The sequence below is a fragment of the Cajanus cajan genome, chromosome 6 (genome assembly GCF_000230855.2).
Source record: "Cajanus cajan strain Asha chromosome 6, NIPB_CcT2T_4, whole genome shotgun sequence".
NCBI lineage: Eukaryota > Viridiplantae > Streptophyta > Magnoliopsida > Fabales > Fabaceae > Cajanus > Cajanus cajan.
The window spans coordinates 9,389,740-9,461,828 of record NC_138522.1 but is presented as its reverse complement, the minus strand read 5'-3'; the positions used below and the strand labels follow the sequence as shown (position 1 = coordinate 9,461,828).

General features: G+C 33.0%; 5 protein-coding genes across 10 annotated transcripts; 3 read left to right on the top strand and 2 right to left on the bottom strand.

Moving 5' to 3' along the window:
* The first annotated feature begins 7,542 nt into the window (after positions 1–7,542).
* Positions 7,543–9,599, top strand: LOC109789859 (transcription factor MYB35). Of its 2 annotated transcripts, none has more exons than XM_020348895.3 (3): positions 7,543–7,887; positions 7,985–8,114; positions 8,599–9,599. In XM_020348895.3, the coding sequence occupies exons 1-3, from the start codon at positions 7,758–7,760 to the stop codon at positions 9,347–9,349; spliced, it is 1,011 nt and encodes a 336-aa protein (XP_020204484.1). In that variant the 5' UTR covers positions 7,543–7,757; the 3' UTR covers positions 9,350–9,599. The 2 variants fall into 2 exon arrangements, with proteins under 2 accessions (XP_020204484.1, XP_082932821.1); XM_083076695.1 differs by having other exon boundaries at positions 7,553–7,857; positions 8,599–9,551.
* A 658-nt stretch (positions 9,600–10,257) lies between these two features.
* On the top strand, positions 10,258–13,415 carry LOC109789858 (tRNA (Ile)-lysidine synthase). Its single transcript, XM_020348894.3, has 4 exons — positions 10,258–10,779; positions 10,882–10,995; positions 11,639–11,932; positions 12,838–13,415. The coding sequence occupies exons 1-4, from the start codon at positions 10,363–10,365 to the stop codon at positions 13,036–13,038; spliced, it is 1,026 nt and encodes a 341-aa protein (XP_020204483.1). The 5' UTR covers positions 10,258–10,362; the 3' UTR covers positions 13,039–13,415.
* A 16,575-nt stretch (positions 13,416–29,990) lies between these two features.
* On the top strand, positions 29,991–34,018 carry LOC109789862 (transcription factor bHLH79). Of its 2 annotated transcripts, none has more exons than XM_020348900.3 (6): positions 29,991–30,314; positions 30,835–31,044; positions 31,208–31,273; positions 31,357–31,425; positions 31,518–31,595; positions 31,904–33,502. In XM_020348900.3, exons 1-6 carry the CDS (start codon positions 30,174–30,176, stop codon positions 31,919–31,921), a joined length of 582 nt encoding a protein of 193 aa, XP_020204489.1. In that variant the 5' UTR covers positions 29,991–30,173; the 3' UTR covers positions 31,922–33,502. The 2 variants fall into 2 exon arrangements, with proteins under 2 accessions (XP_020204489.1, XP_020204488.1); XM_020348899.3 differs by lacking the exon at positions 31,904–33,502 and adding an exon at positions 33,525–34,018 and having other exon boundaries at positions 29,995–30,314.
* Positions 34,019–38,305: 4,287 nt separating this feature from the next.
* Positions 38,306–47,723, bottom strand: 5-FCL (5-formyltetrahydrofolate cycloligase). Of its 4 annotated transcripts, none has more exons than XM_020348901.3 (8): positions 47,492–47,723; positions 47,256–47,402; positions 47,025–47,174; positions 46,097–46,138; positions 45,971–46,016; positions 45,623–45,693; positions 45,400–45,526; positions 38,306–38,696 (listed from the first exon to the last, which is right to left on the bottom strand). In XM_020348901.3, exons 1-8 carry the CDS (start codon positions 47,661–47,663, stop codon positions 38,429–38,431), a joined length of 1,023 nt encoding a protein of 340 aa, XP_020204490.1. In that variant the 5' UTR covers positions 47,664–47,723; the 3' UTR covers positions 38,306–38,428. The 4 variants fall into 4 exon arrangements, with proteins under 4 accessions (XP_020204490.1, XP_020204491.1, XP_020204492.1 ...); XM_020348902.3 differs by lacking the exon at positions 38,306–38,696 and adding an exon at positions 44,042–44,648 and having other exon boundaries at positions 47,492–47,716; XM_020348903.3 differs by lacking the exon at positions 38,306–38,696 and adding an exon at positions 44,042–44,732 and having other exon boundaries at positions 47,492–47,714.
* A 19,640-nt stretch (positions 47,724–67,363) lies between these two features.
* LOC109815188 (putative myosin-binding protein 5) lies at positions 67,364–70,572 on the bottom strand. Its single transcript, XM_029274735.2, has 3 exons — positions 69,534–70,572; positions 68,396–69,226; positions 67,364–67,974 (listed from the first exon to the last, which is right to left on the bottom strand). Exons 1-3 carry the CDS (start codon positions 70,270–70,272, stop codon positions 67,766–67,768), a joined length of 1,779 nt encoding a protein of 592 aa, XP_029130568.1. The 5' UTR covers positions 70,273–70,572; the 3' UTR covers positions 67,364–67,765.
* Positions 70,573–72,089: the final 1,517 nt, after the last annotated feature.

Here is a 72,089-nt window from a genome sequence, read left to right as displayed (position 1 = left end):
GTCACGTCATATTTGAATTTTTTTAAAAAAATTAGTTTTCCAAACCCCCCTCATTCTCCTCTGCCGCGCACAGCGCCTCTTCCAGTTGCAGCAGCGCCGCCTCGCCATCGTCGCCGTGCTCATGAAGCCACTGCACAGGGCCTCCTTCGCCGCAGCCAGCGCCTCCTTATTTTCCTCTTCGTGAAGCTCTGCAGTGACCACCGCCCTTGCCTTCAAGCTTCTCACTGTCTAGCACGCCACCAGCCGGGAAATTGCCCGCCACTGCGACGCCGACGCTGCGCAGTTCCTCCTCATCGAGGGCAGCAGCTGCGCTGCCCTCCTCCCACTCAACCTCTGCGTTGGATTTGTCCCAAGGCAACGTGCAAACGCAAAGACGATTGCTGTAGAAAGATCGTTACGAAAGGGTTGTTAGGTCTCAAATACGATGCTTCCGTCTGCAAATCTCGCTGGGAAAAATCAACTTTTTGCCCCGCTGGTACAAAAATTAGAAAAAGGAATTTTTCATTGTTTGAATAAACACAAAATTTTTATTTAATTAATCTTCTCCTTTTGTATTTGTGCAGGGGAATACGAATACATTGATGTGATAACGAGAATACAAATACGAGCGCAGCGGGGGCTTCATGAGCACGGCGGCGATGGCGAGGTGGCGCTGCCGCGACTGGAGGAGGTGCTGCCCGCGGTGGAGGAGAATGAGGGGGGTTTGGAAAACTAATTTTTTTAAAAATTTTCAAATATGACCTAGCAATTTACGTGGACAATGAGGTGGCCATGTGTGCTGACATGACATACATTGTTGGGTGATGATGTGGCAGTCTGTTTGTCACATCATCATTTAACAGAGAAAACTAACGTCATGTACTAAATTGAAAAAAATATTAGTCAGGTAATTTAAACAAAAAAATTTTAAAAAGTAGTGATCTGAAAATCGAGCTAATTCGAGATAATTTAAACATATTTAAACCTATATATATATATATATATATATATATATATATATATATATATATATAAACTTCAACATTTTAATGGAGCATGATATATTATATTTTCGGTATAAGGAATCTTCCGGATTTGAGTCTTATACCTAGTGCATATGAACTTCTATCTGAGAGAATATAGAGATATGATTGTATCTCTTTGACCAAATTTTAGAACATAACATGTATAATAAAGGTGTTCATTTGATTTCTAATCAATGGAGCGTATTATGGCCTTGCGCATGTATCTTGTTTCGTGAGTGTCACTTAGAGATTGTCCATATCTCACAGTAGTGGCCCCACCACCACACTCACTAGGTGAACCCTTCCAAGGGTGGTCTGTGACACCCACCCCTATAACAATTGTCATTGGATCCATTAAGAGGTATTTTTAATTTTAACACAATAAGTATAAATATTTGAATACCTCAACCTTATTACCGTCACAGTTTACTTTAGAGTACACCTTACCATACGAATGGAACATGCAATAATTTTGCAGTTTACAATGGTGTACATAGTTAACAAACAATTTCGTTATTACCCATTGAACTCCATTTATGGGATCATCATTTATGTGGAGACGAGTGTCCATTATTGCAACTAGTTGATGGACTTTAGTCCCATTCCCCTTGACAATTCAAGTACTTGTTGACACGTCAACCCTTTTGTGAGTGGATCTTTAAATTATTTTTAGGCCTAATAAAATCAACAGAAATAATACCATGAGTTATCAAATTTCTAATAGATTTGTGTCTTATTCTCAAGTGCCTTCTTTTTTAATTAAAGTTTTTGCTAGTAACTTTAACAATAGCAACTTGACTATCACAATGCATTGAGATTGGATGTATAGGTTTATTTAACAAGGGCAAGTCATATAATAAATTTTTAAGAAATTCAGCCTCACTACTAGCAGTATCTAAGGCAATTATTTCAGCTTCCATAGTAAAACAAGAAATAATATTTTGTTTTGCAGATTTCCAAGCTATTGTACCTCCAACTAAAGTAAAGATATAACCATTAGTAGATTTAGATTCATCAAAGTCAGAAATTCAATTTGCATCACTAAAACCTTCCATTACAGCAGGATAACATGCATAGTGAATGCCATAATTAATAGTTCATTTAAGATATCTAAATAACTTTTGTAGAGCAAGCCAATGTGAATGATTAGGATTATGAGTATATCTTCCTAACCTACCAATAGCAAATGCAATGTCCGATCTAAATAAATTAGACAAATGCAACAAGGAACCAATAATTTGAGAGTATTTAAGAGGAGAGACAATTTCACCAATATTTTTCTTCAATTTAATATTATAGTCAAATAGGGTAGAAATTGGTTTCACATCAAAATAATTAAACTTTTTTTAATAATTTTTTAATATAATGTGATTCTATCAAAACAATACCATCATGATTCTTAATTAACTTAATAGCTAAAATAACATCAATAAGGCCAAGTTCCTTCATTTTAAAATTACTAGACAAGAAAGACTTCACATCATTTATAACATATAGATTACTATCAAAGATTAAAATATCATCCACATAGAGGCATAAAATAACACATGAATTATCATCAAATTATTTCACATAAACACATTTATCACTATTATTAAATTGAAACCCATATGAAGAAATAACTTGATAAAATTTATCATGTCATTGCTTAGGTGTCTGTTTTAAACTATACAAGGATTTAACAAGCTTGCAAACTTTATTTTCTATTCCAAGTTCTATAAAACCTTCAGGTTGATTCATGTAAATTTCTTCTTCCAAGTCACCATTTAAGAAGACAATTTTTACATCCATTTGATGAATTTCTAAATTAAAAACACATGCAAATGCAATTAAAACTATAATAGTAATAACTTTAGAAACAAGAGAACATGTATCAAAGAAATCTACACCTTCTACTAGTTTATAACCAATAACAACAAGTCTTGCCTTAAACTTATCTATGGAGCCATCTGTTCTTAATTTTTTCTGAAAAACCCATTTATAGCCTCTACTTTTGCAACAAGGAGGAAGGTCAGTCAAAAACCAAGTTTTATTGACTTTAAGAGAAATTATTTCATCATTAATGGCTTTTTTCAAAAAGGTGCATCAACATATCTCATGAATTCACTATAAGTTTTAGGATCATTTTCAAGTAAGAAAGAATAAAATTCAGGATCAAAATCTTTAGCTTTTCTAATTCTTTTACTAATTCTAGGTTCAAAATCCTTGTTAACAATACTACTAGAAGGTAAAACAGAGCTAGAAGTATCATAAATAGGTTTAGACAATCTATTCTTCAAAGGAAAAATACAACATCTCTAGATTCCATAATTATATTATTATAAATTTCAACAACTTTAGAATTAATAACTAAAAATCTATAAGTAGTATTATGTAAAGAATATCCCAAAAAAACACAATCAACAGTCTTGGGACTAATTTTTCTTTTCTTATTAATAGGAATATTCACCTTTGCAAGACACTCCCACACTTTGAGATATTTCAAATTTGGTTTTCTATTTTTTCAAAGTTGATAAGGGGTTTTATCTAAATTTTTATAAGGAATTCTATTCAAAATGTGACATACAGTAAACAAAGCTTCCCGCCACGAATTATCAGGAAAACTAGAACTTATAAGCATAGCGTTTATCATGTCTAATAGAGTACAATTTTTTCTTTCAGCAATTCCATTAGATTGAGGAGCATAGAGAGGAGTGACTTCATGAATAATGCCATGTGATTCAAAAAATTCACCCATTTCATTAGAAGAATATTATCCTCCTCTATCAGAACAAAGAATTTTAATATTCCTTTCTAATTGATTTTCAACTTCTGCTTTATAAACTTTGAATTTATCAAATAACTCATTTTTACGAATAAACAAGTATACAAAACAATATTTTGAGAAGTCATCAATGAAGGTAATAAAGTATTTCTTTCCACCACGAGTAATAATACCATTGTTATCACATATATCACTATGAATGAGTTCAAGCAAACAAGTTTCCTTTTGGACAAAATTTTGAAAAGATTTTTTAGGTTGTTTAGCTTGAACACAAACTTCACATTTTTGTTTCAATTCATTAAAAGATTTAGGAATAAAATCAAGAGTTATCATTCTTTTAATAGAATTCGAGTTAACATGTCCAAGTCTACCATGCCAAATGTCACAACATTCAACATTTGAAATAGATGATGAAGAAATGATAGAATTTTTATTAATAAAGGACGACATGAGATTAAGTTTAAACAAACCATCACACATATATATTTTCCTAACAAAAGAACCATGTTGAGAAATTACAACCCTATTGGACTCATAAACAACTTTAAAACCTTGTTGAACTAACAAAGCAACACTAATCAAATTTTTTCTAATTTCAAAAACATGAAAGAAGTCATCTAAAACAAGACAATTTCCTAAAGATAATCCTAATTCTACTCGACCTAGACCAATGATGCATACTAGGCTCCCATTCTCCATGCTTACAGTCCGTGTGCCACATTCCTAATATGATGAGAATAGTTTTTTTTATCAGCACACACATGAACATTAGCTCCAGAGTCAATCCACCAATCATTTGAGTTATAAATAAAATTTAACTTTGGGCTAGTGACATGATACTTGTTAGATGGGGAATCCGAGCTAGCATTAGCGGTGATAATATTAGCTTGAGGCTAAGACGATGATTTGGGATCAGATGTAGTGATTCTTAGCAAAATGATTATTTCTCCCATAGACAAAGCGAAAGGACTCATTTCCTTGAATTTTACTCTTTGGTTTATAGTTGTTATTAAAAGCCTTGTTTTTATTTTTGGAGAAATGACAGCTTTGACCAAACTTATTATTATTGGAAAAACCAGATTTTTTGAAATTTTTTTGTTTAGGCTTATTAGAGTTTTCCACTAAATGAGCCTTAGCTTGAAGAAAAGGGGTTTACGAGAATCCTTTTGTGAAATACGATGCTTATCTTCAATTTGCAAGGTAACCAATAAAGTGAAATGATCAAGTTTATGCTTAAAAATTCTTGCAAATTCAAACAAGGAAGGAGGCAATTTATAAATTAACAAACTAACAAACATTATGTCAGGCAAAGTAATTTCTTTCATCTTCATGTCATAAATAATATTTTCAAATTCATGAACTTGGTCAGAGAAAGGTTTTCCATCTTCCATTTGAAAATAAATCATTCTTTCGCAAGATTATCTTCTTAAACCTTTTTTAGCAGAACCATATTTTAGTTCAAGAGCGTCCCATAACATCAAAGCAATTTTTGTATGACAAAATATTCTATGAATATTATCATATAGAACACTCAAAATATGATCATGATACAAAATATTTTTATCACTAGAAGTATCATCAGAAGAAGAATTAACTTTAACTAAGCACCTCATAATATTTTTCAGATTTTTCATTTCAAATAACAGAAAATAAACTCAGCTTTGTAAGTCAAAATTTCATCTGTTGTTGTTGCCAGCATAAAAATTTTTCACCATTAAATTTTTCTAACTTACTGCTCAAAAACTTTAAAATATCCATTGTAGACATGTTGATATTGAACAAGAAATGAAGTAATATTTTCTCTCTAAGATTGTGGGAAATAAAATTTAACAAAACACATAAAAAAATAAATACTTAGATTTATTAATAAGACTAATATCAACAACACAATGAATATTATAAAATTAAAAATAGAACAATTAGTAACAACTAATTAAACACAAAAAGTAAATTAAAATATTAAATAATTATTAGAGTAGCCTGGACTAAAGCACGTAGAGTACTACTGCATTAATAATTTTGAGTCTTATAGTGCGTTCCTCTCTCAGGATACGTGAACCCATTAGACTGTTCGAGTGCAGCGAAAAATCCTCGAACTAAAAAATACCGCTTCAAAAAATATATTTAATAGTGAAATAATTTTTTGGGAGAGATAACAGATAACTTGATGTGTATATGACTATCTCTTTTTCTCATGCACTAATGTATATACATAGGCACAATATTAAAAACCTTTCACAAATTAAACGGACGTGCACCAGTTTTTTATTTTTGCAAATTTCCGGATAACAGTAAAATTATTGGATGTACATTGTGCTAACCAATTTGAAAAATCATAAGACTTGGTCATAGAAAAAAATCATAACAATTTTGGTTCTTGAAACATTAAAATATTTTTTAAAAAAATTAATTAAATTAAATATTTAATTATAAGATAATTTCTCAACATATATTATATATAAGAACTTTATATTATTCTTTTCAAAAGTCAAATTCAGAGAAATCACATTTTAAACAACCCACCATAGAGGTATTGTCTCTTAATGAAAATTAGGATTTACTCCATCGAGAAACCAACAAATTATATACAAATAATTAGTATTTTTAAGTAGAAAAATGGATAAAATCAAAATTTCCTAAGAACAAAACATGATCATAAACCTCTGTATCATTTAAGATTCCTAGTTTTCTACGCTAATTATTCTTTAACAAGAAATAGAAGTGACCAATATATTATCTTCGAACCAAAAATCTAATTGCATTTACACCATTTTCAAATCAATTAATACAATTTTGAAAGAAACTTTTCTACCTTGTATCAACCTTTTATATGCTTATTAGTCCCCCTTGGTTGAGACCCTATATAAGTTTTACACTAAGGTTCTTAAATCGTAGCAGGACTTCGCTACAAATCCCTTAATCTAACCTTATAAACTTAGAGCATATACTATCTCATCTAAACCTATGGTGCATTCCTGATACTACTAGCATTTGTTATTATAGTGGGACAAAATCCAATTACCTTCAACGGTCGTAATAGTTAACTAATTGAGGAATCATGAAAATAGAAAGAATTTCATTTCGAGGAAGAGAAATATGAATACAATAAAAAGAAGCTAGAAAGTGATTATATAATTTGAATTTAAAATTTAATCTTAAAATGTGAAAAAATAAAACATAGTTCTAAATTTAAAATTTTCAAAACCTAAGCGTAATCAGTGAAACCAAACAAGGCTTAATCTAAGTGTCTCGAATGCTGAAATTATTTCAACTAACAATATGAAAAATAATAATATTTATTCTTCAAAAATTGTTCTATAAAGTTCTCATGCTTGCAATCATTTAAAGGCTTTGTAATATTACATATGATGATATGACGCAGAACTGACGGTATAAAATTTTAAAAATTCAATTGGAAAGGCATATGATACATTTTTTTTTTAATTTATCCGGGAAGGCCTATGATACTACCAATTTAATTAGTTGAATGTTTAGTTTAAATTAATACTCATCAACTTTTGAAGACATGTCAAAAGCCAGAGTTAGAACAAGCATTTACTTTTAAAGAAAATGAACCAATCAATCTGTTTTAGTTATAATTTAATCTAAGTTTAACCAAATAATTCACCAGATTCAAACCTGATCTTGAAATGCATAAGGACCAGCATGTCACCATGTGAGTATTGCTGTGTTAGAGAGTGGTGTTCTTTATTTCATCTCTCCTGTGAAGTTTGTTGTGAATGATGAAAATAATCATGCAAATTAAGTTTAATTCATAACAAATTCTCATGCATTCCTTGCCTACATACCTGTGTTACCTTTAAACTCATCTCCTCCATTCTCTCTTTCCTCACAAAGAGTGTTTGCAGAACAAAGTTGTTTGCATAAGATACCACTCTGTCCATGTCTTAAACTTGGCATTTTCTTTTTTCTTTCATAAACATTTTTAAATCCCTTGAATCCTTTGTGATCTTGGATTAATAGAAAAGATGGTGAGGTCTCCTTGTGAAAAAATCAATGTCAAAAGGGGTGTATGGACTGCAGAAGAAGATAGAAATAAGCTTGCATTTGGCTCCAAGCATGGATCTGGTAACTGGACTTCTGTCCCCAAAAAAGCAAGTTAGAGATTTTTTAAAACTTCCATGTTAATGGAATTTGTATGTCTCAATTTTCAACTTCTTAACTGTAAGTTTTGCATTTGGGGACATTAACACAGGGCTCAAGAGATGTGGAAAGAGTTGTAGGCTTAGGTGGAGTAACTGCCCCAGGCCTGATCTTAAGCATGACAATTTCACCACCCAAGAAGAAGATCTAATCATTAAGCTTCATGCAGCCATAGGTAGCAGGTGAATAATGTGGCCTAATTCTTCAACTTGGTCTTGCTTCCTCTACTTTTGGATTATTTTTGTGACTGAATGCAGCCCCCTCTATGACCATGTATTGTTGTAAATTGTAATCATCTAGCCCTTGCTTTCTCCTTATTTTGTTGCATATGCAAATAAATAGATCATATGTTTTAACCCTCAAGTTTCTTTTTCACTGTTCCAATTCTAGCCACAATCTCCTGTAGGTATTGGTCTCTTATTTCTCTATTGCTAATTGAATGTTCTACATATTTAGAGTTTGAAGACCAGTAGTATTGTGGAGTTATTTTTGACAATAGAAAGAGGCACAAATGTTAAAGAGAAAACCCCATGATGTTACTTACTTTTACAAAGCAAAATGTACCATCTACGTTTTTTTATATCCCAAGTTCATGACAAATATAATTGCTGACTTTTTCATGTTTAGGGCATTAGAATGATGGAAGTGTTAATATCTATGTGCCAGGTGGTCTATAATAGCTCAACAACTTCCTGGGAGAACAGACAATGATGTGAAGAACCATTGGAACACAAAGCTGAAAAAGAAGCTCTCTCAAATGGGGATTGACCCTGTTACTCATAAGCCCTTCTCTAAACTCATTGCTGACTATGGAAACATTGGGGGTTGCCAGAAGCCTAGTACCCAAATTGGGTCCATCAATAAAGACTTCAAGAACGCAATGATGTTGAAATCAGAGTCCCATCAAACACAGCCCCAAGAATTTAGAAACACCAATGACCAACCAAAGCTACCACCGACATCACCACCCAAAATTGAAACTACCAGAACTAACTTTTTGTTCAATAGAACTCATAGTGATAACATCTCAATGGATCTTGCCCAAGTCCAAGGCATGCCAATGATGTCAGATGCCTCAAATTGCTTAGACTTTGAGAATGGATCTGTGTTTGGGGAAGATTGCTTGTCAAAAACTTCATCACCATCTATTCCTTCTACTTGTTCCACTTCAGCTTTTAGTTGGAATGACTTTCTTCTAGAAGATGCTTTTACAACACCATTTTGTGATAATCATGAACATGACATGTTGATGTCAAAGGACTTGGTGAGCCAAATAGAGAATGTGACCAGACAAAGTAGTGACTTCCAATTTTCATCATCTTCTGACATTTCATTCATAGAAGCCATGCTTGACCAAGAAAATGAGATGTTCCTAAGTTTTCCTCATCTTATGGAGGAACCATCCAATTTGAGTTAAACTTTGAAACAATAATTTCACAATGACATATTGTATTTGATTTTATTTCCTTATTTTGTATTCTGGAACTAGTAATGTTATTTTGTTTCTTTTTGTCTTCAACACAATTATCGTAACAATGCTATACGAGAATGGTATATTCTCAATGAATTTCCGTTGACTATTATTCTAGCATGTTTGAGCTAAACAATTTAATGCCATGAAATTTATCACTGTTCTAGAACACTAAATGAGAAATCTAAAGTCCAAACTAAATTCTATAATTAATAACTAATAAAGTTTACTGTTTGAAATTCAATTTTTTTATTTATAAATATAGTTGAGGTAATCTTTACAACAAGTAATCTATAATTTTTAAGAACTTAAATTCATAAAAAAAAACTATATAAATAAATATGGTGACTTTTACTTTTATTTTTAAAATATCAAAATGTTAGATTTGTAGCCATTGAGAATGCAATATACCAACTAGTTGGGGCTGGGTTGCATTCCATGAATCTCTCGCGGATTTCAATTAACGATGGAATAAAACTAGTTGTGTTTTTAATTTACACGTCAGCAATCAATACATAATAAACTTGTTTCTTCATATTAAAAATATTATGCTTTTATTTTAAATCTGTTTCCTTTACTTTTTTTGAAGGTTTCCCATACTTTATAGTATTCTATTCCATAATTTATAATCGCTTTTTTTTTTTATAAAAAAAAAAAAACTTTAGCCGAGTTACCAACATTAAAAATGACAAAATAAATTGAAAAAAATAACATAAATAAAATATACAATTTTTAGTTTTTATCTTATAACTATTTTCAAAACTCACTATTGAATTAAAAATGACATATTATTAGGTAAATAAATATGTAGAGGTAGAGGGTCTTGCTTAGATAAAGAGGAAATTGAAGATGAGTGTTTGGTTGTTTATTAGAAAGGAAAATATATTGAAAATATTTGAAATTCTTTGTTTGCGTATGTATAGGAACGTATATAACAGACCCAAATTGTGGCGCGGAAGATGAGTGAGAAGAAAGAAGAATCAAATATGGTGGCAATTTCGCTTTACAGAGGAAACCTTCACCGAGTAGCGGAAGCGCCTCGTCGATGGCCAATGCCAGGCCCCAGAATCACTCTCAAAGACTTCAAATCCCTCCTCGCTCGTCGTTCCAAGGCACTCTCTCGCCTTCACGCTTCAAACCCTAACCCTAACCCTAACCCTAACCCTCTCTCCAACGGCTCCCACCCCGCCAATCCCGGCGAAGGCCCTTCCACCGCCTCCCAAGAGCACGAGGATCGCAAAGAAGTGCCGCTCGTCGCCGTCGCTTCCGCCAAGACACCGCTCGCCGAACCTGATTCGCTCAAGAGCGAAGAGCCTTCCGAGAAGGAGAAACCGTCCGTCGGTGTTGCTGCTTCCACGGAGAAACCGAATGAGCCGGTAACCGGTTTTCAGCGGTCTAGTTAGCGGAATTGTGTTTTGGTTTCGATCGGTTAATTTATGCGTTTGTTGGCTATTGCCGCGTGTTTGTTTTATGGCTAGGTCGTTGACAATGTAGATCTGCTTGACGAAGAGGAGAAGAGGAAAAAGGAAATTGAGGATAAGTTGCAAGGGTTGAATGATAATAAGCATAATCTGGTGCTGGTGTTGAAGCAGGTAAGGGTTGGTTTCCCCCTGTGAGCTTCTAAATTCGATGGAATGTGATCAAATTCGGTCAGATATAGAATTCGCTTTTCAATAATTAAGAAACACGAGTCCTTCGTTCTTTTTTATGCTGAGGATTTGGTATTAATTGGGAAAGCTATTTTGCGTTTGGGTGTTGCGTTGTGTCTTCTGTATATGCTTGCATTATGAAGAGAAATGCTAGCACACTTTTAGTATCAGATTCTGTACTATTGACACCTTTGTTAGAAATCACAAAATTCAACGTTTGATGAAATATTAATGATCCACCGAGATTTCTAAATTTTTAGCTTATTATTATTCAATAATAAAGAGCCACGTTTCATTTGTTCTTTTTATGCAGAGGATTTGGTATTGATTGGCAAAGCTGTTTCGCATTTGGGTGTTGTGTCCTATGTGTATCCTTGCATTTTGTGAAGAGAAATGTTAGCAATACTTTATTGTTGGCTGAAACTTGTTAGAAATCACAAAATTGTGTGGGCTCTACTTCTTATTTAATTAGTATCCTTTATGATTCCATAGTTTTCAGTTAGTTTTAACCAATGAAAGAGTGTAAAAAGTGTATTGCTAGCATTGCTCGTATGTGAGTGATAGGTTGGGCTGTGTTAATTGGCAGATATTGAATGCCGAGGAGGAGTTAAAGAGACGAAGTAGTATGCAAGTGGTTGTGATGCGTGCTCCTTCAGTTCCACTTCAAGGGGATGCAACAAATGATACTGGTTCCATGACCAGGCACATGGTCCCAAGGTTGGGATCAGAGGGAAATCTTGTTGGTGATGTTGATGGTGGTGAAGGGGATGAGTTTGCTAATAACAATACTATGCATTCTCGCCATATGCTTCGGCCAAGTAGCATGTCACCTTCTTCAGAGTCCCCTCTTCGGAGGACCCCCAGCATTCAACAGAATGTGGTAATGTATATGATTATTACTGTGAGTTCATGTTTCGTTGAATGTTGATGTGTTTTGGTTTGTTTAACTGTCATCTGTTTTTTTTGGTTGAGATTCAGATGTATGATCAGGGTTGTTGGCATGAATTTGTGAATATATAAGTTGTTGGGTGCATGTAGGAGGGACAAGTATGGCAGGATAGTCAGAGTTATGTTTGTTTAGATATCTAATAATGGTAGAAATAAAGTTACGATTCCATTGTTTGGGTGTTTTATGATAAAATGCTCCATTCATTTAATTTTAAACTATCTAAACAATAGAACCAAATACCATTCCATTCCATTTCACCTCATTTCATCATTCTAAAATAGCCTAACTTATAACTATAACTAAATCCAAATTACTCACTTCCTAATGTGAAATGCTGAGCACCTCATTTAGCCCCATTAAGTTGCAGACTTGGCTCCGGAAAGGGTTGAATTAAGTATCAAAATATGTTGAATTTGTATATATTGGATTTTACAGAGGCTAAATTGAATTTATTGTCGGTCATGTTTACTCTGTTGTCTCATTGTCTGACACTTTGATTGTTACGATTCTATAAACTAACTTATATGTGTAGAGTATGAACATGCTGTGTCATTGTCTAGGCTGCATTCATGTAACTCAGCTTTACGTTATCTGTTTAATTTTCTCTTGTTTTGTAGTTAGTTACCAAGTCTAACAATAACTACCTTAATGCATATAAACATGCCTTTATGCAAATGGTATAGATTATACTTATTGAACATACGAGTACAGAGTAAAGGCAGGCTAGAGGGAAGAAGAGCCCATTAATATAATATTACCTTTGAGTTTCCCTGTTTTCTCATCATATATATATATATGATATATATTGATGCCTAGTTGTTATCTTTTCCATGAAGATTTCACATCCTTCTCGAGCAAATTTGGGAGCTGCAGGTAGTCCATCACGCTTTGCTCTCTCAGGTCATCAGGGAAATCCCATGAACCTGCCTTCAGTATCTGTGTCGGGAACTAGTTACATTGCATCATCCCCTTCCCCAGCAGCATCTGGTGGCACTTCTGTTTTCCGAGATGCTCGGCAGCCAAGTCCATGGAAGTAGAAGCTTTCTTTTTTGCTTTGACAATATTGGTGATCTGTTATCATTCTCAATTTCTAAACTCTGGTTTGGTTGTATATAATTTTCTGAATGAGCAATGCTAGGAAGTCGTCTGTCTGTGTATGGAGAAATCTATTAATTTGTTGCGTCTTACACTTGAGGGAAAAATCTTGAAGGGGCTGTCTATCATGAGCTATAGCGCCAGATTCTCTATCTTGTTGTTTTCTTGAGCAGGATTTCCAGTTATAATGTACTTACCCTTTAAAAACATTGAAACGTGAATTTTTGACTTGTCAGCAGGTTTAAGCTATTAGAAACATTGCTGAAATATCCAGAGTTGTACCTTTATATACGTCTTCATTCAGACATTGTTCTTAGCATCTGAGCACGTGTGTTCTCTTATATCTTTTGGACCTCTGTCAACAAATGATTGGGATTAGTTATATTGGATCTGTCAAGCCCGTTTATGATTTCATCAAATGTGCAGCAAATTGAGTTACCCTTGTTGGGTTTTCTCTAACGGATACAGGTTACGTAATTGAATCGTTAGCTATGTAAAATCTGAGGTGATTTGTAGAAATAAAAGGTAATATTCATAGTGTGTTATTGGTTGTACTCCAAAAAGAAAGTTATCATACATCTTCATTCACAATGAAATGGGCTTAGTGCAAAACCTCAGTCTACCTAATGTTATCATTTATTCAAGCAGTGTATAAAATAATTTCATTTTAACATGATGTCACAACCTCATAATGCTTTAATGCAAATGAAAATGGGAAATATTTATGATAAGCAAATTTACCTAACCCTAAACCTTAGAAATCCCATAAAATTATTAGTTATTATTATACCCTTTAATGCTGTTCTAGATCAGAATTTAGATCTGGGTCTAGTTACCTGCTACATGAGGCCCAAATTCACACTTACGTGGACCGCTAGAGTTTTAACCCTCTCTCCTGCAAAGATCTCGGGATTGTTCAAATATCACAAATTTGGTGTCAAACTCTACAAGTATATTTGATAATAAAAAAATAGTTAATTTAAAATTTATTTAATTAACCTATGAGTTCATTATCCTAAAAGAAATGTTAGTAAATGAATTTATTTCACTAACTTATGATTTTTTTTCCATATGTTATATATTCCAAATATTGCGAGTTTATAACCTATTATCGTCTTTTTTCGTTTTTACTCTTACTATAATATAATTCTTCATTTACTATTTCCTAGAGTATTATACTACTTATTTTAAGCACAACAAAGCTTATAAGCTCAGACATTTTATAAAAAAAAAAACTTATCAGCTCATTGCACTTAAATATAACACGTTCATTGTCTTTTACTTATTTTCTCATTATAATAAACAAATACAAAAAAATTCTTTGTCATATAATTTAACGATACTGAAGATTAAAGCCAACAAATTCTTTCTACTACCCAATTATCCATGGTAGTTAGCGTAATAATGCTAACAAAAGTAGAGATAAATAATATAATGAGACACCTACTTGGAAGAATAGCAGATATGAGATATGTATACAACAGGACATTAATAAGTAAAAAATGACAAATTTAAAAAATATTATAATATACTAAGTGAAAAAGAGTCGCTATGCGCCACCATATTTATTTAAAAATAAAAACAAAATAAAAATTAAAGTATACGTGAAAGTATATTGAACAATATCAGAATGTGGGTAGTTTACGTTTCGAAACTAAAATGTAAAAACTGTTTTTGTCTTTCCACGAACAAAATATCCTTTAATTGATAGATATTACATTGAAAAGAAAATAAGAAATTGCAGAAAGTGAGATTGTAAGAAAGAGTTATTTCCATAAACAAAATACGTGTTGTCTCGTTAAATGTAAAATCATAAAGAGACATATTGACTTTAATGTTGCGATAAACAAGTCTACGCTATACATGAGAGTTTAAAAAAAAAAAATTGTTTTTCATTCTAAGTATATTGTGTGGCAGGTTAAATATAAGAGCTCCAATAGAAACCTTTTGTCTAATTGCTTTTGATGCTAAGTGTTAAGGTTAAATATAGTGCTTGATCTTAATGTCTATGTTTTAATTTCGATGATGTTTGATGCGTAGTGTTAGTGGTGTGCCGCAAAACATGGGAGCTCCGAAGAGCAATCCTTGTTTGCTATTGCTTTAGGGTTAAGTGCAACACCCCCCACCCCCCAAACAAACTTTTAGTGCTTGATCTTAATGTCTATGTTTTTGTTTTGAAGATGTTTGAACAATATGATTTGATATAAAATGGAATATATGATATGTTATGGATGAAGATAAAACCATATGATATGACATGGTATGTTATGTTGGGACGATGTGTCAATTGCATATCCTCTTAGTCCACTTTCAAAATGTTTTGACTTAGTACTACAATGGTGCAAAAAATAGATACAGATCAAACTTTAAAAATTGGTTACCACATGACTAATTTTAAAAACACGCCGTGACAATTTTGTAATTACACAATCTATTTTTAAAATTGGTTGACATCTGGCCAATTTTAAATATCCCACAAATTTTTAAAATTAGGTACTCCCATAAACATACTTTTTGCTCAATCCATGTTGCCCATTCTCTCAACCAAGCCCTCTCACCCAACCATCTTGCACCACATTGCCACCATCACATTCCATGCCCTCGTGCCATCCACACTATCATATTTGTCAATATTTGTTGTATTATGTCTTTTTTGTCGCATTTGCGTTTGTCATGTTCATTGTGCCGACACTGCTGTGGGCTTCTACGCACCTTGGTGCGACCACTTGCAGGTCCTCGTGCTCAAGTAAGTTGTTGTCGCCATCGAGCTCAAGCCTAAAGATATTGTTTTTGCCAAGGTTGATGCTACCATCAAGAACGAATTTTGGTTCACGAATACAACATTCGGGGTTTCCCTAACATATTTTTGAGTTCATGAGTTTGGGATTCACAATTAGTTTCACATTATATTTTTTTAAGTTTGTCTCCTTGCCATTTTGTTTATGTTAACATTGTTGCATAATTTTGGTGCAATTTTTGCTAAAGCAAAAGAAAGTGTTAAAATTTTGGCATATAAGATAAGAGTATAACTACAAACATCATGCGAGATTATCTCCTAAAATCACACAACACTATTAGTCCACTTATATATGGGAAACAAGTACCATTCTATCCTAATTTGATTTCTAGCCTAAATTTTCCTTTAACTTGAGCGTCATATTGTCTTTGTAGGTGCCCCATCACCACAAATATTGGAGCAACACAGACATCTTCTCATCGTTGGAGCACATGCAGGGTTCGATAAGAACAAGAAACAAGAGCTATTGATAATAACTACTAGATTAAAATAGACAACCCAAATTAAAAAGTTATAAACAAAACTACCACGTACTCCCACCATTATAGTTATCTATATTATAATCGTCATCACAATTGTCATCATTACCAATGTTGCTACCATCATCGCTTCCACCACCATCATCATTGTGACCACCACCTCAACCACTATAATTATTGCCGCCACCATTACCAATACTACATCGCCATAGTTTCCACAACCCTTGCCACCATTGTTACCCTTGTCACCATTATTAATAGCGATGGTGGCAACAACAACAATAATAATGGTAGCAAAAGCAGCATCAACGACAATGGTGTTGTTGTTGGTGGTTATAAATATTTTTGTATAAACATATTTCGTTAGAACTTTTCTTATAGTGAGAAATGAGAATTATAAAGTTAGGTTATACAACTATAGAAGATTAAAAGTTAGTATTTTATAATTATACAACTACTTAAAAAGGTCATGTATATTTTTTCTTTTAATTTTAATTATTTAAACATTATCTAAGATATTATAATTATCATTTTTAGTGAGAGAGGTACTGCATGTTTCTATTATTTAAAAAATATAATAATAATAATAATAATAATAATAATAATAATAAAATATGGGTGATTAGGCAAAGATTTAGGAGAAGTAAAAAAATAAAAAATAAAAAAGATAGTGGAAAGAGGGATATTAAAAAAGAGTGATTTTAAAATGATTTTAAAGATAAAATAGTAAAAAAAAATTGTATAAGTGAAAATATACTATTATCTTTATATATTGTTATAGATTTAAATTGTTTGTGTTAAATAAATTTTATAAAAATTGAAAATAAATAGTAATATAACTAAATATTTTTTATTTTCATATTTTTTTAGAAGTATACATAATGTTGATTCTGATATGCATTAAATAACTTTAGATTAAAATGTATATAGAATATATAAAATAAAAATGGTCGGATAAAAAATTATTAAATAAGGTATTCTTTTAATTCATATTAGATAATTAAGAATACTAAACTCTTAGACAAGTATAAATTTAATCTCTGAATCTAAATAAATAGAGAAACTGAGTAAAAAAGATTGTTAGTATTATTTTTTTTAATGATCGGAAGGTATATCTCTTATGTGTTTAGTCCATATAAAAATGAAGTGATACTTGTTATTGTAATTTCATATTTAAAATGACAGTGAAACTTTGATTTTTAATTAAAGATTATAAGTGTTTTATATGGAGTGATACTTGTTATTGTAATTTCATATTTAAAATGAGAGTCAAACTTTGATTTTTAATTAAAGATTATAAGTGTCATAATGTTAAGAATGATGAACTTCTTCGAAAACACTTAGGATAGAAAATTAAAAATAAAATAAAATAAACTTTATTATAAATTAAAATTAGTTTATGTATAAATTAATTTATAAAAGTTGTTTCCATAACTCAATTAACTTGTACAAAATCTTATTTTTAACTTATGCATAAGTCTCTTCATAAACTAAAAATAAGACTTTATCTTATAGAAAAAATTATTAAATTTTTTTTTCCACATAGATGTTCAGGGCAGATCTACGTTAAATAGAGTGGGGCACTTGCCCCCACTACTATTATATATATATATAAATTATCTTATATATAAAATATAAATTTAGATAAGGTGTTTATTTATTTGATATTTGTCAAATTTTCGAAAGAGATTAGTTTTCATATGTGATAAAAAATACTCCTTAATAATGAATTAATTTTTAAAAATTTTAATTATAATATATATATATATATATATTAATGCTCACATATATAATATAATATATTAAAAAATTATTTTTTGATAAAATAAAATTTGCTGCATATATGATTACCTTTTATGCTTTCAATTTATTATATATGTTGATTAAAAAGATCAAAATAATAAAGATAGTGAGATTGTATATGTTGATTAAAAAAATTAAATTAGAAATGATTAGAAAATTTATGTTCTATTTAGAATTTTTATTATAAAATATGTTTTAAAATAAATTATCACCTAAAAATTTATATCATATATTAAAAACATGTTTATATCATAAATAAATCAAACTTGATTTTTATAAGATTTAACATATTTATTTTTATGTTTTTATTAGTGAAATTATTATAAAGTAGGTCTTTAAGATTGTAGTTCTAACCAAATACTTAAAAAAATGTCTATGATAGATAAATAAGTCATATTTAGGACATTTATTTTTAAAGAAAATTAGGTTAAAACCTATTAAATTATAATATAACCTAGTTTAACCTAATTTATTTTCATCCTTAATTGTAATCGTAGATATAAAAATTTGTAAAAAAATAATTATGATATATATTTATACTTTTAAAATTTATATGTAAAATTTTAATATTACAAATATATGAATAAGTTTTGTCCCTATTATTTAAAATTTCTAGATCCACTGGGAATGCTTCTACATAATTTTATTTAAATAAATCCCATGTTCTAACAATTTGATATGTAGCAAGCATGCCAAGCTTTGGTTTAACTCCGAAAGCTTCCATTTAGCAATGCATTCGAATGTCAAGGCATGTGTCTCTAGAATGAGTTGGAGACACTGCGACGGAAACGGCTTAATTCCACATTTGAATTGATTTTAAGCACTTTTATATAACCCAATTAAGATTCAAGAACCAAACTCACACCCACTCACTCTCATGAGACACAAACCATAATGTCCAATGCCTTGTCTACAAACATTAATTAATTTGTCAGTCAAAAATTAAGTTGCAATTGCATCACGTGAAACTAACTATTAATCCGCATTTGGGCATTGCAAACTGAAACTTTCGCGGGTTTAGTTACCTCTCTTGGTTGATAATCACTTTTTGACTAAACAAGTTAGGCAATGGTAAGTGTTGGTTTTGTGAGTGAAAACTTTGGTAAGTGAGGGTTAATACTGTCAATAGGTAATATTACTTTTACCTCTTGATTGATGAAACGTGTTACTCATCCTCTTAGCATGAGATGATTGCATATACTTACCAAACAAAGGAGAAAATGTTGATAGATAATTGACACTAATCATACGAATGATAATGTAATTCGGAGGATATTCAACTCGAGCAGAGTTGTTTGAACTATGGAGGATAAATTAAAATACTAGGCGATAAGAGACACTTCCTATCTCTATTATTTTAAAAAAAATTAAAAATAGATAATAAAATGAGTAGTTAATTAAAGATTTACGGGAAAGTAGAAAAAAAATAATAAAAAGAGATAGTAAAAGAGTGTGATTTAAAAATAGAGTAATTATTAAAAGAATAAAATAGTTTAAAATTTGTGTACATGGAAATACTCTATTACTTTCATATATTGTTATTGATATTTAAAAGTAGGATATGTATATTTTGATTAAACTATAATTTAAAAGAGACACGATAAATTAGTACTTATAATGTAAGTTATATCAATATTATATATTATTATTGTCGTCATTAGTGATGTAGTTGCTCTTATCATTGCCTCTATCACAATGTTTATTGCTATCATTACCTTATTAGTGTATTCATCGCAGTTGTCACCAACATTATTATTACTTATTTTTGCCACTATCATTGTTAGGTAGTGGTGATAGTAGTAACAATGACAATAATAATGATGATTTTTGTTGTGATTTGAAGTGTCTTTTAATCTCAATTTTCTATTTTAAATTTGAAGGTTGTGATTAATTATTTTCATTCTCATGTGATACATCTCACATATATTTATTTTCTATTACTAGGTCAGGCCAATAATTTTATGCTCGAAACCTACTGAGTTTACTTGATTAGGTATTATTTTTTAGGCTAAAAACTTATTTTGGTCCCTTATAATAATTGTTTGTTTCAATTTAGTCCAACTTTTATTTTTGGTCTCAATTTGATCCCTAATAAATTAATTGGTTGCAATGTAGGACTTCCGTCTAAATTATTTAAATGGAGTTAACTGTTGGCCACGTGCATGCCACGTAGATGCATAGGTGGATGTCACGTGGATGCCAAATATCTTGAAAACACCTGGAACCAGAACGGCCCGTTCTGGGTACACACTTGGTGTGTTAATTTTGCATCTGAAACGGACCGTTCCAGATGCAAAATTAACACACTACGAGTACAACAGAACGGCCCATTCTGAAACCAGAACGAGCCGTTCTGGTTTCAGAACAGCCCGTTCCAGAACTATAATAATTTTGAAATATTTTTTATGGTAAAAATTTTAAAATTACTTATTTTTATAAAATACAATTTTCTTATAAATAGAGTGATAACTTTTCCTTTTTCCCTTTCTGTCTGAAGAAATATTTAAGTGTCACTTAAGAATTTTTGCAACTTATTTAAAATTAGAGGAATAAAATGATAAAAATTAATGGAATAAACATAATAAAATTATTAATTTGTTTTCTTTTAGTGTCCTCTAAATTTTTACACTCATTTAAAACAAAAATATTTTATATGTTATTTTGAATTAATTTAACGAAGTATCATATGATTTTTAATTTTTTAAAAATTTTTATAAATTTGATCTATACATGAAAAGCTTTTTAATTTAACAATTAAATTTTTAAAAATTTGATATAGAACATTAATTATTAAGTAAAATAAATCTATCAAGACTTAATCTTGAAGTAAGTAAATTTTTTCTTCATTAAAAATGAAGATAATTTTATCACAAAATAAAAAACAATTAAACAATAAAATAAAATATATAAAAAATATTAATGTATTTATTATATTAGATATAACAAGATATTAAAATATAATTAATAATATATATTTTATAAAATTTTTAATATTTTATATATTAAAAAAAGAATGAAAAAAATTTTAGTGGGGCAAGTGCCCCCACTATGATTAACTTAAATCCGTCCCTGCATGTGGTTGTGTGGTGAAATGTTAGTCCTGTGTATCCTTTTTCTTTACTTTAGGTTCTACCTCTTCAAGAACAGGTTGTTGTTATTGGAGTACATCGTTAATGACTTCAAGAAAAAATACCATGTCATTTCATCCTTTACTATATAGTGTCAATTTGGTAGTAAGTGGTTCACTTCAGTTTAACTAACAATGAAATAAAATCTGTTACCATTGTCTTTAGTGATACACTGCATTGTCTTTAATGATACACTGTATAGTCCAACTGTTTAGCAATTGAAGTTATCAATTTCTATTGACAATATTACCAAATCCAGTGTTTAAAAAGCTTTGTACCTTGGGTCTTTTTCCTTCCACAATTCACAACCGTGAACTATAATCATTAACCGTATGTGTGTAGCAGTCTAGAACCAGAACAGCCCGTTCTGGTTGCATTTTTAGTGTGTTAATTTTGCACCTGGAACGGGCCGTTCCGGGTGCAAAATTAACACACCAAGAGTGCACCTAGAACGGCCCGTTCTGATTCCAGGTGTTTTCAAAAAATTTGACATCCACGTGGCATCCATCTATGCATCTATGTGGCATCCACGTGCATGCCACGTGGCTAATAGCTATCTCCGTTTAAATAATTTGGACGGAAGTCCTACATTGCAACCAATTAATTTATTAGGAATCAAATTGAGACAAAAAATAAAAGTGGGACTAAATTGAAACAAACAATTATTATAAAGGACTAAAATAGGTTTTTAGCCTATTTTTTATTTTCATTGTAAAATTTAAACAAAATAGGAAGTAAAAAGTAAATTTAGCCTGCCCAATAAATCGTATTAACCTACAAAATCAATGGTCATAGAAATTTAGGTCAAGTCAAGCGAACCCATTTTACAAGCAATGACTTGACGAGTCGAGTTAACCAATTTTACAACTCTACGTATAGCCTCTCAAGGAAGTGCAGAGAGGACACGTGATGAGTAGTCTATTAAATTTGACCATGGAGTTATTCAGTATACATAAAAATTGTTTTGCTTAATTGAAATTCTTGTATCCAATGTTGGGAATTTTACTCTGTAAGTTTTTTATTTTTTATTTTTGGCAAATTTTGCTTCCTTTTGTTAATTGAGCATTCATTCTATTAGTTGATTGTTAACATGAAAATGTTATCTGTTGACATAACATAAGATATTGATATGGTAGTACACATGTCGATTATATGGATCTATGTCTGGCACTAACATGATGATATGTAATTAGGGGACATAATTTTTTTAAATTATACAGACAAAATGTATAATATTTTAAAAGTATAGGAGAAAAATATGTAATATCTTGAAAATATGAAGATAAAATGTGCTATTTTGAAATTATCGAACAAAATGAGAGAAATTTAATAAATGGTAAAATGAAAAAAAAAATGTTAGTATTTGTTGCCTGTTAAACCTACTTTAAGTCATTTTAACCTAAAAACACTATCTTCTCACAAACCAAACTCAAATTTAAGAAAGTAAGCATCGTGACTCAATAAATAACATTAGCTTTTCAACTCGCAACATTTGTTAAGTTCCTTCCTAAGCATATTCATATTCATAGAGTCATTAGGTTATATACACTACCACAAAAGCACATGATCATCTCTCATAATATGTCATCACCATATACTTCTCATTTTTTTTATGCATAGAACCTAACCATCTAACAATCACTCAAATTCAACCTATCCCAAAGAACTTTCAAAACTCACTTTTTTTTTCATTTGTCACGTGAGTATTTTCATATAAAAAAAAAGTAGAAGTGTTTTTAGGAGATATATGGTGAAGACACATTATGAGAGATAAATATGTGCTATGTGATGGTATATGTGCTCTCGTGAATTTGATTGCGAATGAGATTGTGAATAAACTTATGAAGGAACTCAAGCGAAAGGAGTTACAAATGAAGTCAATGCATGTTGAGACTAGTTTATGTTATTTGTTGTGTATTTAGGATTGCATTCATGGCTTTGAGTTTTTTGGGTGCCCTGGATAATTTGAAAAAAATGGCATCTTACATAATTATTTGAATATTGCCTACTACGACCTCAATTCTCAAGCTCAAATGTATACAATAGATAACTAAATGCACATCTGCTAAAAGAATGACTAAATGTATTATACATAAGCATGATATTATGAATTATCCTTAGAAACTATTTTGCAATAAAAAAAATGATCAATAATGGTGACAAGTCACAAAGAATATTGCAATATCTAACACGTGGAGATTCTCAATTTGATTTCAAGACTCTAGCAAAGTAGGAGAAAATAATAGAGATAGAATCAGAGAAGTTTGAGATAAAGGAAAAAAGATAAAGTTCAAGACAATCCTTGTTAATAACATTGCTTTGAAACTTCGGGAGGTTCACACCAAAAGAAATAAAAGCAAATAAGTTAATAATATATCACATTTTCTTCTTTACATTTTATATTATTGATTTATTTTCTTAAAATTATGGATAAATTTTTGTTGTGAAGTTAAAACGTCACCTATTAATTAATTATTTGTAATTAATTTATTTTCTATAATAATTTTGTACATAATTTAATTATGTAATTATTTTTTATATTATATAGGCTACATAATTTTTTGGCAACCTTATAAAATGGGACTCTAAGCCGTCACTCCTATGATGCATTTATTGTTTTGTAGTTCATCACTTAAGAACTTTAAAATTAAGTGTATTTGACTTATAATTATTTAGGGATGAGTGATCTTCTAAAAAGTTTTTAAGTGTGAGAGTGAATACAAAATAATCTTTTGACAATAACAATAATTATAAATATTTTTAATATGCACTACTCTATAAACATAACATGTTTGTAAAAAAAATCATCTTAATTAAATATAATTTAATAATTTTAACAAAAAAACTAATTTCTTTTGTTATTATTATTTTAATATTTTTAATTCAGAAAACAAGTCAATACTAATAATATCAAATTAATACTCACTTAAACTTCAATTTATTTCATAATTAATATAAATTTTTTTTCAATTTATCCTATTTTTAAATTTTCATCTACCGACACTCATGTGAAAAATTCAAATTGATTTTAATTTTTAATATTCATTTGAATAAGTTTTGAGTATATGAAAATAAATTGACTTAATATGTGCATAAAATAATAATAAAAATTATTAGAACCAAAGTATTAATCTTTAAATAAACTAGATGACTAATATATAGTTGTATTAAAAATATATAATTTTAAATAACCTGTGAATTTATTAAAAAAAATAACATGTGAATAGAAATTATAATAAGGTGATTTTTCAAAATTTCTAATTTTGCACAAATAGCATAAATGGGTCACTTGCATTTTAATTTTTTTTTTCATTTCTCATAATAAAGTTTGTATCAATTTTTCGTCTACCTAATACATGAAACTTTTTTCGATAGTCATTGAATTGCACATTTACCTTGTTAAGCTGAAACAATAGCCATTCAGTTACATTTAATTTGCATATTTACCTCATTTAGCTAATGTTTTTTTAAAACACACACATAAACACATATATACCTATTAATAAAAGGGATTGGGGTATATAACTATTTTTGACCTCCACTTTTTAGTGAACTATTATACCGCAATGTAATTTTTTTTTATATCCTATCTAAATAACTATCTATAATCTTCTAATATCATGTTTATGTGTAATTATTATAGACACGAAGTGTCTCAACTCCGTTAGTATATATAGAGGAGGGATCCGTTTATTCTAGGAATAAGTCTATTTAGACTTACTATGTTCAATAACTCATGTTCTACATCAAATTTCAATGATCCAACCATTGAATTTAAAGTTCTTAATGCATAGATCAAGTCTGCAAATTTTTAGAAAATTTGAAAATCATTTGATACTTCATTTTATTAATTCAAATTGATGGATAATCATAAAATTATTTTATACATTGATTTTAATTAATAAAATGAAGTATTAAATGATTTTCAAAATTTTTAAAAAATTTACAGATTTGATCTATGCATTAAGAACATTAAATTTAACGGTTGAATTGTTTAAATTTGATATAAAATATGAGTTATTGAACAGAGTAAGTATAGCTAGACATTTTAGAGTAAACAGATCCTTCGTCTTATATATATATATATATATATATATATATATATATATATATATATATATATATATATATGAACACAACCTATATTGAGGTATTTATACTTCCTAGCATGTTTGTCAGAAGACGGAATTACTCACCAGCTTGTGGATCAAGAGGTATATTATTTTCTGCAGTTTTAATTATGTAATCAAAACTGCAGACATGTTTGGTTTTATCTGGGATGTATAACTCATCCAGGAGTATTTTGAGAATCTCCCAATTGTCAATGACTTGGTTGATATCTTCAAAGCATATATATATATATATATATATATATATATATATATATATATATATATATATATATATATATATATATATAAAGTCTCATTTGGCTCAATTGGATCTCAAAACATGTATATTATATCTACACACTCTTTTTTTTTTTTTTATAATTTAGCAATCCATCAATTTCTTCGCATAAAATATATATTTCATGGTTTGCTAATTTCAATAATTACATTAATATATGTTTAAAAAGAAAAACTACAACAAGAAAGGAGAATGTAAGAAAATCATTGATTTTGATCAAGCAGCAAAATGTGATATTAATCATAAATTTCAAGAGCCAAATTACAATAAATTGATTAATCAATATTATTTATCTTGAATGATAAACTATTTTAAGTTAATACATGACATAAGAGTAAAAATAATTCTTTTTATCCTTCATTACACCAAATTGAATATTAGTTTCTTCTTTGATATTGTTAGTTGTGTTAAAATCTTTTCATCCTCCACTCAAATGACAGTGAATTGGTGAGTCAATATGTCAATAGGATTTGTAGTTTTTGAGAGCACGATGACAAAACTCAATAGATAAACACTGTCATATATATGAATAACTTGTAAAAATATTCATAAGGGTGTAAGGTTTCTATTTGTTTTCTTGCTCGCTTATCTTCTGGATCAAGACATATTGGGAAAGAATGGTTTTAGAGTTTGAAAAATTTATTTTCTAATAATCAACTTTATAACATAATTTATCTTTGACGATCATAACAAATGTATTTTCGGATATATAAGTTAGAGTAAACCAACCTACTTTCTCAAGACCATATAAAAGACCTATTATACTTGGCAGCATTAAGTTAAATATATTCTAGACTTTTTATTTTAACATATATCTCAAAACCATTTCCAAAAGGATTTTTAAGAGCGACAATATTTAGAATGATATTATAAAAATCAATTGAGAATAATATATGCAGCCTAATTTTATTTTGAACAAAAGAGAATAAGTCATGTTTAACATGAAATACATTGATATGCAATAATTATATTCAAAATAGAGAAAGATGATATAAAACTTACATATTGTGAACATATTCACAATGGAAAGTTCGATTCTTCATATTTTTTAACATTTATTGTTCTTCTTTGGAATCATATCCTAATTATTGTTCTATTCACAAATTATATTAAAAGAATTAACACCGGTCGCTGTGAGAAGTGGATTTTAGATGTAACTTTATTAAATAAATAAAAAATGAGAATCAAAGAGGAACTAGAAGTGAGAGGTTATGAGATGAAAGTTTATAAAATATAAAATAGGCTTAATTACACTTTTGGTCCTTTTAATTTAGTGTAGGAGTAATTTTGGTCCTCATAATTTGAATTGCTTAATTTTTGTCCATAAATTCAAATAATGGACAATTTTAGTCCCACAAATAATTTACTATCCAAAATTTAACAGACGCTAATGATCTGGATTTTATGCTACATAAAAATTAATTATATATTATTTAATTTCTTACGTGTCAAATTATTTAATATTCAAATTTTAAAAATTTTAAATTCAAATTCGTTTTCTCATCCTCTATACCTTTCCCTTTGTTTCTTCACCAGCACCCTTGCTAGTAACGTCATGTACTCTTCCAACACCTCTGCCATGATCGCCACTAATATCATCTCTTTCCAACAATCACTACGAGAATTTTTTACTGAAATAAAATTTTTTTAATTTTTTTTTACCAAAACAGCACCTGTTCCACTTTATTTATAGAAGTAGCATCTTTTACTATTCATGCTCAGAATTCGGTTCTCGGGGAACCGAATTCTGAGTAATGTTTATTTTTTTTCTTTTTTGTTTGTAGTTCAGGTTGTGTTAATGTTGCAACTGGAACGGTCCGTTCTCCAAGTAGAACGGGCCATTCTGCTTGCATGCGTAGTTTGTTAATTTTGAAACTGGAACGTCCAAGTAGAACGGCCCATTTTGATCCATTTGTCATTGTGTATTTTTGCATCCGGAACTGCCTGTTCTAAAAGGAAAACAGACCGTTCTGTAAGTGCTGCATGGAGAACGGGCCGTTCTGAAAGGAGAACGGGCCGTTCTGGATCCAGTTTTATACCATGCTCAGATCCAAAACGCAAAAGAATAAAAATAAAAAAAATTATATTTTAGTGAAAAATTCTCACTGCGATTGATATCAATACCCTTTTCATTTTATTTTCAATGTTATTTGAATTTAAAATTTTTAAAATTTGAATATTAAATAATTTCACACGTAAGAAATTAAATGATATATAATTAATGTTTATTTAGCATAAAATTCACATCATTAACGTCTGTTAAATTTTGAATGATAAATTGTTTGTGAGACTAAAATTGCCTATTATTTAAATTTATGGACCAAAATTAAGCAATTCAAATTATGAGGACCAAAATTACTCCTACACTAAATTAGAAGGACCAAAAGTGCAATTAAGCCTATAAAATATTAGAAGAGTATGTATCCAGACCTTACAAATTAAAATTAACCAAGAATAGTGAAACATTATTGGGTAAAGTTATACTATCTTTTTATATGATCAATAAGAGAGATGTTAATAGATATTCAAATAGTAGATGTATCGTAATAGCTAGATATAGGGAAGTAATAAGCATTCAAAGTTACAATTGTGAAAAAATTGATATTTAGTGTAATTTTCAAGAAAAACTGACATTTATTAAACCTTTTAATTCATGAAGAATATGTACATATGTACTTATATTTTTTTAATGTGACAATTTAAGTGAGAAAATATATTGAATACTTACTTCGCTTTATATATGAGCGTGATTTCATCATTATTATTTCCATCAAAATACTATTTTACACGTCACACTATTTTTATAAAGTTTAATATATATTCATTTTATTTTAATTCAAAGAAAATATAAACTAGTTTTTCCTATATATTTTCTTAAATAAGTGACAAACTTTTCAATAAATTTATAATAACATTTATGTATAAACATGTTTATAAATTGAATAATCTTATGAGAATTTCTATGGTACCTCCACATTTTAGCAACCCCTAATCTTATTAACAAATTAACTACAAATAATTTACAAAAGTGTATAATGTAATAGTTTAATTTAAAATCACCTATCTCTATTTTATTTTATTTTTATTGAATATATAGAGGCCTTCCTCGTGGTGAGAATAAAATAAAATAAAATAATTTTAGAGTGCAGCGAAAGAAGTCGGATATATTTATGAGGAGAGAAGGAAATGGTTCACGTGTTTTAGATTTTCGAGAAAACCAATTGAAAATAGCGCACATGCTTATTCCGTTGCCAAAGCTAAGGTCAAAACTTTGTATTGCATTCGTACAAATATCATCACACTGAAAAATGGCTACTATTGTTAAGGGATATGTGCAAGTTTTTATATTATTATATATTTATAAATAATAGATATTCACTTAACAAATATTTATACAAATATGAGAATAGATATATGGTAAATACTTATCTAATAAGAAAGTAGTGGAACAATTTTACCTTTATTTTTTCTGTCTATTAAAATCCTTGGAACTAGGTCTAAACTATAGTTATTTTAGAGTAACAATTAAAGTAAATTGTTGAAAAAAAAAATTTAGACTAAGTTTAAAAATTTAAATGACATTTTTGTTATTTATTATTTTAGAGTGATAGTACTTTCTTCCCTATATTTAATTTACTAAGAGTAAGAAAAATAGTTAATTTAGTTGATAATAAAAAATTTATTTTATTTTTATATTTTTTTCAAAATCACCTTTGTATTACTTTTCTCTTTTAATTAATATTCACCTTTCTCTTAATTAAATAGAGTGTGTGTTCTATATTATTATCATAATTAATAGTATTTACTCTCTTGACTAATTAAAGTATATGTCTTTTATAAAGTATATAATTACTCTTTTTGTTCCTTTTTATTTGTCAAATTTTTAGTAAAATTTTGTTTCTATTTATTTGTCATTTTCAAATTTCAAGACAATATTAATTGTTTTGTTTTTAATTAAACCCTTACATCTCACCTAACATTTAATTAATTTACTTATAACAACTAATATACTTTTATTATGAAGCAAAAATGAAAGATGGTATAATAGAAAATATCAAAATTATTCTATAAAAAATAAGAAATTTACTACGTTTCTTGATTTGTATAAAACAACTTCAAATGCCTATTATAGAGAAACAAAGATAATAATATATTTTATCAAATTAAGAGAACTTGTTTTAATTAAGGGTATAAAATTAATTAATGTATTTCTTGCTCCATGGTTACTTTTGTATCCACGTTAAAAAGAAAAAAAGAGCATAGTAAGTAACTAAATCGATAGGTTGAGCTTAGAAGATGAGTGTGTTAATGGTACGTATCTGATATTAATTAGAATTGAGTCGAATATCCAACCCAACGCTTCTCTTCAACACTCTCCTCTCCCTCCTAATTGCAATTTAATAAATCCAACTCATTCATTCAATCCAAAGCCAATTGAATGATACACTCACACTCTTTCCATGGAACCTCCTCTCATCAGCGACTCCCTCTCCGAGATTTGGCCCGGAATGCGCAAGAGGAAGGACGCCGCCGCAGAGGACCACTGCTCCAACCTCCTCTCCTCCACCGCCACCGCCACCGCCACCGCCAACCAATCCAATGTACAACATTACATTAATTTAATTACTGCTCTTTTTAATCTTATTACTATTTTACCCTTTCATTGGCTGCTGCTGTTGCTACTGCTACCTGCTTTCGATTCCTTCATTTTCCATGTCAAATGCATTTCTAGTTTGCTTCAACTCTACCAGTGACTCACTGACTGCTGTTGACCAATTATCAACTCTAGGGTTTAGTCAATTTCATTTCTTTTCTTTTTTCCCCCTTGTTTGTTTTGAAGTTAATTAGGGGAGAACATTTTGAAATTTGATTCCGAGACACAATGTTTCCCTCTTTGCTTTAAAGGAAATAAAGCGAAATTCAAATTTGGTTCTATTTAGATTTTTTGTTTTAAAAGTCAATGTTTTTCTCTCGCACACTTTTTCTTTTGTTTTCTCTTGGACCAAGTAAACGAAAATGCATGGTTATTTGTATTTTTATTTATTTTTATTTTTTTATTTTTTTTTTGTTTTCTCTCGCTGACTTGTTGAGTGGTGATGGCATGTGTGGAAATTTGAACAGAATGATTCTGGGAGCCATAAACGGATCAAGTTAGGGGGGTCCAGCGTTGAAAATGATGCTTTGAAAGCTGAGGCAGAAGCAAGTTCCGCAGGGGGTAACAAGTCGAGTGAACAAAGCACTAAACCTTCTTCTGAGGCACCGAAGCAAGACTATATTCATGTGAGAGCTAGAAGGGGCCAAGCTACCGATAGCCACAGTCTAGCAGAAAGAGTAATTCTCTTCTCTTTTTTTTATTTACTGTCTCTTACGAGTTTTGCTTGCTGATGCCCATTTTTTCTTGATCCAGAAACAAATGATAAGTATTGGAACTTTTTGACCTTTATATTTACTGTTTTTTCACGGGAATGGCACATAACAGCAACTGTTTTGGCAGGCAAGAAGAGAAAAAATCAGTGAGAGGATGAAAATTCTTCAGGATTTGGTGCCAGGGTGTAACAAGGTAAACATAATATTCTGTTAGACCATTGCAAGATTAATGTTTCTGTAATGCCTTTAACATTGCTTTTATTTTTCAATGTTCAGGTAATTGGTAAAGCACTTGTCTTGGATGAGATAATCAATTACATCCAATCGCTGCAGCGTCAGGTTGAGGTGGATATCTTCATCTTTCTATCTCTATTTAGTATTTTCACTCAGTAACCACTAAATCTAATTCTGTATACAAAACAAATTGAGTTTTGTAGTTCCTTTCGCTGAAGCTTGAAGCAGTTAATTCAAGAATGAACATGAACCCTACTTTTGATGGGTTTCCTTCAAAAGATGTAAGTCTGTCAACTTTGATGTTGATCACATTGACTTATATTATTCAATTCACACTTACTTGCATAAGATTTAAATGTTTTGTGAAACTGTATGAACTGGTTGCTGTCAGTGTCAGCTTTTGGACTACCGCAGAAGGAAATTACTCTAGGCTAGGAGTGTTTTGTTTGAACAAATGTTAACTAAAATTATTTGTTTTATAGTAAATTATTCTTCTTGACTACTTTTATTTGAAAGATGTCAAAAACTAGTAGGACAAAATGATTTGAGTATATATGGATCCATTTGTGACACCATTCTCACTGATCAGTTGGCAAAGCTCAATTGAAGTCAAGTTGGTTTGGAACAAAAAGAGAGGAAGTGAAGAAAAGAAAGGAATTGAGGGAGAAAGGCAGAATCAATATTGAGCAGGGAAAGGAATAGATCAGAATGGGAAAACTGAATAATGATGTCCAATTCATTCTCAAATTCAAGGCTTGGTATCCAGATCTTGCTGCACGACAATTGATAAATTGGCAAAACCAGCTTGATTATCAAGCAATCTAATAACTCGATTATCGTCATATCTTCCTCAAAATATCTGAAGGCTTATCAGTAGAAGGAAAGGATTGAGTTAGCATATTGTTTCCCTGATCTTGTCTCCGATTTTAATTTAACATCTATTTTAGATGGAACAACATTCTGTAGGTCAGCCTTCTCGGAGAGGACAAAAGGTTGAAGCTTTGAACTACATCTTGTAAAAGTGTATAAGATTTTTAGAAGCTCCAAACTGGTATGGATAAATTTTTTCCTTTGGGTAGAAGTGCATTGGAATGTGCAAAAGTGCATTGGATTGGGACTCGCAAATATGATGTATGTGGCAAGATAGGCTAAATCATCTGAAATTCACTCTGGCAAAACCCAAATTAGCTCTATATAAATTTGATTTGAATCTTTGGAGGGAATGTGACCATATTTTCCATCAGATTTAGAGTTTAATCATACTTTTCATTGTGATCATATGGATTGTAATTGTTGTTATCGGTGCAGCAAGCATGATCATTAGTTAAAACTAGTGGGAACTTGATATGTTTGACCTCACATAGTTCAGGTAGAGCGGCTAGCAGCTTGATTTCAAATTTTTGTTCTCATTATGGGTGTAACGTCTTGAAACCTTATTACCATAATATTTATTCTGTGTGGCACTTTAATATGGATAGGTCATGAGGTAATGAATCCAAAATAGGAGACGATCTAAATTAATGTTCATGACATTAAAAATGCTCAAAATATTCTTCAAGGAAGCTTCGAGAAGTAAAAGTAACATCGTCTTTTAGTTGTGGATGTCCAAAAGCTTGGAAGCGGTATGCAGACTGCTGAGAAGTGTAGTCGCTTAAGTTAAATCCACCAAATGGATATCCAAATGGATATGGGGGTGTGCCTTTGATATTGCCCAGGATGGGTGTTGGTTGATGCGAAGGATAGCCTTAGGATATTATTACCAAATTACGCGCACACACACATTAGTCTAAACACAATTCTTTGTGGAAAATGACTTGATAATTAGTCTGTTTGGATATAATTTAAAAGAACTTTTGAGAACTTTTTTACTAGAAATAAAGACTATTTTTCAGTATAGAAGTTCTTAAAAATCTTTCCAGGCTTGTATTCAAACGTGCTATATGATATAAATTGTAAGCTAGTACTAGTGCCCAATGAGTTCCAACTTCCAAGCACTATCCCTAATGAACCTTCAATCTTACCATTTTAAAGGAGCAGTTGCAGTTTTCTATCAAAGATAAATATTGTCAATTGGAACTGTATTTTCTTGTGCCTTGCTATCTTTACCAAATTAGTTAGACCTAAAACATTTTTCCTAATGAATATAGTTTTTGTAGGACTGTTTGTTGGCATATATATCATGATCTTGATCAGTTGATAAATTGTTTCAGGTTGGTTCTCAACCATTTGACATTGCTGAAATGGTATTTGGGTCACAAGCAGCTAGGGGGTATACTCAGGGATCACATACTGGCTGGCTGCATATGCAGACAAGTGGTGGTTTTGAGAGAACATCATAATCCAGAGAATTCTCATTGGGAATGACAGATCAGTCAGTAGGATTTGTTTTCTATTAAAAAGAACAAAATTAGAGTGGGTTGAGTAACTAGTGTGCTTTATTAACAACCTAGTCAACTGTTGCCAAATGTTACAGGTTTGTATTTCCTTTGTAACAGTATGATATTATTTATAGAAAGTGCATCTAAATCTTATGTGCTTCACTATATTAGCTGTTAGCAACTAGAAAACAATATTAGTGTGGTTTTTGTTTTTAATCCCTGCTGTGATAGGATTTCTGGCTCCTGATTTGATTTGTATAACGATATATGTTGTAGGAATGCATTTGTGTGTATTTTGAATGATGACAATTTGAAAATTTGGACCATTAACCGGAACAGATTAAGAGAACGCTATGGTGTTTGAAACTATTGATTGTTAATCTAAAGGACGTGTAACCTGATGCTGTCATTGTTGATACACAATAACGTACCAACCCAATATTGATTCTAATAATTATTGGCATACTTAATTATGTTTGTAGTCCATCAAATTTAGGGTAAATCTGTTTTAGGTACTTCAAATTTAAAATTGTTGTTTTTGGTCCCTGTAATTTCAAAAAATCTTATTTTAGTTCTTACATTCAAATTTTGTTAAGAAATTTATCGAATATTATTGCATAAAATCTACTTATTGGTATCTCTATTAGTGAAAATATCATATTAAATCTGATTGATATTGCATAACTGTCTTAATTAATCACTTTCAAATATGTTATTGGTGAGCTACGGGACTAAAACAAAATTTTTGAAAATTACAACGATTAAAAATAAGTTTTAAATTTGAGGGACCAAAAATAAATTTGTCTTAAATTTGAGAGACTAAAAACATATTTAAGCCTTATTCGAATTTTCAAGCAGTCAATAATTGTACATCTGCCCACTACACCACAGGAATTTTATGTTCCTTATACCTCACCCTGAATAGGCTTATGATTTTGACTAGGGGTGAGCATTAAATCAAGACCCAAACCGAACCCGAAAAATCTGATAAAAAATATTACTTTTGGGTGAGTTCAGGTGGATCTTATGGATAAATTAGGTTAAAATTTTAATTTTATACATGTTATATTGGACGGGTTTGGTTTTGAATTTTTAAACCTGCTAAAAGCCGAACCCAACTGAAAATGAGATAAGTTTAGATTTTTATTACGTTTTTATAACTAAACAACAATAGTTCAACTCAAAAGTCTTTATTTCAAATATAATATAGTCATCAATTTGTAACTTTTTTTTTTCTTTTTCTCATAACCTAGATATTTATTTTGTCTTCTCCTTCCTCATTCAACTTCTCAACACACTAGTCATTTTTTAGAGTTTTCGCTTTGTTTCTTTGTCTTTCTTTTCTATCTTCTTATATTTATTTTGAGTACAATTTGTGAGGTTGTGATTTCTTATAGGTTTTGTAATCTAACTTTAGATTTCTTTTGCATGTAACAACTATGGGTTTGTTATCTTTTATTTTTGCTTCTTTAGTTTGTGAATGTTTCATCTACGAATCTACTTACACCATCTATTGTCACATTCATTATATTTATGTACACTATTTTAAAAATATATTTTTTTACTATTTTAAGTTTCACCTTCGTTAAGATAACTTGGTCTACAAAAAACTTCAAACCCGATTGTACCACCTGCTCAAATCCGAATCCATTTCGACCCGAACTGTCTCAAATTGAAAGCTCAGTTGGTTGGATATGAGTCACATTTTCCAAAGTCGGTTTATAATGAGTTGAACATTTTTTACCAGAATCCGACTGAACCCGCCCATTACCCACCTCTAATTTTGACACCCACCTCTTTTGATCTTCTCACCTTAGTTTTTTTTATTCTCCTTCTCCCCTCTCCCCACTCTCTAAGCACGCCCACCCTTTCATTTGCTTATTTTTCCCCCAAATATTTTATCAAATTTTTTATATGTAGCTCTAAATTTTTATTTTTATTTTTATATATTGATGAATCTCTGTCATTTTCTATTTTCATTTCTCTCAACAATGTGAAAAATAATTAAAATTTAGGTAAAGGTTAAGATATAATTGAAAAAATAATAATTAATATTGTATTAGATTTAAAATGACACATAAAAAGAACAATTATCTTAAAAGGATCTACATAAGTTGCAATGAAGTTAATATCTATGACTTCATGCAAACTATCTCAACTCTCATAATCAAACTAACCCTTGTGGTTCGCCTAAGGAACGGAAATAATAGTAATTGAAAAACAATAATGTAATTGGAAGTGCATTTTATTTTAGAGTGGAGTCATAAGCTGAAACACTAATTACTACTAGACCACTAGTGGAGTTGTCAGTGACCCGGCTCGTCCCATTGACTTGACGCAATTCAAAAGAACTTTTGATGAGTTCAGATTTAACAAATTAATCCTTATATTTTTTTAAGATGGATTCAAATTACCCTTCAAGTCGTCTCAACATGATCCAATGTTATATATTTCATCATTTTCAAATAATTATTTATTGATAATAAAACTTCTTAACTTAATAAATAATGTTGTCTAATATGCTATTGTATTTATATTTGTATCATTCAACTTAAAATATATATTGTTAATTATATCTTAATTGTGGTTGTATATTAATTTATAATTTAACTAGATATAATATTAAAATTAATATATTATACTAAGTTGAATTGACTCAGCCATATCCTACATTTGTCAAGTCTTGATCGTATGAAAAATTGACCTCATGAAACTTTCATGCCGTGTAAGAATATGAGCGTACCCGTCCCACAAACACCCTAACTACCAGGAAACTTTTTTTTTTTTGGGTGTGTGTGTTTTCCATTAATTCAATTGTTATCAAGATAAAAATGTTAGTAATTGGCTACAATGAAACACGTCAGACGTCAACATTCTGTATTCATGTAAAAGTTTTCTTAGAGCACCTTCGGCTGGGTGCTTAGATGTATCTTAAAAATAAATAACAGAGCTTACAAGAATTTGCCATTGGAGTGAGCTGATGAGGCAAGAAAAGTTCAAATTTTTTTAGCTTCGTTGCTTCAGCAAGGAATGGTGCTTAGGACTATGAAATTCTAACTGGAGAGGTGTGATTGATTCATCCGGTTCCAAGCCGGAACGTGCACGGAGATTTCGCAAACAAAACTCAAAGAAACCAAGAATTGCCGAAGAGCACCGTCGTCCCCACACCAGCCAGTCCCCATGGCCGTCGCACCAGCACCAACCAATCCCCAAGGTCACCGTCTCCTCATCTTCGTCGACGTCCGCTCACCTTCCTATCGTTGCTCGATGCACTCCACAGCAACGTTGGGATCCTCACCGACCGTGTCGTCGTTGTCCTCTTTAGCAAGTCCGGTGCCACGGAGGAGCTCCACCACCTCATGTCGTGCGCCAAGGCCAAGGGCGCGCTCCTCATCGTGCTCACCTCCGACGAAGGCAACGCGCTTGTCGCTAAGTCAGATCCACTGTCCTAGAGAGAGCTCTATCTGTTCAACCTCGCGTCGGTTAGATCCACCGCCCTCAAACCACCCACTCCATGTGGTCGTCGCCCCCACCCACCACCCACCAGCCACCGCCCGGGAAAGAGAGAGACAAAAGAGAGAACGAGAGAGAATGAGAGAAAGAAAAGAGAGACGTTGAGAAAAGATATAATGAAAGACAAAAGAGAGATGTTGAAAGACATCCAAAAATTGAACGTTGAGAGACATTGGGAAAGTATACTTAAGAGACATTGGGAGAAAAAGAAAGAGACATTAGAAGAAAAAAAATTGAACGTTGAATGATACCCGTGTGTATAAATTGATTCACTATTTAGATTTACTGTTATTCACGTTCACTATTCACTCAGGTTGTGTTTGGATTGAAGGATGGATTTGGGAGAGTGGAAAAGGAAATATTTGAAGAGAAAGAGAGTGAAAAGTGAGGTTGTTTAAATTAAGGGAAAGATAGTGAAAAGTGAGCGAAAAGTTTGTGAGAATTTGTGTAGAAATTGATTGATGTGATATATAAAAATTAAAAATTTAATAGATGAATATGTAATTTACACTTTTACCCTTGAATTAAAAATGAGTAGAATATTATTTATTGTAAATAATAATAATTACAATAAAATTATATTAATAGGTATAATTTATTAAAAAAATAATAAATAATGATAATAATAATAAATATTAAAAAAATAATAAGAATCATAATAAATAATAATGATACTAATTATAATAATAAATAATAATAATAATAATAATAATAATAATAATATTTATAATAATAAATAATAATAACAAAATATATTATGATAATTATATTTTCTAACATTATTTTATTAATGTTTATGAAAGTGTTATTATTTTAATTTTATAAACATGTATTACTTTATTTTTTTTTATATTTTTACTTTTTGATATCAATATTTAAATAATAGAATTTTCTTAATATAAAAAAATGTACAATAAAATTTTTGAAAGTTAAATAATAAATTAAAAAAATTGATAAATCATTGACATAAATTAGAATGAAATGAAGATACATTTGTTAATTATACAAGTTAATTTTTACCAATTAAAAAATTAAGAAATTTTTAACATTACAAAGTAGATGAGTAATAACATATTTGTAAAATAAAACAGAAAATACAATTCAGTCATCAATTAAGTAAACAATAATTAAATATGATATAAAACAATAGAAATGAAAAACGTTGCAACTAAATAAAATATATTTAAATTACAATAATAAAAAAGAAAATAAGATAACATAGTTTATTCAAATGAACGCCGAAAGTCATCAAATTTTTGTTCGAGGTCATCAAGCCTGTTATGTACTCGATCGAAACCTCTGTTAACATTGATGGTCAAATTATTTAATCCTTCTTGTAACCCTTGAATGCCAGTCCATATTTGGGAAAGCATTTGACCATCATACTGGACTGGAGCTTGTTGTGTGATGTCGGCAGACTGCTCGTCAGCATGGTCCTCAAGTATTGCTTGGTCTTCATCTTCAACATTTTGGCCATGATCATGATTATCCCTGTCATGTAACCAAACCTCGTTGACATTCACGACATTTAATTTTTTCAAGGTTTTTTTATTAAAAAAATGTGGCCACCCTAATTCGATTGCAACATCAATTGATAAGTCTACGTTAGAAACAACCAAAATGCGTGAAATTAAAATGGGGTATGGAAGAGGCATCCCATTGTCCTTGCATTTGACCATGTGTTGCATGATATAATGAGGCTAGTTGATCAAAATGTTATTCTTTAAGGCCCATAACACAAAAATGTCTTCCTACAAGAGTTGGGAAAAGTTACTTGATCGGGGAGCCAATATATGGACGTAGACATAATGTAGGAGTTTGTCGTTAATGTTAAAACTTCCTACATTTCTGACATTTCGGCCCTGCAGCTATGGTCTAATCATAGATGTCAGTGCTCTCTTATATATATATATATATATATATATATATATATATATATATGAAAAAGAGTATTAAATAACCATTATTCATTAACAAATTAATGTGGCATTTGACAGACGCGAGAGAAATAGGATCCATGCACAAACAAAACTTTGAACCACATTATATATTATCCACATATAAACTCCACTAATGTATTATATTAAATATTGAATAGGCTCCCTTCCCGGGAAGGGACATTATAACAGTGGCCATTTATTTATTAAAAAAAAAGTTGGCAATGGCAACTGACAATGGCTAAAGTGACATCAAATTAGAGTACAAATTAATTAATTAATTAAACTAATAAAATAGAATTAAAGAAAGGGTGTGAGCTGATTGAATTTTATAGAATTAAAAAACAAATAAACAAATGAAACGAGAAGCACAAAATCATCCTAACAATCCCACAACCCCACAACAGCGACGAGGAAGGAACGCGCCTGGAAGCAAAAATATGCCACCATAATCGATTATATATGGCACATAATCGATTATGAGCTGGCATAATCGATTATGCTGAGGCATAATCGATTATGTGCCATGCATAATCGATTATGCTGGCTGGGAGTTCAGTTTTTCACCGCGGTTTACCCTCCATTCTTCATTCTCATACCTCGGCTACCCTCCCTCATGCATAAAGAAATGAAACTTACCTTCAATGGCTACCCCGTCGAGAATCACTACAGCAACAACCACCCTCGCACGAGCACACAGCACACACAGAGCTTCCAAGTCTCTTATAAATGCGTGACTAGTGAGACCCATTCAGCCCCATTTCAAACGCGTTACTATGCCATTCAAACGAAGGACAAAGACTCGTGAACCATGGCAGAGATTCCTTTGCTGCATGGCATAGTCTCTGCATGCATGAGCATGACAGAGCTTCATCTCTTTTCAACTTTTGGGCAGGGGTATTATCGGGTTTTCTCATTTCTTACGTGGCTTTCATCTCTTTTCTTCACAACTTCATGAGGAACGGCCATGCGGGTTCTCCCACTTTTCTTCGCTTCTTTCGGTGCAAATCAGTGGAAACAAACGTCAAGTTTCTTCACCATTCGTTCGTCGTGAACAGTAAATCCCCTAAAACAAACAGGGGGCTTAAAAAAAATCGCCTATTTTATTGTTATTCATATGCAATTTTTTTGTGTGTTCTAGCACATGGATCCCAATCAATATAATTTTCAAAGTTATTTTAATTATTTACAAAACCAAGCACCACCTCCACCCCCTTCCGGTGAAAATTCTCAATATCCTCATTTTTTTATATACCCACCATCACCACACTCTACCAATGATAATTCTCTGAATCCCCATTTTTTTATGTATCCACCACCAATACCAACCAATCCTAATATGTTTCATAGGCCTTCAATGTTTTCCAAAAAAGTTATGGAGTCATTAGATTGAGAAACAGATTCACCAATTGGTTCAATATCTGAGTGTCAAGTTGGGCTAGAGAACATCACACTTGATGTAGGAGGACAACAAGGAGAAGAAATATGTACTAAAAAAATCATGTGTTAGTTTTTCTATCGAAGAGGATAATCTACTTATTCAATCATGGCTCAACATTTCAAATGATCCAATTATGGGAGATGATCAAACTGAAAATAGTTTATGGATAAGAATCAAAGAGAACTATAACAACAATCGTAATCAATTTGCAGAAAGGAATCCAGGTTAGTTAAAAAGTCATTGATCTCGAATCAATAAAGTAGTTCAATTATTTGTCAGATGTTATAAACAAGCTCGTGATAAAAAAAAAAAGTGGCAACTCAAAACAAAAAAAAATCATGGCAAATGCATATAAAACTTACTCACAAGATGATGGAACTCCTTGGTGAAGATTGTTGTTCATCCAAGCTTCCTTGTATAGGACCAAAATACTCTTGAGGTAAATCTTCAAAACAACACTTGAAGCTCCATGAAGCAATCTCCAATGGAGGAGAATCACCAAGGAGGTTCGATTACTCCATGAAAGAGTGATGAAGCTTGTTGAACAAGCTAAAAGGTTGGAAACCTTTGAGAGAAACTTAGAGAGAAAGTTTCTCCACGAAATTTAGGACTTTAAGAGAAGAGAATTTGAGTCAAATTCTGATTTCATATCTCAAAAATTGAAGTACAATGAGCAATTTAGAAATATATAGGGAGAGGTAGCTTGTAGAGGAAGCTAACCTTAACCATGGTTCACTAGGAACCATGGTAAGCTGTAGCTAACCATCCATGGTTTCTAAAACTTGTAAGAGAAGCTAACCTTGACCATGGTTCACTTAAGAACCATGGTAAGGTCAGCCAAACCTACTAAGTTTAGAAGCTTGGAAGGCAAACTTCAAAGCTTGTAAGAGAAGCTAGAAATTTCGGCCAAGAACAAAAGGAATGAGCTAGGCGGCCAAGGCTCAAAAATGCTCTATGATTTATTTCAAAAATATTTGATTTGATTTAGTTAGGTTCATCATATGACGACGAGACCTAGCTAAATCAAATCTATGAAAAATTAGGAGCAAAATGAGTCTAATATGCAAAATTTTGCCTAGGCCCAGTTCTGGCCCAATTACTAGTCACACCCTCAAGCATTACTAAATGCTACCCCTTTTTCCCTACTGAAAAAATATAAAATGAATGTATCAACAAAGAAGGTTAAATGGAGTTAAACTCTCCAAGTAACCCACCCTAAAATCAATATACAATCACTAGTTAAAAGCAAGCTATGATGCACCGATACGATATGCGTATCGGATACGACACGTATCCGATACGGTGATACGATATTTAAAAATATATAGGATACGATACTTGTAAGATACGTGTTCATCAATGACCAATAATTCTATGTTTCTATATTAAACATGTTTATATATCTTATTTAGTTGTAATGGATATTTCATAATTTTTCAAAAATTTGAACACTTTATTGATACGTATCACTAATAAATATCGGTGAAGTATCTGAAAGTATCAAAATTAAATAAAATTTTTATAATATTTTTAAAGGCTAGGATACTTCATTGACACGTATCGGTGAAGTATCCAAGAGTATCGTGTCGGATACGTATCGGATACGGATACGTGAAACAAATTGAAGTATCCGTGCTTCATAGAAAGCAAGTAAAGTGTCTCACAAATACAAAGACAAAAATAAGCCTATACAAAGAAACTACTATATATACAAACATATGAAAAAGGTCTTTAAGATCATCTCATTCCTCTTGGTTCTTTTAAGATATCACCTCTTGGATTCCTTGGCCTTGACCATAGTCTATCACAAGATGTAGGTGATAAATTCAATTTTGAGCATGTATGGTTATTATTAAGAGATGAGCCAAAATAGAAATCTGAATCAATGAAGAGCTCTTCTAAAAGATCAAAGATCTCTAAATCTGGGCAATACTCAATGTCTTCTAACACATGCAACCAATTATTGTTAAGAATATGACTCAACAACACCAATGTCTAGTCCAATAGGTCAAAAAGCAGCGAAAAGAAAGAGTAAAGCAAAGGTTGACAAAACATCTTTCGAAAAAAAGGAATTGGATAATACGACAAAAGCAATGTTAGAAAAAAGTGTTGCAATCTCGATTTGCAAGGAGAAAAGAGGAAATTATTTGTCGAACGACAAGAATCGACAAGAAAAGATGTAGAACGAGCATTCGGAGTATTGCAATCTCGATTTGCAATTGTGCAACATGCTTGAAGAATATCATGTATGCACACATCATACTACATAACATGATAATTGAAGATGAGAGACACACATACAATATTAATTTTGATTATGATAATGGTGGTAAGGAAGTCTTTACTACCAATGTATCTATTGGTCCTCATCCTATTTTTACTACAACATACTTACAAAAGAGGGCACATCTTCGTGATAGCCAGCAACACTAACAACTACAACACGACTTGGTGAAACATATTTAGGTACGTTTTGAACATCATAATAACGAAAATTAGTGCGTATTTATTATTATAAATAATTTGTCGTTATAAATAACTTATCTAGTATTATGTAATCTTAGTTTTTATATTTAATTTTTTTGTAATTTTTGGTAATTCTTTTTATTATGTAATTTCTTTTTACTATTGTATTTTTTTTGTTTATTATTCATATTTATATATTATCCATAATAATTAATTTTTTAAAAATTTATCATAAAGTATAATGTAAGTTGTCAAAAAGTGTAATATGAGTTGTAAAAAAGTATAGGTGTTTATAAGCAATTCCCGTTAGAGCAAAAATTGTAAAAATATAATATAAATTACTTATAAGTAATGTGACACAATAGGACCCATTTAAAGTGAATGAGAATTGCTCGTAAACAACTTCCATTGTAAATGCTCTTAAGTTGATTTTCTCTCCTCTCTCTTCAATCAGATGAGAACTTCCATAATTTCATAATTTTCATAGTACTCCCTCCTGTGTTTGTTTACACTGTTAATTGTCATTATGGATCATGCAGCAAATCCCGATTTCAAGATTCAGTCGAGCAGCATAAGCGCCCGTAATAGTACTTATATGGAGCTGCTTAGATTGTTTTCAACTATTAATTCATACATATATGGTAATTATAATTAACGATACTAGCAACAATACTTCCCCAAATAGAATTTCCAAAAATTGATCGAAGACTAGAGTGGTTTACGTGAACTCTTTTAAACCAAAAACCATTTCTTTGATTCTTTCTTCAAGTCCATTGTGTAGTTTGTTAGTGGTTATGAGTAGAAGGATCATGCAATCACATTGCTCATCCCAAAAACCATTGCGGTTTAGCTAGGAAACTAAACGAGGTCACGTAGCTCATGGTTTTTGTTTTTTAATTCTATTTGGATTCAATAAGTTGAGCTCGTGGTTGTAGCATGGAAAACACTTGTGAACTAGAGTTCAGTAAATAAGAATATACAACTCACAAATATTAAGAAAAAAAAATGATTCACGGTTATAGCATGGAAAAGTTTCCCACCACAGTACGGATAACTTGTCACATTCTAACCAAATAATACAAGACAAACAAACCTTTTCCAAACAATATTCGACTCATTTGCTAGTGAATCGTTGGTCAACTCCAATCAAGCTCAATTTCCAATTTCCGCACAACAAATTAGACATCACACCTATTAAATGGTCCAATTTTTTTTTTTTTTGAATAACTAGCTCTGAAATGGCATTTAACTCCCTATGCCCTTTCATCAAGGGATGATGGGACTCTTCGGGCATGCAAGATATTCGAGGTTTTGAACCAAGAACCAAGAAACAAGAAAGTTTGGGAAATATCGCTAGCCCAATAAACACTATAATTAACAATACAATAAGTTAAAGCATAGCCACTGCTGCTGAAACACGAGTGCTTTAAGAAAGTTAACTTCAAACTTCATAGTTCAAACATTACAGGGCAGTCCAGTGTATTGAAACTTCCAATAAGGATGGATGCCAATCATTCAGGGCAGTCCAGTGTCACTTGATCAATTGGTTACCCTTTAATTGTTGCACAAAACCGCAGATCCAAATATCTGGTGCCGACACTTAAGAAACCACAAAATTTTATTGAAGATGCAGTATTGAAAGTATAAGGATCAGCTTTGAAAGTCCAGTGTCAGACATCCATTCTGGAATTGTTCACTTAGTTAAAATGACTCAAATTGATAGAATTCAACATAGCAAAAAATGAAAGGTGTTTAGACCAACGCTCCTAGAGCATCCACAATGGTTGTATCTTAAACTCATGCAACTGTATCTTCAATTTTTCCCCCATCAGGGAGAATCTAGGTGGCATGGTGAGTTGCTTAATTTTAAGCATTGTATCTTATATAAGATACAGTTGTTTATAATATAACAATGTTTTAGACTTGGTAGACCCATCAACCAGAAAGAGGGAAAAAAACAGAAGATTATCAGAAGAACAAGCACTGGGTAATCCAACATGCATCCACAAGAACAGTCCATAAATCCTCAAGAACATTCATAAACCATAAAACAAATCAGAAAACAATTAAATTAAACATCCATCCACAAGACCAGTCCATTAATCATAAACAAAAAAACAAATCAAAAGTGGCAAGGTTGAGGTAGGGCAAGGTGAGCGGGGTTAAGAGAGGAACAGTTCAGGTTGAGGATTGAATACAAATGGTTTTTAAAATTTGAGCCTAAAGGGGAACGTCCACTCGTCTCTAGAATCTGTGGTTAAAAATTGAATTATAATTATAATTCCTTAACAAGGATCCTACTGTCACTCATTAACAAATTCCAGAACTAAACGAGTTTGTTCAGTGATACCTGTTTAAGGCAGCTGTACTGATCGGAATCACACCTTCTGGAGATACAAGAGCATCAACTGGAAAATCAGATGAAGTCATAGGTATTACTCCTTCATCCAGTATTTGTTCGGAGTATGACAGTGCAACTGCAAATCCAAAGCCAAATAGCTTGATCATGCTACATTTTGTAGGTTTGGTTGGTTCTACCAAAATATGTATCCTAGAAAGGAAGAAATGCTTACCCAATAAGGGTTGCTTCCAATTCCGTGTCTTTGCAAGGTCTTGGTAATTCTTCAGGAAGGTATCATAGTAACTGTAGAGGGGGCATATTAAGTGTAACAAACCTTGGACTGTGCTTTTATAGAATTAATGGCAAAATAATAGGTCAGGATATAATAAGTGAAATGTCAGAATAAAGCATAAGAGTCTGAAAAGTAGTCACCATTCTAACAAAGTTTTAGCAATATTGGTAGGTACTATAGGACAGGCCAGAATTATTAATTCAACTCACAAATTCTGTGCAACTGAAAATTTATAAACACAGACAAATTTCAACTGTTTAAACAGAAGAGATAAATAAAAAAACATACCCTCCACCACGACCTAAACGTCTTCCAGATCTGTCAAACGCCAGTCCTGGGAAGAAAAACAACAGAAAATGATTAGCTACATTCAAACTTAGACAATAGCAATTCAATCAGAAATAAGATGCTCACCAGGTAAAATGAACAAATCAACTGGATCATTCGCCTGCATAACTGTACCAAGGAGAGATCTTTCAAATGATTGTCGATATTGGTCAATCAAGATTATTAAAATTACATGAAATGGAATTCAAACCTACAAGAATTATTAAAAAAATATATATTAAATGCACAAAAGTAGTCTACATAGGGAGAAGGATGCACATAACTTTTATCCGGTCTGTGGAAGGGGCTTTGTAAAAGTTATGTCATTGTGAAGCTTTAACTTGTTTTCTCTTTAAATAAAACAAAGGAACTCATATCTTTTAGCAGAAGAAACCCAATTAGAATGCCCAAACAACCTATAAATTTATGTGACCAACACACTGTTCGCAGTGATCCATAGAAAAACAAGAAATTTAAAAATTTACATAAAAAGAAGAATAAATTCCCAAATATTAGCCTTACGTGCTGTTACAATGTATGACTTGATAATCGTGCCATTATGCAAAACATTAAAATTTGAATTTTAAAGTTAAGCAAATTATTTTTGCAAGCTGACTATAACTGTGGAAGCTAAAATGCAAAGTTTTAAAATTGTGCACAACCACATTTACAACGACAACGTCAATGATTTTGCCGCAACAACAATTGCAGCCACATCAGTTGCATTTGATCCTAATTATCTGCAATATTAAATATTGCCATAAAACCATAGCCACAACTGCAATTTAAAACCTTGATAAAATGAAGCAGTAAGAGCCAGAAATGAAAGAATGAACCATCAATTTGGTCTTCCAAGTATTACACTTATAAAGTCCCTAAAGTAATAAAATTAAATAACTAATCTCCAAAGCATTAAATATCCATCGGTTTAGTCCCTAAGTTAATGTTTGTTTTACTAATTTTAGAAACCAATTTGAAAAGAACAAAAGCAGCAAACAAAGGGCAAGGGAAGTACCATCTTCACGCGGATTTCCATCAGCATCAACCGGAGCTGGTTCTAAGATGTCCATAGAGTTGGCAATAAGATCATCGATCCGCGAAATGTGGAGCATACGCATGTGGCTGTTCTTATCCTCCACGCGTGGCACATAAACTCTTTTCCCACCTGCAATATTTCCGAGGAAGGGGTTAAAAAACGTGACAAGTTTTCAGCGTTAAAAACATAGCGTGAGAAAATGCGACGCACCAGTAGCGTCATTATCATGCTGCAAAATGTGCGACAGGAGTTTGTACGTGTCGACTTCGCGTAGAGCGGCGCAGCTTATGTAGGCGCACAATCTGCGAGCGGATTTGAACCACGGCGCTCCCAAAACAACGTCTTGAACGGCGTTTTCTGATTCAGATAAGGGAATGAGAAGAATAGGTTAAATTAAATGTTTGCGTTGATGCGTAACGAGTGAGTGAGATTTGAGATTCAGATACCTTGGTGAGATCTGAGAGAGGGATCGATGGCTTTGAGGGTCTTTCGGACCTGCGTTCGGAGTAAGCGCTTCTGTTTGAAAATAGCGTCGAGGTCTTCGTTGGCGGTGCTCATCCTCATGTGCCCAAACGCTGCTCTTGTGCACCACTGTGTCATCACCGTCTGAGTTCGCATCTTTTTTCGCTTTTATTCTTCATTAAATAAAATATATTACTATTTGTTTATATCCAAATTTCTCTATCGTCTCTTCCTTCCATTTGCTTTTCATGCGTCCTTATGCAACGCGTTAAAGCTAATAAATATTTTAATTGTTATAAAAAATATATTTAGCTAAAATTTCATGCTTTTTTATGTTATTTTATATGATAGATGATCTTGTTTGAATTAGGATTATTTTGGACTGAATTTTTTTTCTCTCCTAAAACTTGAATTTAAAGTCATTGGTTGGATTGAATGACACTAGTTGACCTATGTGGTAAATAAATTATCATGTTTTTTACTCGATAAAATTGTTCTCTTTTGTATTACTAAATGTTTTTAAGCTTTGTAATATTTTTTGTGTAATTTTTATCCTTTAATTTTAAGAATTAAATTAGAATGTATTAATAGTGTAAAAAATAAAATAAAATTGTCATTTAATTATAGATATACACAAATAATTAATTATTGGCTTTTATAATAATTTTTTGAAAATTATATTTAATGTGGTTTCAATTTTGATTTGTCTAGTATAGACTTGATGGTGTAATTGCGATTTCTTATGGATGTATTTAATGTAAAAATTAATGTTTTATTAAGGTTTTAAAAATGTTGGTCATGGTGTGCTTAATGGGTCTAGAATAAAGTTCTTCTAAAGCTGGTTGGTATTCGAACTGATGCTTACAAAAGATAATCTGACACGGTAATAATTTTACCAAAGAGATAATGTTTATAAGAGTTACAGACAAGTTAGATATTTTTGTATGAGATCCAAAGACTATTAAGTCCAATGATACTTCGTTTAGATATAACAAAGTAGAAACTAGGTAACTTTGTTCTTGAAGGTGTAATTATTTATTTAGGAATCTTAAGTTCCTTACAAAGTCATTGACTTCAGTCAATGACTAATTAAGGGCATGACATTTTGGGTCCTCATAAATGGCTATACAAAGTTAGGTCATAATCTTAATATGTAACAAAATCAATTAATAACATGAAGATTTGTTAGATCAAGAAACAATCTTAAATCCTTCATGGTTTCAATTTTAATGCTAACAAATTTAGACGTTTTTCTAATAAAAGTTTTTTAGATCATGTTATAAGACAAATTAGAGTAGATGATCGATTATGATGATGTGTAGCCTCTCAAACAAACCACTTTGTTTGTAAGACAAATGCATTTAATATATGCCATTTATGATGTCTAATAACGAAATCATATTTGTCTATGTTATTTCTTAACAAATTAAAATAAATAAAAAAAATTTCTTCAGTACTTGCACTTCAAAAAGGGACAGAGACATGTCTTTTTTGTTAGAGAAAAAAGAACAAACAAATCCCTTGAAGCATGCAAGGTCTTATAGGAAAAAGTCATTTCTAACTGACACACACAATAGTTCCTTTCATTTGGTACCTTAAAGGTGATAAGTAGTCTTCTTGATTAGATAAGAAGTGATCAATTAGTGAAACACATTTAATGCATCAATAAGCATTTTTCTCAATAAGGAAGGAAGACAAAGATAAATGAAGCAACCTTATGAGAGATGCTCGAGGATATGCAATGGTCGTCTTTATGAAGCACCTATATAAAGAAGTTTGAAGACTAAGAAAGATAGAGATAACACTCATTGTAAAAACGTATGCTTTATGTAAGAAATATTGTACTTAAATTGGTTGTATCATGTCTTAACAGTAAGATGAAACAACAAGTGATTTTCCAAGTTTAACATTGTGTTATTGCTTGAAACCTTAAGATGTTTTATTATATAAAAAAAATACTTGGTTGTTGAAACTTGAAGAGGCTTCATTGTTCAAAGAATAAGTTGGTACTTGCTTGAAAAGACAAGTCAAAGAATACTTGAGTTGAGCCAGAAATGATTTGTGAAATAATGCTTGTATCTTTGTAAAAGATAATGGAACTTGATCAAAAACTAGATGTAGTCTTGGTAGTTGAAATGAACCAGTATAAAAATAATGTGTCCTTTGCTCTTGACTTTTTATCTACACTCTTAAGGTTATTTCATTGTGTTCAAAAAGTGTTGAATTTTTTGATAAACATTATTTAGCCCTTTTCTAGTGTATTTCTTTTCTCCATAGTTTGGTATTAGAGCTCGGCTTTTGACGAGGTTGAGCATCTAATCGTTCTAAAGAAAAAAATCTTAAAATGGGAAGTAGTGAAGGTTAGTACCTGCTTGAAGGAGTTTTTCTTACAAGGCCTCCAACCTTTAATGAAGAAGACTACCCATGTTAGATGGACAAGATGAAAATGTTCATCAAGTCCACCTAGATGAACTTCTAGGAGCCTCGAGGGTTCATGAACTCCATCTAAACAATAAGGATTATATGAAAGCTAATGTCTGTTGCTCTCAAAGCTAGTGAAACTAATAAGTAGAGGGGTAAAGGTAAAATTCTAAAGGTTGAGTCTAAGCATAATAGCTTAGATGAAGGTTCTGAAGACTTAGTGGATGATGAAATATCTCTCATGTCCAAGAAGTTCATGAACAAGAAAGGAAGATTGAGGAACTTTCACAAAAAGAAAGATAGGTTCTGGAGACCTGCCCAAGAAAAAGGCAAAGAGGTAATCTACTATGAGTGTAAAAAGTCTGTACATATAAAGGTTGAATGTCCTAACTTATAAAGTAATGGACTAGCAAGAGGAAAGGCAAGAAAAGTTTAATGGCCACCTAGGGAGATCTGGACAGTAGTAGCAACAATAATTTAGATGAGGAGAAGGCCAATATTTGTCCCATGACACATGTAGATGCAACAAGATTTAAGGTAGAATTTGACTCTAATTCTTGTTTTAGTTCTTTTGAAAGTTCTGGTGAAGAAAAGATATCTTATGAAACTCTTCTAGTAAACTCTTCTAGCAAACTCTCACATGATCACTCTTGAGTATAAAATGTTTAAAGAAAAATGCAAATTATTGGAATTAAAAAATGAAAAACTCAATAATGATTTGTCATATGCTATTAGAGAGATACATATTCTCAAACACAAAATCACAAGCAATGAACCACCTAAGGTTATAATATCGCAAGGTAAAAACTCAACTTATGTGGGATCTTATTAAGTTTGTTGATGGATCTTCTAAAATGAATATCCTTTTAAAGCATAGAAGACTGTCATTTGACAAAATTGGTCTTGGGCTTAATAAGACAGAGTCAAAGACATTATTCTCTAGACCTAAGACTATATTCTATGTAATATCTACGGAAAGAGCAATCATCCTCCTAACATATGTAGAAATAAAAAGAAATAGAGAAGAAAGTTTGAGGTCAAGGGTACTAACGAAAAATGGGCCAAAAAGATTTGGGTAAAAAAGTATCAAATAATTTCTGTTATAAATATCCTTGGTGGGAAAAAAAAGAAAGATTTTCACTAGTATCTAGACAGTGATTGCTCGTGACACATGACGAGAGAAAGGTCTATGTTCCTAGACCTTTAACCTCATGAAGGAACAATCTCTTTCAAAGGCAATGGTAAAGGAAAGATCAGAGGTATAGGTAAGATTGGTAAGAATTTTATACCTACTATTAATAATGTGTTATATGATGGAGGATTAAAGTATAATCTACTTAGTATAAGTTAATTTTGTGATAGTGGATATATTGCATTCTTTGACAAGGATTAATGTATAGTCGAACAAAATGATGAGTTTATGCTTTTTACTACTTATAGAAACAAACAATTCTTTGAGATTGATCTTGATTATTTATGCTAAGAAAATGTAACTGATTTAGTTTTCCAGAGGAGATGAAAGATGAATTTGACATAAAAAACTTGGACATATAAATTTGAAACATATTTCTATATTGAATTGATTGAATTTAAGTACATTATATAAAAATAATGAATTAAATTTTTACAAATGTTGTTCACTCTTCTGTCCAAGTCTTCAAACTTTTTTATATAAGTACTTCTTGAAAATAACTATTGCAAATCCTTAAGCTTTTCTCATAAGCTTGTTTCATCTTTCTCCGCCTTCCTTTATTATAGAAAGAAATGTTCATTGATGAATTAAATATGAACATTAAATGCATTTCATCAAATTGTCATTTCTTATCTAGTCAAGAAGACTGTTTATTACATTTAAGATACAAAACATGAGTAATTGTTGCTTATGTTAATTGAAAATGACTTTATTTGAGACTTCACACATTTTTGAGATATCTATTTATCTTTTTTTTTTTTTAACAAAAAAGGCATATATTTCTTCCTTTTTGAAGTTTAAGTACCAAAAAAACTTTTATTCATTCAATTTGTTAAGGAATAATATAGACAAAGATGATTTGGTTAGTAGACATCATAAATGATATATATTTAATGCATTTGTCTTAGAATTTGTTTGAGAGATTACACATCATCATAACCAATCGTTTATTTGGTTTGTCTTTCTATGTGATTTGAAAAATATTTCTTTAAAGTTTGTTAGCATTAAAACTTATGTTCTAAGGGTTCCAAGGTCGTATTTTGATCTAATAGTCTTGTATCTCAATTTTTTTTCACCTCAAATAATGTATGATAGAGATTTTTCTTAGGAATGAATTGTTGCAAAAGGGCTCAAATAAGACTAAATCATGAAAAATACAATTAAGCTTGACAACATGGGTTAGTCTTCCATGACATACAAAACTATGATTCAAATCACAACTAAAATGGTGCCTACATTTTAGTCTTTTAAGCTGTTTCAAACAAAATTATCCATAAAAGAAGATACATGTCGGAAATAAAAGAAAACAAAATAGCCTATTTTTTTCTCCTTAATTACTATTAATTTGTGTTGATTTTATTCATCTAAATTGAGGAATGCACCTTAAAGTATAAAATACTATTATAATCATTAATTTGACTCACTTGTATTATCTTTTTCCATATCTAACAATATAAGACTCTTATTTTAATTTTAAAGCTACTATGTTTGACAACGAGTTTCCTAATAAGTAAGGACAAACCTAAGACTTTGGTTTCGTGGGGGTAGCTTATTTAAAAAAGAAAATATTTATTATATAGGTGTGTGAATCAATACATAAGTACTACATGAAAAAAGACATAACACTCATTAAGAAATAAAAGTAAGCTGAAAAGAGAATAAAATATAAGAAATAAACTAGTCAATATAAGACAAAAATTAACAATAGATGAAAGGTTAAGTACAATGGGTTCACAATATAAATTTAGAAGGGACAAAAACCTTAACTCAACACACATACTGTGACACCTTCTACCCTAACATTAATACACAATAAATGTAAATAATAAATTTTTTTTCTTTTTCTTTTTGAGTAAATAAAATCTCTCATAGTTGACATCATCTTTCATGGATAAAACAATTGTCTCAAATATCATAAGGTAGAAGATTCACATTCGTAACTCATAAATCATAAAAGTCAACATGTAAGTATCAAAACTCAAGAAATCATATAAAGGAAAATATAGATTAATTCCAGCAAAGGTGGCAGTGCCTCCTAGTTAGGAATTAATTTATAACTTCCAAAGGTGTGTTTCATTTGGAGTTTAAATCGTGTAAACGTCCGTTCAACTCAAAGCAACAACTTTGTTGCTTCTCAATTCTTGCATCGAAAAGTGAAAAATTATGGTTACGTTTACAAAAACGCATACCCAAACACACTACAAATCATGTAATAAAAATATAACAAAGATACACACTTTGGCCTTTCATCAAGAACGTTCAAAATTACAATTCTTAACATACACTTTCCTTGGATTATAAACTTTATCTACGTTATCCCTTCGCTAGAAATTACAAAAGAAAAGAAACTAAAGTTATTAAAACAATAACATCTTAAACTAAGCTAGCTATGTCCCGATGTCACATCCTATCAGAGCATGCCCAACTGAAGTCTTAAGCCTCATCAACAACATCCTCATGATGATGATCACCTACAACATAATTTAAACATATACAAGAGCAACAAGGGAGTGAGAAACATCTCATTCTAATTTAGATGTAGAAATAAATGTTAGGCAACACATACGCAGCCATAACAAATACCACACAAATTACACATAACTAATCATAACTCTCAAGTTATAAATATATTAGAATAAATATACATTCAATTATCATGCAATAATGCCATGGACTCGACTCATAAATGCATGCCTGTGGCGCCATACGAAAGTTTACATTTTTTATCACTGGTATGTTGCACATCAACATACCTGGGCACTTTCATTCATGAATACATCACTGGTGACCCTCAGGCACACCTTGTTAGCTTGTTACATCACTGGTGACCCTAACCTTAAGGTACACCTTGTTAGCTTGTTACATCACTAGTGACCCTAAGGTACACCTAAAATATCTCAGTACATCACTAGTATGCGACATAAGCGACACACTTGGAGTTATATATACATATGATGCATGTCATACATTCATTATTTTATTGACTTAACATTCGACTTATTATAGAATTTCATTTATTACCTCATGTCATCATTTTTCATATTCTCATAATCATACCTTATTTCAATAGTCCATTCTTATGTCTCATGTCATTTGTTCATATTTCACATAGTCGTGTCATAATTGTTCCTCATAAGGTCCGCACAGGAATCCACAGAGAGCACTCTTATTCATATTAAAACTTATTTATTTTTAAAATTAATTACATATTCATTCATTACTTCCAACAAGGAACACAGTAGGGCAAACAGAAAGTAAAACAGAACACATTCATGTTTCTAGAAACATACATCAAGCAAGGGATTGGGGGTCAATCCAACTACCCAACAATTATTCTCACACTCTCGAGCAAGATTTCTCACTCCCTCCCTTACCTCGATAAACAGGAGCTGAAACTAGAGCAGAACCTTGCTAATCTCCTCCTCTGGATTCCCTCTTTCTTTCTTTCTCTCTCTCTCTCTCTCTCTCTCTCTCTCTCTCTCTCTCTCTCTCTTTCTCTCTCTTTCTCTTTCTAAGTTTTTACCTTCGTTAGTTACAATTTTTTTCACAGCCCCTCCCTCTTATTTATAGGCATTCAGGGGTACCCGGAACGACTCGTTCTGAATCCGGAATGACATGTTCTAGAGCCATTCGTTATATGTAAAATTTACAACTGGAACGGTCCGTTCTCAAAATCAAAACGGTCCGTTTTCAAAATCAGAACGGGCTGTTCTCAAAATTAGAATGGCCCGTTCTGGAGTTCATTTTAACACACATTGATCGTAATTGGAACAACCCGTTTCTAACTTGGATTTTAGGCCATTTTATTTGTCTGGAACGACCCGTTCCACTTTTTGGAACTCCCGTTCTGTTTATGGGAACAACCCATTCCGCTTTTTGGAACGGCCCATTCTGGGCCTAAAAAATAAAATAAAATAAAATTTCATATAAAAATTAATTTTTTATAAATACTTAAAGTTTTAAAAATCTCTAAAATGTTTTATAAAATCCCCTTAATGAAATAAGTTCCATAAATATAAAATAATAATAATTAATTATGTAAAAGATTCAGGATGTTACACATACAAGTATTATCCTTAAAGTCAGAGATGTGAATGCACCCTTTCAAATGTATGTAGGTTTGCCATTACCAATAAATGATTCTCTTATTCAAATTACTTCTTTCTTCATCTTAAATTTCATTCTTAAACTCTTTCAATCTAACTCTCCACCTTTATGACTTTGAGATATGCTACATCCTTCAAATGTCATGTATCAAATTATCCTCCAAAAACTTAAAAAGTCATTAATATTAAATTAAATTATTATTTTTATATTAAATCAATCGACAAAATTAAACTTTCAAATGATCGAAAGATTTTTCAATTCATGGATTTAGAATGATACAATATTTTTCTTATGATTTTGTTGGCTTGTTTCAATAAGATCATGCATAACCTACTATATTTTGTAGAGAGAGTTTCTCCACTTGCCCATTTATCCTTCCAATACTTCGCCTTCTTCCTATCCTCTATTTTCTATGCTATACTCTTTTTTCCAAACCAACGCCTTTCCTTTATACACAAAGTTACTTCACTTATCCATTTATCCTCCTAAAACATCACCTTTTTCTATCATGCTATACTTTTTTTTTTCATACCAACAATCTTGGTCAGTAATGTCACACACCTTTATTAACCAATTCACCACACACAGACCACTTCCTAAGCCTCCTTTTATTTATTTTGCCATTAGTGTCTCCATATTTTGTTCTCAGCACTTTACACCAAAAACTATATTTTTCCTTCAACATCTTTCACATCTACTTTCCTAATAGAGCATTATTAGAATCTCTATATTTATACCAACACTATCCTTCTTCTTCGAGTCACATACTTTGTCTCAACATACCCATACTAACCCTTTCTCATCTACTTCCCCATCTTTTAAGAAGTTCCTTTGAATGCATTTGAGTGTATATGCGACACCTTTCTAAAGGTAAAAAAAATAGAAAGAAATGGTAATACCAACTTGATTAAACACAGTTCCCTCACTCGTTCACCTAAAATACATGTGTTTTTACTTTCACAAAGTCAATGTTTTTTAACTTTTGCATAATTGGTTTCCAAGTCAATTCCCTTCTTGGATTTGGCCCTACTAAAATGCCCTATTACACAAATAAAAGACCAATTGTTCCGTATTTAAGCAAAGATGCAAATCTTCTTAAAACATGTTCTTCCATTGCAATACAAATCACTTCATTTTTTTTTTTAAAACTTGACTTTAAAAGTCTAGAAAGTAAATCAAAACGCCCCTATAGACACCTTGCTGTTATCACATTTTTGGTTGCAGCCTTTCCAAAATAAACAATTGATGCAAAAATGGAAGTTAATGAGGCAAGAAAGGTGTGAATAGTAGTCCCCACTACCTGTCCTCTAGTCAAATATTTATTGTTACTCATCTTCATACCCATATGGGTAGTCATTAAGTAAATACATACAATTTTTTTTCTTCAATATTCATGGGTTCTTTATGGATTTTTGTAGATATTTATTAAAATAAGTAACTTAATATAAAAAATAAAATAAAAATTAACAATAAATTTTAGTTTATTTTTTATTTTTTAAAAGTATTTTAAAGGTTATAAAATTAAAATATTAAAATATGAGGAGGGATTCATTTATTTTAGAAGTAAGTCTACCTAAACTTACTCCACTCAATAACTCATTTTCTATATCAGATTTCAACAATCCAACCATTCAATTTAAAGTTCTTAATGTGTAGATTAAGTCTGTAAATTTTTAAAAAATTTGAAAAATGTTTGATACATTGTTTCATTAATTAAAATTGATGGATAATTGTAAAAATGTTTTATACATTAATTTGAATTATTAAAATGAAGTATCAAATATTTTTAAAAATTTTTAAAAATTTGTATATTTGATCTATGCATCAAAAACTTTTAAATTAACAGTTCGATTGTTGAAATTTGGCATAGAGCATAAGTTATTGAATAGCGTAAGTTTAGATAAACTTACTCCTAGAGTAAACGAATCCCTCATCTTAATATATATATATATATATATATATATATATATATATATATATATATATATATATATATATATATATATATATAGGAATCCACTTACTCTAAGAATAAATCTTGATAGACTTACTTTACTCAATAACTCATGTTTTACATTAAACTTTTATGATACATCCATTAAATTAAAAGTTCTTAATGTATAGATCATGTCTACACATTTTTAAAAATTATTTGATACTTTGTTGTATTAATTCAATATGACAGATAATTATAAAAATATTTTATACATTGATTTGAATATATAACAAAATATTATATGATTTTCAAATTTTAAAAATATTTGTAGACATGATATATGCATTAAAAACTTTTAATTTAATAGTTAAATCATTAAAATTTGATGTAGAATATGAATTATTAAACAAAACAAGTTTTTCATAACTCACTATTGGAATAAGTGAATCTTTTTTCACGCGCACGTACACCAATACTTGTACGCATTAAAGCTACCTATTTTTTACCTGTTGCAGATTTTATCAACAGATAATAACAAATGTAAAAAAAAGTTATTCTTCCATATATACAACTCATAATATTTAATTGATGAGCACTAATCATGATCCTTACATAAGTGGGTCTAATTTATATATATATATATATATATATATATATATATATATATATATATATATATATATATATATATGAGGAGAGTTATAATAATACTGGTGTAATTTTTACTAAGTATTACACCACTCAATAATTATATATTTATTGTGAATTTTGTAAATTTAACCGTTAGATTGAAAGTTCATATCACTTTATATGTGTATATCGAATTTTGTTAAAATTGAACTACAATTTGAAAGTAATCAAAGTGTTCATATTTTAGTATATTTTGAAATAAATATATTACGTCAATTTTGTTTTATAAGACTGAAGTATCAAATCATCTTAGATTAATATTAAATTTTGTATATATGATCAAAGAAATATGAACTTTCAATCTAACGGTTAGATTTTCAAAATTCACATTTAATATAAAGTTATTGAACGATGTAATAATTAGTAAAAATTACACCGACATTATTATAACTCTCCTCTCTCTATATATATATATCACCATCAGATATAAATTTTATTTTATATTTTTGCAAAATATTTAGGTTTATTATGTCGATCCATCTTACTCTTTTTGAAATAGCTAATCGTAGCTATAATAATTATTATTAAGATGCAATAACATGTTGAACTCACCAAACATTAAAAAAAAATCTGTTAGAAACAACTAAGTAAATTAAAACTTTTCTTTATCCTATAGCTTAGCATAAGAAAACTTCATTTTAATATTATGTCCAGATGGTGTACGTATAGGTTGTAGCCTTGCCAATCATCAAGAAAGGGTACGTTATTCAATATGAAATTGGGTAAACATTTTTCAGAGTAAGACTCCTATCATCATTCGATTGGATGACTATTCAATGATATATTGGTTGCCATCATTCTTATTTTAAGAAATATGTTAGACTTACCTAATGTCCCAAGTAACAACTATAAGGAGAACCAAGTAATTCACCTTTCTAAATTTTTATCTTCTTAGTTATACTCAGAGCAACTCTAATAGGAATTGTTTGTCTCATGAAACAACTCAAGCCCCGATTTTTTACCATTGGAGGACTCTGACGTGGCAACATGAGTTACTTGAAAAAGAAAGAATTGCTTCCTCAAGCAACCGTTCCTTACCAAATTTCAAACAGATCTTATTGAACATATTTGAGAACGTTTCGAAAATAATAATGATGAAAATTAATTTCGTATAATGTCTATGTATTTACTGTTGTTTTATTTTATTTTTAATATCTACTTATTGTGTATTTTTCTCGTAATTTATTTTCTTTCATTGTAGTGCAATTATCCTTTTTAATAAAAATTTAAAATTGGTTCATAAATGATTAGAAAAAAAAATTTAAAAGTTGAATTTCTTAAAATTTCTTACTGTTCCGGTCACGGGGTGCGCTAGGGTTTTTCCTAGGTCAAGCCGCAAAGCCAGAGCATTCAAAAGTGTAATCTGCCCTCTCAACTCTAGGGTTTTGGGTTTTATGGCACGTCGTTCATGGGCCTTTTGGGCCCCGAGAATGAAGGGATTTTCCTAACCGCTCTTATCTTGATGGTGCGGGGTTGAAAGGAACAAGTGTAGTCGGGTTCTGACCGACTAGGTTCATACCGAGGACCCAGTCGGGTTAATGCCGAGTGGTCTCCTCAGTCCTTACAGGTGAGAGGATTCTAAACTGGACTCAAATTACCTAGTCGGATTCCGACCGAAGGGACTCACCTCAAACGCTCTATCGAGTCATCACCGACCTCGATGTGTTACAAGGTATGATCGGGTTGTAGGTTCATACCGAGGACCCAGTCGGGTTAATGCCGAGTGGTCTCCTCAGTCCTTACAGGTGAGAGGATTCTAAACTGGACTCAAATTACCTAGTCGGATTCCGACCGAAGGGACTCACCTCAAACGCTCTATCGAGTCATCACCGACCTCGATGTGTTACAAGGTATGATCGGGTTGTAGGTCATCTCGGATATCACCCGAGACAGTACAGTTGCCCTCCAGCCTCGAGCCCATGAGGCAAAGAGGCTGAGATAAGTGCGCACCGAGATACCCTGCCTTGGCCGAATAGATGGTAAAGTCGGATTGTAACCGAGACAGTACACTTGCCCTCCAGCCTCGAGCCCATGAGGCAAAGAGGCTGAGATAAGTGCACCGAGATGCCCTGCCTTGGCCGAATAGATGATAAAGTCAGATTGTAACCGAGACAGTACACTTGCCCTCCAGCCTCGAGCCCATGAGGCAAAGAGGCTGAGATAAGTGCACCGAGATGCCCTGCCTTGGCCGAATAGATGGTAAAGTCGGATTGTAACCGAGACAGTACACTTGCCCTCCAGCCTCGAGCCCATGAGGCAAAGAGGCTGAGATAAGTGCACCGAGATGCCCTGCCTTGGCCGAATAGATGGTAAAGTCGGATTGTAACCGAGACAGTACACTTGCCCTCCAGCCTCGAGCCCATGAGGCAAAGAGGCTGAGATAAGTGCACCGAGATGCCCTGCCTTGGCCGAATAGATGATAAAGTCGGATTGTAACCGAGACAGTAACCGCGCCGTCGTCTAGTCGCACCAGCGCTCGCGCCAGTCGGATTTTTACCGATCAGTGACTAGTCTTTGCTTTTTTATACTCGCGCCAGTCGGATTTTTACCGATCAGTGACGAGTCTTTGCTTTTTTATACTCGCGCCAGTCGGATTTTTACCGATCAGTGACGAGTCTTTGCTTTTTTATACTCGCGCCAGTCGGATTTTTACCGATCAGTGACGAGTCTTTGCTTTTTTATACTCGCGGCAGTCAGATTTTTACCGATCAGTGACGAGTCTTTGCTTTTTTATACTCGCGCCAGTCGGATTTTTACCGATCAGTGACGAGTCTTTGCTTTTTTATACTCGCGGCAGTCGGATTTTTACCGATCAGTGACGAGTCTTTGCTTTTTTATACTCGCGCCAGTCGGATTTTTACCGATCAGTGACGAGTCTTTGCTTCTTCAAAATAACAAAGGTTAAGGAGCCATGAATAGCGAAAAAATGACATGACATGTATTATTGAAATTGAAAGAGTGATGCCTCGTTAAAAACCTTCTCAGCAAAAAACCCCTCAAATTTTTACGGGGACAAAATACTGAGTTAGGAAAAGAGTGCACCTAATACAAAAGATCAGCTATAATAAAAACGCAAACTCGCCGCGTTCCATGTTCTCGGTATCATTCCTCCGTCCAAGGTCCTCAGCCTATACGCGCCTTTGCCGACCACATCGTCCACTTTGTAAGGACCCACCCACTTTGCTGACAGCTTGTTCTTCATTTGCATTGGCTGGGCACGCCTCAACACTAGGTCGCCTACGATGAAGTCTCTCGGATTCACCTTTGTGTTGTACTTGAAGGCTGCTCTTCTCTGGGCCGCTATTTGGTTTATTCTTGCTTTTTCTCTAACCTCTTGGATTAAATCCAAATCAACTCGCCTGCCCTGGTCAGACTCCTCCGCCGAAAAAGCCGTAGTGCGGACTGATGGTTCTACAATCTCAATTGGGATCATGGCGTCGGTTCCGTATACCAGATTGAAAGGAGTATCTTGAGTCGTCGAGTGGACGGTGGTGTGGTACGACCATAGTACTCGGGGAAGTTCCTCAACCCATGACGCGCCTGACTCTTGTACACGTTTCTTCAGACCCGAGAGGATTACCTTATTGGCCGACTTTGCCTGGCCATTGGATTGTGGATGTTCGACCGACGTGAACGCCATTCGGATACCGACCTCTTTGCAGAAATCACGAACCCTTGTGCTTGCAAACTGGGTTCCATTATCGGAAACAAGCATTTGAGGGACTCCGTACCTACACACCACATTCTTCCAGAGGAAAGCTCTTACTTTCTCTGCCGAGATGGTCGCCACTGGTTCCGCCTCGATCCATTTACTGAAGTAGTCGACCGCCACTATCAAGAATTTCAGTTGCCTTATTGCAATCGGAAATGGCCCGAGGATATCAATCCCCCACTTGTGGAAGGGCCATGGGGACAGAATTGAATGCAGTCGTTCAGCTGGGGAATGGAGCAAAGGGGCGTGTCTTTGGCATCCGTCGCACTTCTGGACCCAGTTGACGCAATCGTTTTTTAGGGATGGCCAGAAGTATCCTGCTCGGGCGACTTTATACACTAGAGCTTGGCCTCCGATATGGCTTCCGCACATTCCACTGTGAATCTCATCCATCACTCTCTTTGCTTGTGGCATGGTGAGACACCTTAGGAGGGGAGAGCTGTAACCTCTTCGGTAAAGTCTCTCGCTAATAACCACAAACCTGGCCGACTCTCTTTGTATCAGCGATGCTTGCCTTTTATCTTCTGGCAATTCCCCCCGAGTCAGGTACGCAATATAAGGTGCCATCCACGAGTTGAGTTCCTCCTGGATGAAAAGAACACTCACCTGTGGCTCATTTATACTCGACTGAGCTAAAGTTTCTTGGATGACCGATCGAGTGGCTCCCGGCTTCTTCGTGCTAGCTAACTTGGATAGGAGGTCTGCTCTCAAATTTTGCTCTCGCGACACGTGGCTAAGTGTGAATGCTCGGAAACTTTCCGATAAGAGTTTTACCCTCTCCAAGTACTTGGCCAGTTGAGGATCCTTGGCTTGGAAGGTTCCCGCCACTTGTCCGGTGATCAATTGGGAATCACTTCTGGCTGACAAACTCGTCGCACCCATCTCCTTGGCTAAACTCATTCCTGCCAATAACGCCTCGTACTCGGCTTGGTTGTTGCTTGCCCTGAACTCAAACCGTAGTGACTGTTCTAGTAGGATTCCACCCGGGCCCTCCAAGACGATTCCAGCTCCGCTTCCTCCTATATTTGACGCACCGTCAACTGATAAAATCCATTGGGTTTCACCGACCGTGTCTTCCTTGGCTGGAGGGGTCAACTCCATCAGGAAGTCGGCCAATACCTGGGCTTTGATTGCTCCTCTCGGCTCATACTTGATGGAGAATTCAGAGAGCTCGACTGACCATTTCATCATTCTACCGGCCAGGTCGGGTTTTTGCAAGACTTGTCGAATCAGATGATCAATACGAATTATCACCTCGTAACTCTGGAAGTAATGCCTCAATTTCCTCGCAGTGACCAGTATAGCGAGGGCTAGTTTTTCGATTCTCTGATATCTTGTCTCTGCTCCCTGCAAAACCCTGCTTACAAAGTAAATAGGAACTTGGGAAGCTTCACGCTCTTGAACCAGAACTGAACTGACAGCACGGTCGGACGCCGAGATGTATACCAACAAGGGCATGTCTAGTCGTGGTTTTGTTAAGATCGGCGGGGACGCTAACGACTTCTTGAGCTCGGAGAAGGCTTCTTCACACTCGGTTGTCCAAACGAACCGGTCATTCTTCCTCAGACATTGAAAAAGAGGCAGGGCTTTGTCAGCCGCTCTTGATATAAATCGGGAAAGAGAGGCCATCCTCCCCGTTAATTGTTGTACCTCCTTTACTGTAGAAGGGCTTCTCATGTCGATGATCGCCGAGCACTTGTCCGGGTTCGCTTCAATGCCGCGGTGAGTTAACAGGAACCCGAGGAACTTTCCCGCCTGGACGCCGAAAGAGCACTTCTCCGGGTTCAGTTTCAGCTGGAACTTGCCGATGGTATCGAACAATTCCTGCAAGTCGCCAAAGTGCCGACTGACGCTTTCCGACTTCACCACCATGTCGTCTACATAAGCTTCCACATTCCGACCGAGCAGATTCACAAGGATTTTGTCCATCAGTCGCTGATAAGTCGCCCCTGCGTTCTTCAGACCGAACGGCATGACTCTGTAGCAGAAATTGGCCTGATCCGCTATGAAGGCGGTCTTGTCCTCATCTGCGGGATGCATTCGGATCTGATTGTACCTCGAGTATGCATCCATGAAGCTTAGTAACTCGTATCCCGACGCACCATCCACCAGGCAGTCTATGTTCGGCAGCGGGTACGAGTCTTTTGGACAGGCCTTATTAAGGTCGGTGAAGTCCGTACACATTCGCCATTTCCCACTGCTCTTGCGCACCATGACTACGTTTGCCAACCAGGTCGGGTATTGGATTTCCCGAATGTGTCCGGCCATCAGTAGTTTCTGCGTCTCTTCCGCGATAGCCCTTCGCTTCTCCTCGCCGAATTTCCTTCTCTTCTGAATTACTGCCTTTGCACTAGGGTCTATGGCCAACTTGTGACACAAAAAGTTTGGATCAATTCCAGGCATGTCGCTGGAATGCCATGCGAATGCCAAGACATTATCCTTCAAGACCCTCACTAATTTCTCCTCATCTTCTGGAGTCAAAGAGGTGCCTATCTTTACGTTTCTCCCTTCCATTACCTCCACTTCCTTGACGTCTTCTGCTGGGGCGGGTCGGTGGTCAAACTGACCCATTCTGGGATCTAGCTCGACGGAATGGACCCCCCTCTGTACCTGCTTAGTGTACAGTCGTCTTCGTGTCTTCAAACTATCCCCATAGCATTTTCGAGCGACCTCCTGGTCCACCCTGAGGACCCCCACAGTACCATTTGGCAACGGGTACTTTAGCTTCAGATGGGGGGTAGACACGACCGCTCCCAGCTTGTTCAAAGTCGGCCTGCCGATCAGTATACTATATGACGACTGAGCATCGACCACCAAGTACCGAACAACCACCGTCTTCATCTGAGCTCCTTGGCCGAAGGTCGTCTCCAAATCGGCGTATCCCCTTGCGATGACTTGGTCCCCTGCAAAACCCACTAGAGTCCCTGCATAAGGAATTAGTCGGTCGTTAGGAATTTTCATTCCCTCAAAAGTTTCCCAGAATAAAATATCCGCGGAACTTCCCTGGTCAATCAACACGCGCTTCACATTGTACCCCATGACGATCGCCGACACGACAATGGGGTCATCTTCATGAGGCGCTACTCCTTCGTAATCCGAATCCGAGAATGAAATCTCAGGCTGAGACGGTCGCCTGAATTCCGAAACTGTCAGTACCGACCGAGTGTACCTCTTTCGGGCAGCAGAAGTAGACCCCCCCGGCAAAACCTCCTGCTATGGTGTTGAAATCCCCATGAATGGGCTGCTGATGAGCTTCCGAGACCTTTGCAGTGGAATCTCTGGGAGGAGATCTCTCTCTACGTCTATCCCTCCTTGCGTCGTCATGTGTGCGTTTAGATCGCCTGTCGGACGACCCTCCTTCTTGTTTTCTCGCCACAAACTCCCTCAGTCGTCCCTCCTTGATCAGGCGTTCGATCTGTCTTCCTAAGACGAAGCAGTTTTCTGTGGAATGTCCGTGAGCCCTATGGAACTCACACCAATCGGTTTTCGAGGGCCCCAGCTGACGCTCCGTCGCCTCTGGAAACTCAAAAAACGATGCATTGTTGACATCGGGAAGTATTTGTCGCCTAGGAACAGTAAGTGGAGTGAACTTTTCTTCCTCATTGTTGCGCCTCCATTCGCCCCTTGCCCGACTACCCTGTTCGGTCTGCCTGTAATTACTTTCCTTCCTGCTGTATTGGTCATGTCGTTTACTCCAGTCTGAGCGCGGTCGAAGATGCTTGTTTCCCTCCTTATTGCTGCTCCCTGCTTCTCGGTTCTCGACCGCCCTTTTAATGATCTGATTCTCCTCCGTTTTGATGTGGCTCAGAGCGAAAGCCCTCACCTCCGACATCGTTTGACAGTTCGCTCTTTCGAGCGCGATGTCGAAAGCTCCCGATCTCAAACCTTTCTGAAATGCAATGACCGCCATCTTCTCGTCCAACGATGCCACCCTCAGCGCGGTCTCGTTGAACCTTCGCAGGAAATCCTTCAGTGACTCCTCGCGTTGCTGCCTTAGGTCGAACAAGTCCGACGTGATCGGTGGCTTCTTCTTGTTAGCGGTGAATTGCGCCATGAAGAGCCGACTAAACACGTCAAAGTCGGTGATTGACCTGTCCGGGAGTCCGCTGAACCAGTCCAGCGCTGCCTTCTTGAGCGTGCCCATGAATAACTTGCACCGCGCTTCCATGCTTCCTCCACAGATCAACATTTGAGCTCGGAAGTCCATCAAATGCTGATCGGGGTCTTGGATCCCGTCGAAGGGCTCCACTTGGGGTGTGCGAAGATCCCTAGGGATGATCTCGGCCTCTATGGCTTCCGAAAAAGGTCGAAAATCCCTAGGGACTTCCATCATGACATCCTCCTCTACCGTCCTGACACTAGCTTCCAACCTGGCCTCCATCCCATCCGCTCGTCTCCTGAGCTCCTCATTCTCACGTTGAATAGCCTCCTCTCTCTCCCTGGAGCGCGCGTTCTCTTCCCTTAAGCCGTTGATCATGGCCATCATCTCCTCCATTGTAGGAGGTTGTGCATTGTTGTGGTTGCCGCCTCTCACCATGGTAGTCCGTTGGTTCTTCTCTGTGATTCGGGGCGTAGGAGCAGTTTTACCGTAGCCCCACGGTGGGCGCCAAAATGTTCCGGTCACGGGGTGCGCTAGGGTTTTTCCTAGGTCAAGCCGCAAAGCCAGAGCATTCAAAAGTGTAATCTGCCCTCTCAACTCTAGGGTTTTGGGTTTTATGGCACGTCGTTCATGGGCCTTTTGGGCCCCGAGAATGAAGGGATTTTCCTAACCGCTCTTATCTTGATGGTGCGGGGTTGAAAGGAACAAGTGTAGTCGGGTTCTGACCGACTAGGTTCATACCGAGGACCCAGTCGGGTTAATGCCGAGTGGTCTCCTCAGTCCTTACAGGTGAGAGGATTCTAAACTGGACTCAAATTACCTAGTCGGATTCCGACCGAAGGGACTCACCTCAAACGCTCTATCGAGTCATCACCGACCTCGATGTGTTACAAGGTATGATCGGGTTGTAGGTTCATACCGAGGACCCAGTCGGGTTAATGCCGAGTGGTCTCCTCAGTCCTTACAGGTGAGAGGATTCTAAACTGGACTCAAATTACCTAGTCGGATTCCGACCGAAGGGACTCACCTCAAACGCTCTATCGAGTCATCACCGACCTCGATGTGTTACAAGGTATGATCGGGTTGTAGGTCATCTCGGATATCACCCGAGACAGTACAGTTGCCCTCCAGCCTCGAGCCCATGAGGCAAAGAGGCTGAGATAAGTGCGCACCGAGATACCCTGCCTTGGCCGAATAGATGGTAAAGTCGGATTGTAACCGAGACAGTACACTTACCATTGGAGTAGATTTGTGTTTGAGTTGCTTAATACTGACATGACACACTAAGAATCACTTTTTTCATTTTTCAATGCATGAAATAACTCAAATGAGTTGTTTCCATTGGAGATGCTCTTAGTACTTTGCGAGGCAAAATCCTAGTTTCCCACATACATCACTAGAGTAATAAAAGAAAAGCTTAATTGCTTACAAACCTACTCAAACCATGTTTCTCTCCGCTGAAAATATATCAAGTTTTAACATATAGTATTTGACAAAATGAAACACTTTAGTCTAGAGATGACAAGAAAAGTAAATTATTTAAGCTTTTCTATATCTTGATTCCTCCGAGACTTGAATTATTTGGGAAATTGAGTTTGATTAGTAAAGTCAAGTTTTTATGAATTTGCTACTATTTTGATGGAATATATAATTTGTATATCATCCATGAGAGAAGATACATACTAACAAGAAAAAAAAATGAAGTGTTGACAATAGTTGTCATATAAACAAGTTAAACCTATATAAGGTTGTCCAAATGATCCTAAAAAAGCTAGTCAAGCCTAGAAATGGGGATATTAAAATCCTATTACAAGACATGTTGAGTTTTTAAGTATTTGACCTCTAGGCATTTAGATATTTTACACATACATTCTTGAGGCAGAAGCAAGTCATCCATGTTTCTAACACTTGAGTTGCCCCTTTGCTAGTGATCCTAATGTCAGAATAACACACGATCTTCACCTCAAGCTATACTTTTTTTTTTTTTTTTTTTTCCCTTTTTTTAGGCTCAGCCTCATGAAATTCAACTTCCTTCATTCTAATCATGATCATTTGGCTCTAGTACACTTAAAGAGCCAATTACAATAAAAGAAAATTGGCATCATGCATTCTCATCCTCAAAGGAGGTCAAAGCAAGGTGACTTAGTTTCTCTAGATTGTGTGATATCTCTGTCAAAATTTTTGTTCCTTCACTATCTTTCTCATCTTCCTTGGAAACAAGCTCTAAGAACCCACTGTTTGCTTCTAGAGCCTTCACCCTTTCAGTAAGGAAAGACAGTTCTCTTGGTAGGGAGGCTTCACCTTCTTTTCCTGTTACAACATAATCATTGTGGAGAATGTTAATGAGCAAAATAGTTAAAGAAAACCACAATTTTTTCATCCGAAGTTTTATGTATTTCCACATTTTTTACTAAAGTAGTCTTTTGATGATCTAAAATGTCAGAATATTAGTCTTCTACAAATTGTCACCAATTAGTTTTTCTATAAGATGTCATTATATTCATCTATCCATCATTATACAAGACCTAAGTTGTTACCCAAAAGAAATTTATGACAAAGTAACTTGGTAGTCACCCAAAAGAAATTTATGACAAAGTAACTTAGTAACCAAAATTTTTAAGGACTAATGCGGTAATGCATGTAACTCTGGAGGATTAAATTGAATGTTTTGTCAAAATAATCATTAGAATTATAATACTACCTATTCATGAAGGCATGTTTGTTATATTACCTGTCTCATCGTCCAAATTACAAATACTGTCAGAGCTAGGTAGTAAGGAATAAATTCCACTTTCTGAAAAAGGTGTTCTATGTTCTACTTTCTTAATTCGACCAAGAAGATATGTTTTCTCTGCTTTAAAATCTTTGACTGATTCACTGTGTCTCATCCCTCCATTTTCTACCTGAGGTGACATGCCTTGATTAGAAATTGGAGCCTTTTCTCCCCCACCTTCTTTGAGCCTAAATGAAGAGTTAGCTTCCCTATTAAAGGAAATTTCTTCTGCTAAGGCTCCATATTGTTTTCTATAAACCTCCAACTCAGCTTCCAAAGCTTTGATCTCTTCCTCTCTTTTGATAAGCATGTCATTACTTGCTTGTAGGGCTTCTTCATCATACTCAGCCTGCTCCTCCATCATTCTCTGATACTGCAAAGCTTCCATTTGCACTGCTGCCTTCTCAGCCTGTAACCGGGTGATCATTGCCATTGCATTGTTGGCAGCAACAGCTGAAGCACTTCTTTCTTCATCTAGTTCCATGTACAAAGCCATGAGTGATTTGCGATCCAAACGTACTTGCCTCTTCAAGTTGCTTAAGATGGCATCCTCAAAATCATTCTGGGGATTTACCTCATTAGACTCAGAGGCAAATTCTGTCTTTTCTAGTGGCGATTTCCTATTAATCTTGTAAGTCCATCTAGGACTGTTGTTTGTAGAATCGGTGAGTGGGATTCCAAAGAACTTATTGCCCCTTGTAAAAGTTGGGGTTAATTTGCTTGAGTCATCATTCATATCCTCTTCTGGCAATATAGGCATGGAGGCAGATTTGGTGTGTTCCCCCCTTGCTGTATAAAACAAACATTATTTTGTACCATGCTTATAAGGTGCCATAATCACACATTTTCAGTCTCAAGTAATTTTAGTATAAGTTCCATGTCTATAAGCACAACAAATCAAAAGTTTAGATTCATTAAATAATAATAATAATAATGATGATGAATTTTTTTGTTGACACCAATGCTGAACTTATTTTAATATTATCTAAACCACGGGTGATTAAGGTTAAAACACATGTAGTACAATAAAAAATCAAATACCAATAGAAAGATAAATTACACAGTCTCAAGAAATTATAGTTGTGCATATACTCACGTTTAATACACGGATGCGGACTACTAACTTCCTCAAACTCTTGAAGCTCTGAATTGTGATCTGACACAAACTTGAGTTCTTTGTACCTGTTGTGAGGTAAGTCTAGAGAATGAGGGTCCTCATTTTTTGATGTTGAAAATGGAAAAGCTCGTGGTGAAGACGTTGGCGCTCTTGAAAATGATGACGAGTGTTTCACTTTGGCGTAGGTGGACTTGACTTTCAAAGGCTCTCCACAACATGAACACCTTTGATTGTTGCCTATATCAATCAACATATTCCCATCATCTTTCAAACTCAATTGAATTGGTTGGCCCTCTTGAACAAAGCACTCCAAATCCTTATGCAAAATCCCCACGAGTGACTTGTATGTGTCACAATCTGATTCCTTTTCGGTCGCAAATGAAAGCAAGCACCCCTCACACATCTTCCTTATGTCAGAGAGCTTCTTGTGGTTGTGACAAAAAGCTAAAGAGGACATGTCCTTCTTGTGAGCCTCACACACAGACTCATTGTAATAGAAGTCAGGGTTTCTATGAACCAAAACATGATCAAACCTGGTGCACAACCAACAAGGGATTTGCAACTCAAAGAACCTCGCAAACTCGTTGGCCACAAATGCAAGAAACCCATCAAGAAATAGTATGAATATCAACACCCACTCAAGCAACACATAGATCACAAAGTGAGCGAACTTCCCCATTTCTTGCTCAACAAAATGAGAAAATGACCTTGTGGCCATGTTGGTAGTTTTCTCTCCTTTTTGTTTTTGTTTTTGTTTTTCTCTTGTTCCTTTTAGCAACGCAACAACATGAAAAATGTGACAAATTGGGATAAAAATAATTACCAAGTTTCTTTAATCCGTAGTGTTGTTGAAGATAAAAAAAAAAAAAAAAAAAAATTGGGTGTTGAATGAGAAAGAAAAAGAAAGGAACTTAGAATGTGGAAAGGTGTAGGAAGATCATGACCTTGTTTGGGGACGAGATCAAGATCTTTCTCTAAGCGTGTCTCTCTCTCAGTGGCACATTTGCAAAGGAAGGATAAGAAAATTGTGAAAGGTGGAACTGAATTAGCCTTAATTAGACGAAACAATTGTTGTTGTGAAACCATTGAAGGTTGATAGGCAAACAATTACCTAAAATAACGGTCTATCGTGTCTCTCTTCCAATTTTGTTTCTTTCCCAATTAAAAAAAATATACCTCATGTTTTTCCTATGGGAAAGCCTCATTGATGATGATATTTGAGAAATATTAACACCTTATCATTGTTAGGCAGAAAAAGAAATTTAACTATAAGTACCATTTAATTTCATTTACTTAAGTTTCAAGGAGAATTAATATAAAGTTTATTTATGATAAATTATTATTATTATAAACTAGATATAAACTTGCATGTTGTGTGGCTACTTATAATATATATATATATATATATATATATATATATATATATATATATATATAAAATATTACAAAATATTTTATTTAGGTATTTTTTAAAATAAATAAGTTATCAACACGCAATATTAATATGTAATTGCTTTAGTGTTCAATAAGTTAAAGCCAACAAGAAGAAAAAATATTATTCGTCCAAAAAATAGATAATACAAAATATTTTAAAATTTCAAGATCATTCGTGCTTTATTTAAAAGGAATATCCTTGTATATTTTTTTAATATCATTTTCTAATATTTCTATGAATATCATTTTAGTATATTTTCCTCAATCCTTACGTCAAATTCGATCATTGTCATGTATATTTGTTTCAAAATTCGATATCTATTCTATAGATATAAGGATTCTCTTTCTTGATTTCCTAAACTTCTTAAAGATACACAATAATGTAGAAAGTCAAATTACAAAATTAAAAGAAAAACATTTGAAACTTTCATCATATTGTTTCAAGCATATACAAAATAAACAAAATAAAATGAAAAATCATAAGAAGAAAAAATCAAACGAAACGATAATCAAACTTGTTCTTCCAATTAATGCATTGTGTATCAACTCTTATACGAAGGTCTCTCCGATTTCCCTCTCTAAGAACTTGAATGTAGTTCACATAGAGTTCAATTCATATTCTCTAATTGTTGTGTGAATGCTCCTCCAACTCTTCAAATCATGCCTCTTGTAATTTATCCATCTCAACCAACAACTATTCTCACACCTCCGCTACAATACAATTAATTTGCACAGAGGAATTGAAAGTATATCCTTCAACATCAAATAAGTGTTGAAGGTTTAAACAAACAATATGTATATACCAAAGTGAAGGCTCAGCAGGTTAGAAAATTCATAATAATGAAAAAATATGTTGTGAGTGCAAGCATGACTTTATGCTTATATGAGCAACTTCAGCCTTTTACTAAATCCAATAGCTTTAAACATTAGAAACAAAGTACTTAACAGAGTGTTGCAACCATGCCTCTATAGACATCTTTCAGTTTTGATCTTTAGTGCGTAAGAATTGTCTATGACATCAATATTGCAATATGAATGACACCTATAAAGTTATATGAACCCTTAACTTGTTCAGATTCACGATTTGTGAAGATTAGAATT

What these genes read in the sequence shown, in the direction of transcription:
- LOC109789859 (XM_020348895.3), top strand. Translation starts at nt 7,758, where the DNA reads ATGGTGAGGTCTCCTTGTGAAAAAATCAATGTCAAAAGGGGTGTATGG. An exon ending in TTCTGTCCCCAAAAAAGCAA is followed by an intron (nt 7,888 to 7,984) that starts GTTAGAGATTTT and finishes ACATTAACACAG; the next exon opens with GGCTCAAGAGATGTGGAAAG. An exon ending in CATGCAGCCATAGGTAGCAG is followed by an intron (nt 8,115 to 8,598) that starts GTGAATAATGTG and finishes TCTATGTGCCAG; the next exon opens with GTGGTCTATAATAGCTCAAC.
- LOC109789858 (XM_020348894.3), top strand. Translation starts at nt 10,363, where the DNA reads ATGAGTGAGAAGAAAGAAGAATCAAATATGGTGGCAATTTCGCTTTAC. An exon ending in CGGAGAAACCGAATGAGCCG is followed by an intron (nt 10,780 to 10,881) that starts GTAACCGGTTTT and finishes TTTTATGGCTAG; the next exon opens with GTCGTTGACAATGTAGATCT. An exon ending in TGGTGCTGGTGTTGAAGCAG is followed by an intron (nt 10,996 to 11,638) that starts GTAAGGGTTGGT and finishes GTTAATTGGCAG; the next exon opens with ATATTGAATGCCGAGGAGGA.
- LOC109789862 (XM_020348899.3), top strand. Translation starts at nt 30,174, where the DNA reads ATGGAACCTCCTCTCATCAGCGACTCCCTCTCCGAGATTTGGCCCGGA. An exon ending in TGGTGCCAGGGTGTAACAAG is followed by an intron (nt 31,274 to 31,356) that starts GTAAACATAATA and finishes TTCAATGTTCAG; the next exon opens with GTAATTGGTAAAGCACTTGT. An exon ending in ATGGGTTTCCTTCAAAAGAT is followed by an intron (nt 31,596 to 33,524) that starts GTAAGTCTGTCA and finishes AAATTGTTTCAG; the next exon opens with GTTGGTTCTCAACCATTTGA.
- 5-FCL (XM_020348901.3), bottom strand. Translation starts at nt 47,663, where the DNA reads ATGCGAACTCAGACGGTGATGACACAGTGGTGCACAAGAGCAGCGTTT. An exon ending in CTCTCTCAGATCTCACCAAG is followed by an intron (nt 47,403 to 47,491) that starts GTATCTGAATCT and finishes TATCTGAATCAG; the next exon opens with AAAACGCCGTTCAAGACGTT. An exon ending in TGATTTGTTCATTTTACCTG is followed by an intron (nt 46,017 to 46,096) that starts GTGAGCATCTTA and finishes TTTTCTTCCCAG; the next exon opens with GACTGGCGTTTGACAGATCT.
- LOC109815188 (XM_029274735.2), bottom strand. Translation starts at nt 70,272, where the DNA reads ATGGCCACAAGGTCATTTTCTCATTTTGTTGAGCAAGAAATGGGGAAG. An exon ending in TCCGCATCCGTGTATTAAAC is followed by an intron (nt 69,227 to 69,533) that starts GTGAGTATATGC and finishes TGTTTTATACAG; the next exon opens with CAAGGGGGGAACACACCAAA. An exon ending in TAATTTGGACGATGAGACAG is followed by an intron (nt 67,975 to 68,395) that starts GTAATATAACAA and finishes ATGTTGTAACAG; the next exon opens with GAAAAGAAGGTGAAGCCTCC.